The following is a 71937-nucleotide window of genomic DNA, read 5'->3' as shown; positions in this document are numbered from 1 at the left end:
GGTCAAAGGGGAATCCCTCGCATAATGTACCCGCACAAATATTTCATGACCTCTGCTCTGAGGGCCCGGGTGCCCCAGACAACCAATCACACCATTGTAACCAACACAGCTGTGGTAACTACTGACTGTTACAGGTAACAGACCACATTACCTACCCAAGTCTACCCAAAAAGTATTCATATTTTTTTATGAAAATATAAATGGAATCAGCTCTCTCTGTTGAATGGTGCAATAGTTTAGGAACAAATACCATTATTATATCGCAAAAAGTGTTTAGTCCATTTGGTTTAAATTTCAATTGTAACAATTTCCTCAATAACACATTTTATAATCAAGTTATTTTCTTCTATAAACAGTTGCAGGAAAATGTTTCTTAATTTCTTAATTTCCAAGGGAATGACCATTCCAACAGGTTTACAAAAGTACAATTAAACCCTTTCCAAAGTTGAGATAAACAATTTTAAGATGGAAAGTTAAACTACTGAATCAGTACTGTAGCTACTCTTTTTCTAATCTTCTACATTCAACATTTTTACAGGATCTAAACTTTCATTTAATTTCATTTTTAACTTAGATACAATCCCATGTAGCATTTTACTTGATTTTAAAAGTGATTTTTTTATTTTATTAAATTGTACAATTTCAAAATCAATATTCTTACCAGACTTGACATCGCAGTGTTAGGAATTTCTGTTGTGAACGTCAGAAAATAAATTCCAGAGAGGTTTGAAAAAGATACTTTAGCGATGGCAACCCTTACATGTCACTTTAGCATTCGGCCGTACTGCACACTGGGGCGGGAGGGTGGGGAGTGGGGGATTAGGCTGCAAACTCACTATCCCCCCCTGGCTCATCCCCCAGAAGCTTCCGGTTGACCCCCACTGGACAAAATGGTACGATCCTTTAGGCTTATAAAGCAGGGCCAAAGAGAATACCAACCATTAATTTGGGTGTGTGGCAGATGTGTTTGTTTCAATTGTAGAGATTAACAATGAGTTGGAGTATCAACAATGGTGGGAGGTGGGTGTAAAAGACCCTCAGGGGTTTAAATCAGCTCAGTGTAACTGACTGTAGCCAGGATCACAGCTTTGGCAAGAAAGACAAAACTCAGGACGGAGGGAAATAAAGGTGGAATGATGATGTCATAGCAAAATCCACAAAGTACAGCATCACACAGGAACAGACTGGAGAACCAGAATATACAGATTGCATGCTGCACATTTTACATAATCATTTCTGGACACCACTTTGTCTACGGTTTTGTCTGCCAGTTGTCTGTAAACCAAAAATAACAGTGTATTTTATGGCACCTTTGAGGGCCCAGCAAAGCATTGACTGATCTGTTCAATTGATCTTGTCATAGCCATTGCTGGAGAGCTGGGGTGATCAACAACCAAATGAATGTATTGGGGGAGGTTGGTGGCAGTGGTGGTCATTTCAAGGAAGTCACTCCGGACTCCAGAAACTCCAGACCCCCACTCCAAGCCGAGAGACTTGGTTTGCTCTGCTACGGGACATCATTGTGGATAGTAGATGTCTTGCATAGAGGCAAAGCTCCCTAATCCATAGGCCTGATAATTCGAGTGCAAAGAGGATTAGCTCCACCCTAGCCGAGCCATTGGCTAAATTTAGACCTACACAGTCTCTGTCTTCACCACTCTCCATTTGTCCCTCCCCCAACTCCGCCCTTTACTTTCTCCAATCGTATGTCATGTGGTTCCAATGCTTCAATCACACGCGCGGTTATCCCTGACGCGAATGTGATGCTCCTAGGTCGACCTAATCTGCACAGACTCTGGTCAAATAATTTATCTCAAAAAGGCCTATGATAGTCTGAGATTCATTATATCTTCTGGACATCTCCAACTCGATCTTACTGTACTGTCTGAACACTTTCTGAACACATGATCAGAAGACCAGCATTGTTCAGAGAGGATGTGTTGGTGTTTTGGGTGTAGTGCTCTTTTAACTTCTCTCTCAGCTAGGCTTTGTCCTCTAGTTTAAATGTTTAGGATTATTGTTACATGTGGCCCAGTTGCACGAGTCAGGTTGAGAGAAGTGTATGTGTGTGTGTGTGTGTGTGGGGGGGGGGGGGGCGGGGGGGGCGGGGGGGAGGGAGTACACAGGGATGGGTCTGCAAAAACAGCTTGTTAGCTTAGTGAGGATAGTCATAGAAAATAGTAAAGGATCTGGTTATGGATGTCTGCTACGATGTACGAACATTTAAATTTATGAAACAGCAGGCTCTGGGTGAACGGGACAAAAGGGATATTTTTTTTACATTAATCTCCCATTTAGTTCAGTAGCACACTGGACATATTGAGGTAGGTAGGTAGGTATAGGTAAGTAGGTAGGTAGGTAAGTACTTGATTTACAGTAGGTAGGTAGGTAGGTAGGTAAGTACTTGAGGTACAGTAGGTAGGTAGGTAGGTAGGTAGGTAGGTAGGTAGGTAGGTAGGTAGGTAGGTAGGTAGGTGGGTAGGTAGGTAGGTAGCTAGGCAAGTACTTGAGGTACAGTAGGCAGGTTAGGTAAGTACTTGAGGTACAGTAGGTAGGTAGGTAAGTACTTGAGGTACAGTAGGTAGGTAGGTAGGTAGGTAGGTAGGTAGGTAGGTAGGTCGGTAGGTAGGTAGGTAGCTAGGCAAGTACTTGAGGTACAGTAGGCAGGTAGGTAAGTACTTGAGGTACAGTAGGTAGGTAGGTACTTTATAGATAGATTACAGAAGGGTATATTGCGGATTTGTGCATATTGGACATTTTTAGTGTGCTGCCACTGCGGCGTGCCTCGTCTCCAGTGTCTACTCCTAATTAAAGAGGAAGAGATCTGGAGAAGTAATCCCAGGGATTTAGTAAAGTGAGGTGGGATGCAGAGTTAAGGGAGGGGCAGTGGTGTTTCAACCTTTTCAAATCCCTCTCAACAGATTGGTGATGCGCTCCAGGCTTAAGTCACCTGACTGCCTTGTCCACTGGCGTGCAGCAGTATCCGTAGAGTGTAGGAAAAACACGCAATGATATGCTGTACAAACTGTTCCGGCTGGACACAAAGATAGACACACAAACACACTGGGAGATTCCTCTAAATAAGTGTTCACCTTGGAGCAACTTTGAAATCTGAATCTTTTGTGTATGTGATAACAACAACTACACATTTAAAATGTCTGCGCTTGCTATCGAACAGGAAACACAATATACATAATCGCACACTAAAAGAGATGGTAGCATTACAATAGTAACCTCTAAAATTTAAATGTTGAATATGTGTCCAACCATGATGATGGGATCATTCATTGCCTGACCTGCAGCAGTAAATACAGCGCCATCTAGTGAGTACATTTGTTGCAGAACTACTGCAAACAACAGCTGAACCATTGCAATAGAACACCCGCAAGCAATGTGCAGTAATATGTAACCAAAAGCAGCCTACCATGAAATTATACTGGTATAAATGGCATCCTACATCAATGGAGCATATTTCATACTGTACCTGTTTAGCTAATATTTACCAAGGCATGTCTTTAATGATTCCTGTGTGACTTTATTGCTGTTTGTGGTAATGTTATGTGATGAGTTTAATACAAAGCACAGCACAACTGGAGTGTGTATGTGTTTTGGGACATTGACTTCTTTAAATGCCAGGAGCTTACGGTTTTAGCAGAGCTAAATTATTGTCCTCCCTTTTCTATTTCTTTACTTCTCACTCTGTCTTTCTCTCTCCCTCTCTCAAATCTGTTTCTCCCTAAACCCTCTCTCCCCCTCTCTATTTCATTCTATATTTCCTTCCCAGCTTGTTTTTTGGCTGTCCGCTCTATGTTTATCCCACCCTTGTTGCCAATGCTTCTTCCTCCAGCAGGTCCTTCAACTTACAAAACCTCTTTTGTAAAGCGACAAAGCCTGCAATGTACTTCTTTGTGTCATGCTTGTTTCCCTGTCTACTTGGCAGGGCCACAGCAGGGCTAGACTACAGAGCATGGCTTAAGATTCCCACCACGTTTCCCCCTCCTCTGACTATCACAAATGTGTTTAAGTGCAGCTCAGCATGACATAGAGTGGAGATTCTTTTCTGCACCCTTTCCTATTTATCTAACCCCAGAATTGGTTGCAAAGTTGGAAAAAGAGAGTTCAATTGTTTCCTGGAAGAAGAGAAGGGAATTGTGATGCCTCCCTGCTCCCAGAAGCAGCAGATCTTTTTCAAACACTATATGGATTTGCTTGGATTTTAAGGTAAATTTACTACAAATAACACCTTGTCTGGTGACAATATTGTTTCTGTTAATGCTGTATTGAATTCTTTGTGTAACACTGTGAGCTAAGGAGCATGTGAATACACTGTAAAGGAAAGGACCACACATGCAGCAGTTGTGTCTGAGTGTATCAGTATGCACTGCTGTCTTTCATTATGTTGATATTTCCTTCAAACCAAAATAGGAAAAAGCTTTTCAGGGAGAATATTGAGCAATGTCAACCATAAAACCCCTACTGTATTGTAGGTTGTTTATCTTGCTTAAAATGGGTAAAACTGATTCTACAACCTACATTTTATTTGTTAAGATCTAAGTCCTGCAAACACAGAGTGCCTTCACTTGGACGGTGGCCTGATGCAGGGCAGCCAGCTACAGACTGAAACACAGCTGCCTCCAAACACAGCTAGCACCATCCCCCGAGGGCCAGCCCCATATTATTAACAGTAATTTAATGTCTGGCACTGTGGACTCACATGCAAGCGTAGCTAAAATGGCTGAATGGTTCTACTGAGCCTGTAAGGCTTGAATCCAGCTCCACTCCCAAATGGTTTAACAGTTAATCACCCATATCATGCCACCCTAAACTCCTCAGTAATGGTTTGTGTTGTAAGGGGAGATAGGGGAGACAGAATTTCCCTCACATACAGAGTAATTACTAAGTGAGGAATTTAGGCCGTGGATGAAAAGTCACAAAGCTGTTTGTCTTTGAACCGTAAGAATTAAAATGGTTTAATAATTCAATAGGTTGAACATCTATCTACAGTAATGGGGTAGTGGTGCGAATCTCATTACATGACTCTTAAGAGTCATATGAATTCGAGACTTTCTTTGTCAACGAAAATCTACACTTTAGAAAACAGTTTATATCAACTACAACAGAATAGATGTATTTAGATCGACAAAGTAAACTGAATAAAGTTGTCTGAAATACATTCAAGATCCACAGATTAGACTCCGTGCACGTTTAATGGACCATCAAATGTCCATCCTGTTGCCAAACTTTGTCATTATTCGTATTGACACGAACCCATTCGTTGCGCTGCTTTAGGTCTACCACTAGAGGCCCGTACACACCACACAAGTTTGACTGATGTGCCTGAGGTAGGCCATGATATAGGTAGGCTACAAGGTATAACATTCACTATCATATCACAGCTGAATCCTTCCTTTCACCATTTGTTTGATGCGAAGCCAAATCCTAAACTCACGTTTTGGTTGAAGTGCACAACGTCTAGGCTCACTCCTGAACTGTCTCTCTTTTGGGGTAGATATTGCCTACTTTATATTTTAAGAATAGATAACATGACCTAATATGTATTCAGTGGGCCAATGGAATAGGAGCTATTTGAACACCTTTCCACTTCAGTGCACACACTTATCTCTCAAGACCCGCCCATCGCTTTTAGTTGTCCATGGAAACGCGTAACAACTTTCAACAAGTGGATTTTTCGTCTCAGACTACTCAGAGAAAGGTAGCTTTTGTGCTCATTCATTTAGGGAGTTGGATTACAGTTTATTGCAAACTGAGACTATTCCCCTTCTACGTTGTAAATTTTTTTTTTGTAAATGTTTTACAATAGTCAATTTTGACTTGCGGTCAGAAACAGAAAATGCTTCTAAAAACGATGTCCACGCACGCATTAACGTCCTGAAGTTGGAGGTAAGAGTAACATACCTAGCTAGGCTATATGTTTGTCGTCCTTAAGCTTTTGAGTTTAGTAAATAACTTAAATTTACATTTATCCTTTTATGTTTGCATTTTACATCCATAAAACGCCTTTCCTCACTGCTTTGCCTAAGTTTCGCCGGTGGCTACGGCATCTGCAGCAAGAAACGAGTCTACTGTTGCCTAGAGTTTTTGCAAAAAGTTTTCTAAGGTGATACAGTTCAAAGTGTGGCGTTGCATACATAAGTGCCTGTGAGCGAAACATAGCCTGTCTTCTCGTGTAAGCCATAGCGATACATTTTATTTTACTGCATGCTGGGTCGGTTACAACACGGTGCGCAGTAAGACTGAAGTGTGCGAGAGAACAGACGTAGCCTAGGCTACCATAGAGTTGCATTCAATTCCACTTGATCTCACAATGTTACATGCCCCATCTCCAAGGCACTTATTTGCCAGGGAATGTAGGCCAGGGTAACTGAGGATCTTCAAGTCCAGAGTAGAATAACAGGTGTATGTGGCCCCAGAGTATATCAAAATCAAATTACATGATACAAGAGCCTTTCAACAACAATATAGGCTACCAGGCTTATCTTCCATGAATACTAGGCCTAGGCTATTTCTTAAAAGTTACATTTACATTTATTCATTTAGCAGATGCTTTTATCCAAAGCGACTTACAAGAAAGAGCTTTACAAAAAGTGCATTTGTCAATGAACGAGATAGCCCAAAAAACATTGCGGGTAGCCAAAACATGAAGCATACATTGTGAAAAGCAAATAAGTGCCAATGGGTAGAACCAGAAAAGCATGAAGTTTTTTATTGCTAGAGCATACCTGGAGGAAAGCAAGCAATAATAATATAATTCACAGCGAGTAGAAGTAGTTAAATCAGTTCTAACTAACCAACAAGTGCAACAAGTCCCTCAATAAGTGTTGTTGTGTTCCTGTAGGAAATAAACTAACATCTGATCCAACAAATCTTTCTTAAGTACCATTGTACTACCGTTGTACTTTCTTAAAAGTTGCCAGAAACCTTAAGTTGCTTGTGTGAACAGGAATATCATCAGTGCCTGTGGTGTGTGTGCATGTGTGTATGTAATTATGATTATTTCCCCCACCATTGTAAATTTTAAGATCACCATTCAAAATTAATCTATATTTACTTCAGGAGAGTAATCTACTGTAACTAGTAAGTTAACAATAAGGGAGCTACAGTGGAGCACCATAAATTACCATGAGCCTCCCAGCCCCAAACTTGACAAGAGTCAATTCATCATGCCTAACCCCTCATTTAATAACTGTGCAGGGGATGAGCAGTGCGTGAGCCTTGTAATTACTGTGTATTTACAGTAGAAAAGGACCATTAGGTAGACTCGAAACGCTTCAGTTTGCAGTGAAGAATCCTCACTTCAGGCGTTTTGATAGACCTTTTTATTCCCACGTGAATAAAAGCCTTTAATTTGTTGTTGTTAAGACTAGAGTCACAGGAGTGACTGATGAGCCAAGCGGCACAAGTGGCTGAGCGGTTTGGGAATTGGGCTAGTAATCAGAAGGTTGCTGGTTCGATTCCCGGCCGTGCAAAATTACGTTGTGTCCTTGGGCAAGGCACTTCACCATACTCTCTTCGGGGGGGAATGTCCCTGTACTTACTGTAAGTCGCTTTGGATAAGAGCGTCTGCTAAATGACTAAATGTAAATTCCAAAATACCAGCTGTCTGCAAGAAGTAGTCAAATGCTATGCACCACCCTACTGCATTTCTGCACGAGCTGGCGTGTTTAATTGAAATTAATAGTCTGTACTAGGATTGTTATTCCCTGCTTCTATAGGCCTTTACCAGGGTGAAATATTATTTTCCATCACTTTTTTCTCTAGACTATCTTCGTAGATATTAAAAGTCAAAGGTGTCTGTTGTTATTGTAGCCCTACAAAGCCACCTCAATGGAGGGGGGAACAATGAAGGTGGCAAGGTGGAGCAGACATTCACTGCAGACACCTGACCCAGGGCCTGCTCTTCCCCCCCCTCCCCCCACCCTCAGTGACATCATGGCTTTTATCTGCTCTCGGTTTGTGCTAGCACAAAGCCATATTAGCTGAAGGTAATCAGTGTGGTGAGACCTAACATGCTGTGCACCGAGGATACCTTTATGAACACACCTGCGCCGTTCATGGACTTTACAGTTTTTAACTGATGTGGACCCCCTTCAAAGGATATTTGGAGTAATAGTTGTTCCTAGGTCAACTTTGAGGTAAGGTTTAAATGCTCCATTTACTGAAGAAAACCAATGAGCAGTGTAACAAGCAACATCAATAAGTTGTTAATAAGACCATTTTTTGTTGTGCTATTTATACTTCAGTGAAGTTACGTCTGTGGTATGTTCAACTAAATAGAATGTAAAGGCTGTAATGATTTTGTTCCTTGTTTTGGAACTGCTTTGGTCAAAGTTCCACCTCAATGCTTTTATTGATCTAAGAGTGCTAGGCTTACCCACATCCATTAAAGATAACTCTTGATAGCTTAGTTTTTACAATTAATGGGTCGTTTGTGATAGTTGTCTACTTCCACCCAAACATGCCCTTTATTTACAGAACTAGGCATGCTTGTTGACCACACTGTTGGGGGTGACGACTTACGAGCGAACAGTTTAATGCATTAGTTACGATGTTTCTTTCAGTAAATATTTATATCTGTTGTCCACAAAATGGATAATTTAATTGCTAGTGTTTTCTTCTCCCTTTTTAAAATAGATGACAAATTGCAAGTGAGTCTCCAATGGATAGTGAACCAAAAATGCCTGGAGACCCCTGCATCACACTAGAGTGAATATTTACCAAAGAAAAACAGTGCTAGTCAACACAGAACTGTTGTCCATGATTGATTTGACTGGCCCTCCTGTAGGACTGAGGTTTGGGCTTCTCAGGATTCTCACAGCTTAAGGAGTCCTTCTCAAGCAAAGCCCTGCTTAGTCTCAATATGGGCCTAACAAGCACTTTCCCTGCTAAAGAAATGGGGGCTCCCTCGGTTCTCTTTGTTTGGTTGGATTTTTAACTCAGCATCGCTATTTTGTCTTTACGTTTCTACCAGGCTATTAGCTAACTTGTTTTCTGAGTAAAGTAAAGACCATGCTAGGTATTGGAGGCCTTGCATATTGATTCCTGTTCCAAACTTCGCCCCGAGTTCAGATTTGTCCAGTGTCAGAAAGTCAGACAGTCAGCGCTGTCAGAAGAGAAGGGCAAAGGTCAAAAAGCCACATTGTTTGCTACAGTCTACATAACTCACTTAGGTTTGTTCAATCACTGCCACAGTATCCACCATTCTTAAGCTGTTGTCGGTAGCCACAATTAAATCACCTTACTTCAACCGAATTAGCCAGTTCCAGCTATCCAGGAGCATGTTTCCCTCTAGAAACCAAACCTTGTGCCAAGGTCCGAAGCAAGGATTCTTTTGTGGCCCTCAGACATTTTACAGGCAGCAGTCTAGGATTCCTGACATGGAGGACTGGGGAGTTCCACAGTGTGAGACATAAAGCAGAGAGATGATCAAGGCCCAGGGCTGATTACAGGCTGTCCCTCAGCACAGCTCATAATGTGCTATCTGGCCCCACAGGTATAGGGTTTCAGTGTAGGGGGTAATAACTGTCACCCAGCACTAAGGAGACCTTTCATCCCCCTGCCCCTTCTTATCAACCTACGTTTGTGTGTGTATTTCAGTACAGAGGCCACTTTTGTATGGTGTGGTGTGGTTGCCTTGGCGCGATAGTCTAATATCTGTCCTCCCAGACAGTGGCCTTGTTTTATTAAGTCAAGTAGCCATGACAATCCAAATTGCCCTCAACGTAGGGTGTTAAAGTAGCTATGACACTGTTGTCCAAGACGGGAGATTTACATCACTGTATGTCAGCCCAATGTTTATCAAGAACATGGAAAAAAAACATACAGGCATACATGACTAAAATAAATGTAAAAGACAGATGAGAGGATAAAGGTTAGCATTGTAGAACCCCGCTGTTGTGGTCACTGGGTATGTTGTGGTCACTGGGTCTACAAGGCAGAGGAAGGTCAGTAGGCAGTGGATAACCATAAGGGACAGCAAGGGGGGTTAAATTAACCCTAGTTAAACATCAAACCCTGTCAGGCCCCTCCCCTCCACCCTGCCCCTGCCCTTCACCCCCCCTCCCTTCACAGCCCCGTACAACCACTCACCCATGACTAACATGGCTCCCAAGAGACCCCCTGCACTCAGATTTAACCCTTTGCTGAAGCTTTTTGTCTTCTTTCATTCACCATCCTTTGACTTTGTCAGTGCACTGCTAACAGAGTACTGACTGTGTGCTAAAATGAACACGTCCGTTACAGCAGATTGATAAGATAAGATTGCTGTGAGCAATGGACTTTTCTGCCTTTATGCCACCTACAGATAGTGGTACATTTAGCTATGTGATCAATCAGTTGGTGGTTTTATCTTTCCGGGAACTGCTGGCATGACACGGTCCAGCTGAACCCCAAACCCCAGGGTGACTTGTCATTAAGCTCTCAAATGGCCCTGCTAGTCTGCTCTCACTAGTGATTACAGTCGAGACTTCTTCTAATTCCGCCTCCTATCTTGCCAGCATCAGAGTGTTCTTAACTGGCTTGTTTTCCAATTAGAAGACCTCAGCACGGAATGCCAGGGCAATCTCAAGATAGAGATATCCCTGAGTTGTTTTTGTGTACGGTTGGCATGGAGATCAGAGCAAAAAGAGATCATGGTGGCAGCCGATTGGTCGGAATCCAGGAAGGGATGTACCCGGTCTAAAAGCGCCGGATCAGAGGCTACGAGGCAGCGAGTGCTCAAAAGAGATATTTAGTTACCAAGACAAGAAGCAGCAAGAGCAATTACTGCAGGGTCTTATTGCAATCTGGCAACGGTGAAAAGGTGCACCTCTGTAGGTGAAGCAAAAGCAAACACTGCCCATCCCTGAGACTTTTGTTCTGTCTCAGGTGTCACTATGGGTGCCTTGTATAGGATAGCACTTGAGTTCTATATCGGGCGTCCCTGTGTGCTCTTGAGTGTGACTCATCGGCTCACAGAAACACACAGCATGAAGCTCTGGTGCTGCCTGACGAAGGATTATTGTCCTCAAAACAAGAATGTAGAATGAAATATTCTTTAGGTCAGTTAATGACCAATGTTTGTTCCTGATGCATGACCTAGAAGTGGTGGTGCATGTAGCCTTGAAATGAACCCTAACCCAATCAAACCCTCAACCTCTTCACTTGTCCCACTTCGATAGACTGTATACGACTGTGGAGTATTGCAGTCTACCTTTTTTGTAAAACATAACATTTAATGTGATTAAACTAACCAGATACATAGGAAATTGTAAGGACAAGGACATTGTTTTTCAGAGGGCCTGGTTAAGTGTTTTTTTCAGGAAAACTACAGCCATGGTCAATTATTAATGGGTAGACGATTGAGCTCTTAGCTCCGAGTGAGATGTTCCATGAGGAAGTGGCTGATAGGCTATGTCCTGTTAATAACACCAGGTTGTCCTCGGTGACCCAGGGTCCACCCAGAGCTGCTTGGCTCTCCAGTCCAGAAGCCTAGGTCAGAACCTGATGTAGAAAGGACATTCTGCTTAGTAGCTGCTCCCTGCAGAACGTTGTTTTTCATCTCAGCAAAGCGTGATGTCACAGGAACCTGAATCTTTGGTATTGATATGGACTTCCAATGTTACAATGGTGTAATGAAGCTGTTTTATTTAGATTTTCAAACCTTAAAAGCCTATCGCCTTGATGTTATTGAGATGTCAATGGGAAGAAACTGTAGACCTATGTTTTCATTATGCAAGGATCTATAGGAAACATACATTATTTGCAAGCTAGGTTAGAACACAGCCCAGTTCAGGGTTTCCCGCAGAAAATGTGTTAGTTAAGGTGGTAGGGTGAGATTTGCTGATGTACCTGGGGGGTGGGGGGGGGGGGGGGCAGCAAAGTGCTGCAGCAAAGTGCTGTGGGAACCCTGCAGTTTATGAGCAGCATTGTTTATCTATGTGTATAGCCATGGGACCAATGAGGGCCACCACTGGTCTGTTCAGATCCTCGTCTCGGCTTGTTACTGTAACGTTTTTGGTGTTGAGAGAGCTTTTTGTCTCTTGATTTACAGCTCTCCCCCCCCCCCCCCCCCCCCCCCCCCCCCCCCACACACACACACACACACCACGCTGCCGTGAAGCTACAGATCGGAAAGGACAGTTTAAAAGCTGTTCAAAGTCAATTTGCTCTGTAATGGATACTAAAGGGAGAGAGAATGACAGCTGCTTCTGGGACCCTGTGTTGGAGACTGAGTTAATGGTTTGTGTAATCTCTGTCAACAGGTGTCTGCTGGCAGTGGGCTTGTGCTAAGAGGATGTTATTTCTCGAGGTTCTGGACCAGCGGTCGAATAGAGAAGATGTGAGGTTGTAATGGCCAGATGGGTAGAGAGAGATAGAGAAAGAAAGAGAGAGTGGGTTTTTACCTGCTATGACCTCACAGATGGGAGAAATTTTGAGAAGTGTGGGGTAAGACAAACCGTTGTAGCGTCAACATCTGGTATTTGGAAGTAATGTTGGCAAAAGATGTTTCGCAAACAACAAATCAATGTGTGTATTTATTTCCGTCATTAGATTTGTACTGGACTTATTTGGACAATGTAGTTTGTGCCAAGCTAACAACAGAGCCATTGTTGTCAGGTCTCTGAGGACGACACACCATCTGTCTTAGTTAGGAATAAGTCTATATTTGATGCCCTTCTCGGTTCAAACCGTCTTATGTGTAAGTCACATTGAAGAGGAAGCTTTGGAAGGATGTTGTAATTTTAGAGGTGTTTCTGTTTAACACAATTCATGGAGTAACATTTACATCCGGTGATGTCGCAATAATTAACTTCCTTCCATGTCTAAAAGTAACATCCTCTGCTGGTTTGCAAAATAAATAAAAAACAACAGCATTAGTTTCTTCCCCAATGAAACTTTAACCCTCCCTATGCTAAGGTAACCTTCTCTGTGAAGTGGTTGGCATTGGGACGTTAAGCTCCTACCTGTAGGGAGGCACTGGAGATGAGGGCTGGTTGGTCAGACTATAGTATAATGTCTGACAGTTATCACTGAGACTCAGGAAGTGACTGCAGTGCTTTAAGGCAAGAGGATTACATCTTCAGGTATTATTAGAGCTAGCTGGTTATCCCTTAACTGATCCTCTTAATTCCAACATTAGCCCATTTATTGGGAGAAAAATAAAATAATATTGTGGAAATTAAGGGATTCATGTTACTTCCCATGTTGAGGCTTCCGAGTGACCTTGTTACATTTACTGGGCTCATGGAGCCAGGCTAACCCTTGCAATGTGGCTTTCATGATTAATGGGCTGATGATTATTGGGGCTTACCAAAAGGACTTTCAACTGCCAGGGGAAAAAAACGGACAAAAGAAAATTGAATCTGCAAATGAGGAGGCACCGTCTTGAAACACCCCAGCCTCTCGCTAGTTCATATACTAAAGTGAGTCCAAGATTGTGAGAGGTTTACTGGTCACCAAGGTGCAGCTTTTTGTTTTACACCCCTATTGTTGGCCCAGTATCCAAGACCAAGTTTCTTTTATTTTTTTAATCTTAATTATATTAAGTTGTATTTGTAAGTTCATATCAGTATGTTGCACTAAGTTTAGCTTTAATACTAATGTTTGTAATCGGCCCTTTAGCTGCAAGCCTTGTAAGTTCATCATGAAGTTGGCTTTTTACCAACCTGCTGTAGTCAGAGCATCAGAGGACACGTGTGTGGTGTGTGTGAAGAGAGGACAGAGGCCAGTGTGTGTCCGTGATATGGGGCTGATAGCCTCTTAACCTCCTGCTGAGGCTTGGTGGCGCTGTCACATGCTAGCCCAGAGGTAGGCCTGCCCCTGCTGGTGTCAACAAGCTGATGTCCTTGGTTGTCCCCAACACAACTAGGATCACAATAGTTGTTTTGGCTACCTTTCTGAAACTTTGATTGAGCAATGTAGCTGATAGGTATATCACTGTTTTGCTACAGGTTGCAAACAATTGTATTCCATTTCATTTGTTTTTTTTTCCTTCTTTCCAGTGCCCAGTGACATGAAACTTATTCCACAACAAGCTCCGTTATATGTAAGTATTAATACAAATTGTTGATTAGTAACTAATAATCCATTTGAACGACATAGTAACAAGATAAACACATGTATTTGAACCAAAGGAAAAAGTAAGTACAGGAAGGAATTGAGTGATTCAATAATATTCAGAAACAGAACTATGATATTATACTCACAAGAACTAGAACTTTGAGGGAGGTAAAAGTGGGGGGCAATATTTCAAACTTTCTTCACTGTTTCTCAAAAACAACCATTGTTTTCTGTCGTTGTAGTGCATAAGACCAATTAAGTACACCCATTCATTTGATACCGCATTTACAAAAAGTAGCACCAGCCGCAGCCTGGTGCTGAAGGCAGTAAGGACCCGGTTCAGGGCTGTCCAGCCCACCATAGAGGAAGGGAGATAACACCGAGACTCCCAGGAACCACCCATGCTAGCCCAAGCCCCAATACATTAACCACCTCCTTGTCTATCATCAACCAATGCCTTACAGCAGATTCCTCTCACCTATTGCTATTTGGAATGCAATCAGGCCAGCAAAGGGGCCACAGCAACACGGTCTCCTCTGGGTGACATGGACATGTGTGCTCTGATTCATCATGCAAATCTTTTCAGTTCAGTGTGTGGGAGGCGAAGGGGGCGTGGAGGGGGGGTGGAGTTGTAAGGAAGGTTCTTTGCAGGGGGCGTGGAGCATCTCCCTAGACCCTGCTGAGTTAGTGAGGCTGTCAGCACCCTTCGTACGGCGGAAGAGGAGGAAGGGAAGGAGAGTGATGTATGACTGGACTTGGTTACACCCCTTGTCAGGAGAGGAGAGGCAGCACACGCACATGGGCACACACACTTACACATGTAGACACACACACACACATGCACACACAGGCTTGGAGTTCTGAGCAGATTCACAAGCCCATCCTTGAGCAAGGAGCAGAACTCAGGGACCGCCCCCACCCAGGATCTCCTTTGATGTGGCTTCAAAGACACCTATTTCCCTGTTAACACACCATGATTAGCAGGTCAGAACAGTTCACTCAGATTTTTAAACAAGGCACAAGTCAGTGTGATGAGTCTGACTGATAGCCTACATGAATATCATAGCAATTCTTTTTCATTATTTACATTTACATTTAGTCATTTAGCAGACGCTCTTATCCAGAGCGACTTACAGTAAGTACAGGGACATTCCCCCGAGGCAAGTAGGGTGAAGTGCCTTGCCCAAGGACACAACGTCAGTTGGCATGACCGGGAATCGAACTGGCAACCTTAGGATTACTAGCCCGACTCCCTCACCGCTCAGCCAACTGACTCCCATTATGAAAGACCTTTAGCATTGCTTCCTTGAATACTTCTCATATGCTAAGTGCACTCATGAATTCAAGTATATTTTTGTTGCTGCGTTTGTGCCTAAAGCTCCTATTTTAGATATTTAAGACAAAACAATTTTTGTTTGTTTTCATTGTATAAATTACACAAGGTCATATCCAAGGTCATGCACCAATCTATTTGCTCTGATGAGTGATGGAGCTTGCCCACTCATCAACACTTAGCTACAGAATAGTCTCTGTGTGTGTGCGCACGCTTGTTTCTGTGTGTTTGTGCACTTGTTTGCGTGTGTGTAAGTGAGACTGTGCGCGTGCGTGTGTGTGCACCTTGTGCAACAGGGGTCTGTGGTACAGCCTGCAGCCTGCTGTGTTGTGTGTACCGTTTCCTGTCTCCAGCAGATGTTTCCCATCCCTCCTTTTTTCTCTGCACACCCAAACTGCAAGATGAAATCCCCTCTGACTCTCAGGAGTTCTAGCATAGAATGTAAAACAAACTTTGCAGAAGAAAGTCCTCCAGAATTATCTTAATGGCTAAAGGCTAGAGGAATTGTACTTTTGAGAAAGGTCATTCTATTATAAGGAAACTCAACCTTCCGGAAGGTTTAATTCACGAACAATATGTTAATGCTGAGAAGGAGGTGTAAGATTTGCTACCTGCAGTACCATTAGCTAGCTGTCATCCTCTGCTCACTCATCCTCTGCTTCACAAGTGATGTGGAAATGAATCCAATTTTGATGCAGAAGCTGTATGTTTCTTGATCCCTGCAGGAGTATGAGTGAAGTCTGAGACTCAAGTATCCTCTGCATGCTTCTAATCCTAGCCACACATTTATTGCAGCGTTCTCCTCCTGCAGCTATCATCCTGCAGGCTTTCACTCCAACCCCAGTTGTAACTAGCCCGATTCAGCTGGTTAACCAGCTACAGCCTGCAAGATGGTGGCTCTCTTGGAACAAGGTAGTTTTAGTCTTCAGAACCCAAATCTCATCTCCAGAAAGGTTCCATGTGTCACAACTTATCCAGAGTTCCTTTCTTCTCCCATGGGATCAGGAGTAGTGCGATGTTCGAACATCACCCTCACATGTCGCTCGACAGCGGCAGCTTGCACAACAAGTGCAGCCGAGTCCAAAGCCTGTCAGTTTCCCTCCCTGGCCCTGCTGTCAAGCCAGTAATCCCCTCTCTGTGTGACGGAGGCCCGAGGCGACAGCACTACAAGAGGAGGAAGAAAAAGTCTGCCCCCCCCCCCCCCCCCCCTCCTCCAAGAATGACCTTTGACCCTCACTATTAACTCCATTTATCACTTCCTCAGGCTTTGCGCAGCCTTGCTCCTAAGCAGCAAACACATATATGTATGCGTTGATGCTTCTCCTCACTGTCTCACAGTCCTATTCAGTTAAATGGAAATGACGTCGCTGATTTTACGATGGCTTGTTTCAGCCACTGTGGCTCAATCCACCTGTGAGTGACATTAATAAACCTTGACATGCCTGGTATAAGACAATGTCAAACTGCATAGACTTAAGTAAGCTCAGCTGAGACACATGGAAGATCGAATGACAAGGCATTGTTACTCTTGCTCATTATCCCGCCATTCACACCTTTCGTTGGAGGATGTTGCATCACTTTGTTTGACAGCTCTTAGCAATCTAAATTCCTGTAGTCACGTTTTCATCTTCCAAAGAAGTAAAAACAGAACAACAGGAAGAAAGAAAGATACATAATGTATTTAAATCCTGCTGCAGTATGCGTCGGATGGAGGTTGTTAACTTACCGTGCTCCATAACATGGTTGCATGGCTGCTAAACCAAAGTTGTTATCGCAATGCTGTCAATCTAACCAATGAACATGCAGCCTATAAATAAGGTGGTTAGGTCAGGAAATGTAGTGGCTACCTTCCTATCTTATCTGTTACCCTGCAGGCCCAGCGATGTGTGATTGGTCCAGTCAATCATGTCTTGAGCACAGTGTCTTGGCCCCTAAAGGGAATTTCTTGGTTCAATCACATTTTAAGGATATCTCTTAGTGAAACAGTAGTTTCATTCTTTGCAATTGGTTCTCATACCATGGCATTATATGCTTTCTCATTATTTTCTTTCTTTGTTTCTTCTCACGCACCCTTGTCCGCTCACTCTCTCTACCCACCACCTCCTTCTTCTCTCCATCCTCGCAGGGCAAGTGTCTGATTACCGTGCAGTTATGTGAGGAGGAGCAGCTAGGCGATGTGGAGGGGGTGGAGTTCTACCTGCTGTTTGCTGGCACCACCCAGAGCCACATAACCAGCACGCTGCGGAGCGGCCATGACACCCTGCAGGCCCTGTGTCCCGGTAAGGCAGACCCACAATGCTTTGCAGCTGTCTGTTAGCTGCACTGCATTCAGGGTGACAGCTCCACCTGCAGTGCCCGAGTTTGCTCTCCTGGCTCTCCTGTACTCTCGCCAGGTGACTGTGACTGGTGTTGGTGTCACTTTATGTCCATTCAAAGCTCTTTTAGGTGACCCCGTTAGGTTTGTAAGATGTCGGTGTACTCCCTGGAGTACACCGACATGTTTAACTGTACTGAAACTTTGAATGAGCGTTTTGGAGCCAATACTTGTCTGTGTACTCAACTGCTTGGTGGAAGAAGTTGACCCCCCTGTCTATGTATTAGATTTCCCTTGTGTTGGAAACCCGATTCCTCATCTTTCTTCTTAAAGTGTATTATAGGTCTACAATAAATCACATTTAGCCACCGAAACATGTCCGTTCCCACCAGAGGCAGAGAGATGGCAGCACTTGGTTGTCTGAAAACATGTTTACCTGCTTATCTTATTAAGGGCTCAGCTGGCTTGGAGCTCTCGTAGCAGGAAGAAGAGGAGAGGCAGGGAGGCCGCTATGGGGTCTGTCCTGGTGACAAATTATCTCTGCTTTAGTGCTTCGTTAATGTGCCCCATACGCCCTCCGTCTTCGGAGAATGCTACTACTAAACAAGCCCCAACACTTAGCTGTTAGCATCAATTATTTACTTTAGGGTTAGGGCAGATGTTGTAGCCTTAGTTAGGCTAAACTTGTGGCCTAAGGTATGTAAGCCTGGCTAGGCCTGGTTATGCTAGGTTCAGCAATAGTTGGCATTAAAAGCGTACTGGTGGGGGGTTTTAAGGATTTACAGGAAGAGTGAGATTGAATGATGCTTCCTGATTGACCTATCCCTTCCAGTAGGCTATTAATCTGTAAGCCATTGTTCTGTGCAGTCATGATCTGTTACTTCAGAGGCCTCACCTGATTAAGACTGTGGGATCTGGGTTGTTAGCCTGCATGTCCATTCATGTAAACGAGTACTTTTGTTGAGTGTGCCTCTGTATTTATCATGGCACTATGCTGTCGCGGAGCTGAAGGGAACACTAAAAGTGACATTGTTGTCATTCTTATAATTTCTCTTTGGTTACTCTGAAACAAGCAGTTTAGAATGCCGTTTTTTTTTCTACAGGAGGGCATCTCTGACGTGGTTGGACCAGAGCTCCCTATTTAAGCTAACCGCTATGGGGAATGAACACTGGCTGTCACTTTTACTGGCTACATGCTTTGTAACCACAGAGTCGTTAGTGTGTGTTTGTGCTCGCGCATGCACACATTACTTTGACCACAGAGTCTGACAGATATCGCCTCAAATAGCACTAACCGTGTATTGTACATAATGAGACTTAAACCATGCCTATGCCTTTCCCTTCGTGGTATTACGGATAGGGGTTGCAAAAACATTATTTTCCTTTGACCACAACATATTTTCAGGGTATGACGTGAGCACAGTGTGTAAAAAGTTTGTAAATTGTCTACTTTTTTCTAGTTTTATTTCAGATGTATTCGTTTAGCAAATGTTTTACTGACATCACATCAGAGTGGCGTTCAATATCTTCAGCACGTTCTGCAACTATTGAGCAGCTTCTCTGGCTGTCTGCCATCTAAGCTATGTCCTGCTGCTGGTAATAGGAGAACCCCAAAGTATACATTGCACATTATGTGCTCAGCCACACAGCCTGTTTTTCACAGGGAAAGGACATCCTATTTACAGCTACAACGTGACAAAGCCTGCCATTTATTTCTATACCATACACTGTCAGCAGCAGCGTGTTCTCTCCATCCAACTTGATGTCCTTAGACTTTAAATGTGAGAAATGTCAGGTAGAACATCTTCCATAGCAATGATTTCTGTGTTTTGATACTTATGCTTTATTTGCTACCTCTTGGCGGATGTCTCCTCCCCCCTCCGCCTCTCCCCCAGCCCATGACTGTTGTGAGGCAGTGCGGGTCACCCTGTGCTCGGCCCGACCCGGAGGGACCCCGATCATGGTGGCCCATCACCCCTTCAGCTTCCTCCAGGACCTGGCCTTTGACATGGCCCAGTTCCTGGTGAGCACAGCAGGGAGGCAGGATGGCCTGGAGGGGGCTCTGATGCTGGACGAGTGTCTGATCCCACTGCAAGAGTGTGAGAGGCTGGACCAGAGCCTGGCACTGGCTCTGAATCACCTCACCCTGCCCCATGGGTGGAGCCTACTGGGACATAAACTCAACAGCAGCACTGGTGAGTGTGTGTGTCTGTGCGTGTATGTGTGTGTCTGCGTTTCCAATTAACATTTGAATCTAAAGAATATTCCTCAGTCAATGCATACAGTTTCCCTAATCAGAAACCCATTTATCTGTAGATCTGCTTCAGGTCAATGTCATGTTCAACCATCTGCAACATGTTTCAGTTGGACTTGAGCAATTAAGTTAATAAGCATAATACAAAGGCTAGTACACTATCTGGGGGGAACAGCCAGGCAAGCTGCAGATTTCTCCCCAGACCCAGGACCCCAGGCATGGAGCTACAGACACAGTACTGTTGATCTTGGCTGTCCTCCTTTCACTCATTCCCTCTTCTCCTTCCTCCTTAACGATTTTCCAATTCGGTTGCCATGTAGAAGTCAGGAACGCAATGTCAGCCGTTCTTAAACACACATTTGTGCCCAATTAACTGTCTCTTTTCTTGCACTTTAGACTGTAATCGAGGGGTGAGTGGAACCTAAGTAGTGGGTACTGATAAATGTGAGGGCATGCTCTCAGCTCAACTGATAGTTCTGTTTTCCTCTCACCAGACAGGGTGGGAGAAGACATTCAGGTCCACACTACTAGCCTCTGGAAGTCTACTACTTTTGAACTTATTTTTAAAACAACTTTTTAAACGACTTTTTATAGTAAAGAAATGTGATTTGTATAAAAAAACGAGGCATGTCTTGTATTAGCATGCAGGCTAGGGTTAGCTAACTTGCCAGCTATCATGTGGTGGTGCGATTGAGGACCTTGTGTGGCTGAGGTAAGTGTAAACAGGTGTATTCAGAGACGCTCCATTGTGTTTGTGACTGCAGCCTTAACCATGACTGAGAGTGAAACCAGTACCTTAGGTTCCATTAGGGAAACGTGGGGTGCTGTGACAAATACAACACAAAGAGGAAACGAGTGGTGAAAGTACAGGTCCAATTTCACATTGACATTGACTCAGTGGCTTTTATCATGCAACGTGAGCTAAAGGACTTGATTTTGATGATAAACACATTGGTAATTTTGCTTGTCTCACAGGCCCTTTAACCCAGACTGGGGAATACACAAAATATTACAGCCTGAGTTGAGAGCTGCTCTCCCTGTGGCTATTGTAAATATAATTGCTTTTGCACTGACTTCCACTACATAATTACAGCTAGCCATCAGCTCAATAATTGAAGCTGCAATGGGCTGAGGGAAGATAAAGCACAGAAGGCTGTCTTGTACATGAATCAATGTGATTTTCATGTTTGTGTCTTGCTATAGTAAAGTACAATGAAATTACTTTCAAATATAAAGTGTTTAATGTAAATAGGAAATCCTGCAAAGCAGCTATTTAACTAAAACAATTTCAGGGGATAACAAATGATTTGTTTTGCTTGTAGCAACGATTAAGTGTACAGTGGCATAGGGCTTTAGATCTGTGGGCATTACATTGGCCATGTGTGGCACTGAGCCCAGGCTTAAACAATATCCTAATAGGATCAGCGTTGGCAACCATACACCCATACAGCCCTCAGAGCCTGTCATGCACACAGTAGCCCTGGGATCACTTGTCATCTACTGTATGTTGAAACTGTCACCCTGCTGGTGTAGCTGGCCTTACTGTGATAGGTTATGCTACAGCTGTGCCCCAGAAAGACTTCATGCTGGACATTGGAAAGCGCTTGATCACAGCGAGCCTCTGTCAAACATGTCAGAATTGATTGACATCTAAAGAGAAGAGTTTTTGAAGGTGATTTCTTTTAATCGTCCTTCACATCACAAATAAAGCACTGTTGGGCCGAAGCCTCTCTTCGTCAGTATGTTTATACAGCCCGATGCTTCAGCTTCATCTTAGAAGCTAGTGACAGCTATGTGACTCTAAGAAATAGCTGTATTTTTCACATGGCCTCTGGTGAGAGAGATAACATTCTTTTCATTGCTTGCTTGTGAGCGATGGCTGGTTATGGAAAACCCGGAGTCTGGAATTTCCTACAGCTGGTGGTGGGTAGTGAGGTCAGACCCTAAAGCCAGCAGTTGGCTACATGGATAACTGGAGCGTTTAATTGGAGCAATTAGATATCGCCCCATCCCCACTGCCAGGGTCCAGGAAGGCACTGACTAGCCAGTCGTAAATGGAGTGAAACTGCTTTGCTGGCACACAGGGACACAACAACAGGCAACAACAGTGTGAAATGTTTGAATCAAAATGGACAGCAAGTGATGAATGATCTCAATCGACTGAGTGATTTGTTAATCCTCCTCAAAAGTCCTCGGCCACTTCTCGCCTTTGTTGAGTTTGCTGGGCAGTGTAGGCAATGTACCTTTGTGCCAGATATTGCCGCTGTCTTTGTGGAAAAAAAAGGAACATCCAGCAGCCTTTTTAATGTGTCTCAAGACTTCTTTTTGCTTCAGATTAACTTCCTCACCACCCTCAGAATCTATCAGACCGTGGTTCATATCAGGACATAAGTTTTCTCCAGTTTTATTGTGTTATGAAGGGCCACAGAGGACTAGGTCAGAGGCCTGTGTAACTCTTTAAAGTCCCCAGAATTACTGGTAATCTGTTCCAGAGAAAGTACTGGGAAGGGGGGTGGGGGTGGAGGATTTAATCGCTGTTAATGAGGTTGTGGCTTTGAGGTGGCTAAAAACAACCTTGGGTCAGAGCCCAGTATCTTACCTCTCCTGTTGTGCTGCAGTTATCTTGAGTACATTAGCAGGGGTTTTGAGGCGGTATGAGGTTTGGACTTCTGTATACGATAGTGTATGCGATAGTGTGTGTGTGTGTGACTGCTTGTTTGTTTGTGTCCTTGTGGGCATGGCCATGGGTGTTATTGTGTTTGTAGATCTACACATTTGCATGCTGGTGTGCGACTGCGTGTAAATGGGGAGGAGATGAACGACCTAAAACTGTGGCCTGTCACTCAGGGTGCCTGATCTCTCACACACTGAGCCCACCTGCTGAACTTGCTCAGATGTACTAAGGCTGTTCTAACAACAGCAGGGATCGTAAAAGCTCTCTGGCCTGATTTACAGTGTGCTACCAGGGCTACTGTAGAGGTGAAGGATAAGCCCAATGGCATTGCTCCACCGGAGGGGCCCGTGGCATGCCTGCTATCGGAAGACAAGGCTATACGGTCGCACGGACGTGTGAGAAGGACCTTTGATGACTTGAACCCGACCGACACGTGTTTCTTGTTTTTTTCTGTTCCTCCCCTCACCCTCCCACCCTTCCACTCCCTCTTTCCCATCCTCCTCCCCCTTACACTCACCCCTGCCTCCCCGGGGACAGAGCAAGAGCCCCAGGAGACCCTTTTCCACTTTGCGGCCCGCCGCGGTCTCCGAAGGGTGGCCGGATTCCTGCTGCTGCAGCCTGGAGCTCAGGAAGCCCTCGGCCTGACCAACAAGCAGGGGCTGACAGCCGCCTGCATCGCCCAGCAGCGGGGCCACGGCCAGCTGCAGGAGCTCCTCACACAGTGAGTACAGAGACCCCTCGCTGACCAGGAGACTGGGCTGCAAAGTTAGACCAAAGTATGTTCCTTCGTCCAAAATATTTGGGATATTCACAGTGTTGTTTTGGTTACTTTTCTTGCCATTCAGGAGGACTTGCTGTGTCAGTTTCGAAATGAATAGTAAACATGTAAAAATTGTGAGTCGTGATGTTGGGAAAAGACAATTCCAACGTCAACCCTCAGGTGTATATCCACCTGTCACAGACATGTTGAATTTCTTTCCGACTTTGTTCAACAGATGAAGCGCACAGAGGCACATCTTTTCTGTAAACATGGCTCTCCTTGAACAAACAACAAATGTCAATACAGCAGAGAGACAGTGTGGTTTCGGAGGATAACACCAGTGCCACTTTTGTTTGTCAACGCTCTTAAGCTGTGGGACGGGCATGGGACAATAGATATATTCTGAGAACATAACCCGAGGCCACAGCATGGCATACAGTTTCAGTTCTAGATGTGGTCCAAATAGTTGTGGGGCCGATATGGGAGCTTTTAAGCTTAAATTAGTTTAAGGGTGTTTAACGAGCATTTAGAGATGCTCGAACAAAGGCCTTGTTTAGGCTGAATCCCAATACTCCCCCTTACTCTTACCCCTAGCCCTTACCCCTAGCCCTTAATTTACCCCTAGCCCTTGGCCCTCGAAACTGAGGGGTAAGGGCTACATATCCCTAAGAAATGGGACGCCACTTGGTTACGGGTACGTCATCTAGCACGTATCGATATCTCCAACGCAAGTATTGTTTTGCACTGATATCAAACGAAATTCACTGTAGACATGCTAGTCAGAGAAATGCGGGACTGTTGTGCAAATCAGCACTGTAACATTAGCGTAGCAAACTAGCGATTTTTTGAAACGTTTCAATTATGAAAATGGTTGCAAATATATATGTACAGGACTGTATAGCACAAAACAAGACTCTCTGGATGATCTGGCCGCCATTGTTGCCGGTCGCGCAGTATTCACATAGCCCTAGGTTTCAAGTAAGCTCCCGATCTTACTTGGTTTTCAGGGGTGTATACCCCTTCGTCTTAGCCCTACCTCTAGCTCAAAAAGAGTATTGGGACACCACTAGCTCTCACGTGAACGTGCAAAAGTAAGGGCTAGGGGTAAGGGGAAGGGGTAAGGGGGAATATTGGGATTCAGCCTTAGAGTCTACAGACCGCTAGCAAAACCTTATCTGCTTCTCTCTGATCATTTCTATTAAGGCCTTTTCTTCAAAAGTAGAAACTGAACATGACATATAGAAGGTGAGGCTTTAGAAAAAACTAATGATGCACATGCTTCTCCCTAAAAATGCAATCTGTTTGACTCAGGAGAGACAAAACACATTCCTCTTGTTCTTAAGCAGTTAAACATTAAGCTGGAAAATTCAAGCCATCCGTTTGTTAGTAAATGAGCTGAAACATTACATCAGTTCAGAGATGGTGTGGGCCTTTTTCTGCTGTGATAGGACACTCCTGTAAAGCCCCATGTCTCATGGCTGGTGTGTTCCCTCTAGTAAACACAGTGAAGGCCATGAGGCCATTTCCCCTCGAGTCAGCTCATATTGTTTCCCTCCATTTATGTACATCTTCTTGGCTTGACTCATGAAAAGTGAACTCATTCTTGTTGCTGGTGACCTCAGCTCTCCCTGCTCAGCCACCCCACCCAGTATTACACAACAGGATCCGGCTGTGGAGGTTCTCACTCTTCCAGAACTGTCTGTAGAGCAAACAACACACACTTCTTCTTTCAGCTCTCTATGCTATATGCTGTACTCATCACTAAACATACACATGAAGTGTTGAAAGTTGTTAGAGGTTTTTGGTTTCAAAGTGATTCTATAATACCGTGGCAGACAGAAACAGATGAGGGTGAGTTGCGATGTCACTTTGTTGTAGTAGTATAAATGTTACAGTGTTGTCATGACAACGGGCCAACACAATTGAAAGGGAGGAGCCAGCTGGATTGATAGGAGAGGTCATGTGACAAACCCTGCTTGTGAATGATTCAATGTCCTTACCGTAAGCAAGGTGATTGTGTTTCTTGGACAGGGCAGAAACAAAATCTGAGACGGACAAAGGGACGGACTCTTTCACGCCGGGCCCAGCGACAAGGACGGACACCAAGGTGGTGTGTAACATCCCGAGCCTGGACACGCACACCTTGACCGTGACCACAGCCCCGTGGTTCGACCCCACAGCCCTCCAAATCGACGTGGAGCATTTGCGGCACCTCATCTGTCAGCTACACGCCAAGGTGAGCCCTGCCCTCCTGGCCCCTTTAGCACGCTATCTCCACTTTCCTCACGTTGCTTGGAGGGTACGTGTTAGCCTGCACTGACGCCAATGGGAGTCGGTGTGTTTGCTTTGCGACGGCTGCCCTCGTGTTTTGACCTCCAGCGTGGTTTGTGAGCCTTGGAGCGTGGCAGGCGCGTTACGTAACCGAGTTAGCGTGCGATAACAGTCAAACAACCTCCTCCTTCCAGGAGGCTGACTAATGTGTCTCGTGCCTTTCTCTTGTTCTATGTAGGGAGTTTCTTCTCTTCAGCTGCAGACTGAGTCACTTCACACCGCCCAGGAATGCTGTGAGGGCTTAGAGACCGAGGTAGCTTGTTTGGAGCAACCTCGGCAACCAGCCTCCCCAGACACACGAGCCCAGGGGTGTGAGAAAGAAAACAACGGCGAGGGGAACGACAGGGGTCCGTCTCTCGCCACTCCAACCTCAGAGTGCCCCCCTGACGATGGCCAGTGCCTCTGTGGAGACAGGGTGTGTCTGGGTCCTAACAGCCCCCAAGATTACGACAAAGCAGAGGAGGAAGAGAAGAAAGAGGGAGGAGAGGAGGTCGCTGGTGGAGTAGGAGCCTCTGGGAGGGTGAGCTGTAGCGGTGACAGTGTGCAGAGCCAGTCTGAGGGAGAAAGCCTTGCCGTGGGATCCCAACTATTACCATCCTGTGGAAAACATCATGAGGAAAGCGATACAGAGGGGACTGTAATCTGTGGGACCCTGGGGGCCGCAGAGGGGACAAACCAGGAAGGAGAGGAGAGGACCGCTGAGAGGGACGACGAGAAACACTCAGACTTATCTTCCCTCTGTGGAGGCACCACAACCACAGCCATGGGGCAAACGCAATCCCTGGAAAACTCGGGAAGCTCCGACAATGATATGGAGTGCTCCCAGGAAGGGGAGCGCTATGGAGACAAGGAGATGGAAATCGATCAGAACCTTTCTGCTAAACCTCACTTCGAGAAGGACAAAACGAATGAAGGGTTACCAGACTCTACCAGCCCCTCCATGGGCCTCCCTCCTTCTCCCTCTGTGTTCACTGGTGACCTCATGCAGGAGGTTCCGTCTGACGCAGGGTCTACATGTCCCATGATAGAGGGCCCCCATGACGAGGAACCTCCATCTGAGACAAACAGCTTGGAACAAAGTCAGGAAACAGCTGTTGGGGATTACCCTGCGCAGGAACTGCAGCGAAACCGCCCTGATGTTAGCAATCACACACGCCCGGGAACGGACCGCCATTCTGGGGAGTATGCTGAGAACGAGATAGGACATGCTAATAACTATGCTGGACCGCTTAGAAATGAAGAGGTGGAGCTATCTTCGGATCCTGAAGGTTCTTATTTGCCTTCCAATGAACCCACTGACCTTGAGGAAAGAGCCTCAGAACCCAAGGTTGACTGTGATAATGTTGACGAGGAGGTGAATGAGGTGTCTAATTCCAGTGATTTGCTTTTCACAATGGCCACTTCCGAAGCCTACTTGGGAGCGGCACCCGACCTCTCCAGCGACGAAGACACGTTTCGCTCCGTCAGCAGCTCTTTGACGGAGATCTTCCCACTGACGGAGGACTCAAACATAACTGGCGAGGAAGGTCAGGAGGAAGACTTTGATGTTTTCAAAATGGAGGCAAGTGAGGAGGACACACGCGACTCATGGATCCCCATGGAGCTGAGCAGCAATGTGGGGATGGGCTTGGGAAAGGCCCCTGTGACACTCTCTGGCACAGGACCGAAACCCCAATCTCTCCCTGGTCACAACACAACAGAGCCATTGAACGCTGAGAAGACACCAGAGCCCACGCTAGAAAATAAATCAGCAGCCTTGGTTACTGCGCCAATCGACAAACCAGTGGAGGTGAATGAGAGCCTGTGTTCACTTCCTGAAGTCAATGACCCGGAACTCACAGATCATCCTGAGGAGATCCCATTGGGGTTGAAGGTCGCGGAAGAGGACATTTCTGGATTCACAGACCCTGAAGGCTGTGAAACTCCTACCATCGACGACGAGGCCCCACCCACAGGGACCAGCTTCAGCTCTGAGGTGGCGTCAGACGGGGAGAAAGATATTCCATCGGACCTAAGGCCACTCTGCGGGGACAACTCAGCGATGGTGGCGGCAAGGGGTCCCTGTGACACCACGGCAGATTCAGGGCCGTCCGAGGGTCAGCCACCTATAGACAACATCTCCAAGTCCCCTTCTGATGACATCATCCAGGATCTGGGTCCTGGTTCAGTGTCCGAGGATTCAGATGGTGTCCCTGGAGCAGGCCCTGCCTCCCCTGGGAAACAGGGGCCTGAGGAACCGTCTTCTGAAGAGTTGCTACCAGACCTGACAGCACAGAGAGCGGATGGAGCGCCTGGGAACATGGAAGAAGCATCAATTCACCCAACCTCCCCTAAAGGTGAGGAATGTAGTTAAATTAAAACATTGGGATATTTTTTGTACATTTTATTATAATGTTTTATTCGAATAAAGATTTGTCAACACCTTTCTTGAGATTAAAGTGTGTAAGGCAGGGTGTCCAGGACTGTTACAAATCTTTCCATGTTATCCAGTTAGTTTCTGTGCTTTGAGAGCTTAAGCCAGGCATAATTTGACAGCAACTCCCTCTGATTGACAGTCAGACACATACACCTACGCCAGGAGGCAGAACCACATGAGTCGACAACAGGGCCTTTAAAAAGGACTGTAAGAGAAAACTGAAAGCAGTTTGCTTAAATGTAAAGCTTCACTTCCTCCAACATTCTCAGCATTTAGAAGCTCTGTCTGTTCTCTTGGCCTAGTTGACTCTAATCATCCTTCCATGATCAGAAATAATTATGTTGGTCCCACAGCAAGAAAGAAGAGGTCAAGTCAATCCCTGCGTTCTGAGTCATTGGAAGAATAGGGCGTGTTGATGTGCCCCACGATATGTTTATGCCCAAGGCTGTATCATAGCAACAGGTGATATCATCAGATGTCCAGAAAAACTGAGTTTGTTCTTAAAGGTTATTCATGTTTTTGTCATTTTCTTTTTAATGAGAAAAGACTGCATCGTCCATTTTAATACCTATTGATAAAAAAAATGCTCAGCAGTTACATAATGTCACAGAAATAGATTATGTTCTGATAATGTTCTTCCTGTGCTTGGTATTGAAAGACTGTTCTAGTAGTGATTTTCCATTCACTGCAAGTACATGGCCACTTACATAAGGACAGTTATGTTGAATCAGTTTAGAGTTATTTTCCCTCTATTCACGACATACAGCAGAATGTGGGTGGATTTGCTCTTGCTGTGAAAAACAGCGTATCCATTTATTTATACCGATTCTCTGTGTGTGTGTTTGTGTGTTAAATCAGGTGTGCATGTTTCAGTGACTGAAGAAACAGTAGATGGACAAGCAGACATTTCCTTGGTGAGTTCTTTACTAATGTAAAAATACTTACACATTAATGTAGTTCCTGTTGTAACAATTTTGACGTTACACAGGAATCACTTTGTCACAACAGACAACCAGTTTAATACTAACATTGCCAACACACAACATAACACATAACATTTCCATACTATGTATTTTTCCTTCACAGCAAAGATGGGCACTTCCGTTATTGGCTCCTATCTACATCTTCTCTCAGTTAGCTCGAAGGCCTCCGCTGAATGCTTTCCATGTGAAACACAATGGTTTTGCTGGGCATAATCTAGTAGGAACTAATGACAAATGTGTGGGGGGAATGAGGGGGCTGGAAACCCCTACTGAACCTCAGGATAAATCCAACGCATGAGGGCCATACAGGGGATTGGGGGAGGGGTTGTAGTGGGTGGCATCTACCGGTACTCATCATGCCCTACCTTCTTCCTGTGTGTGGGGCTTCATTCTTCCTGATCCGTTCCTACCGAGCACTGACTTGTCCACCTCAGCGGCCCGCCCCTGGGATGAGCCCGCTGTGGCTGAGCGCCATGGGAACACATGTGCGTGATCCTCACGTCGAAGCCCCGTCCGGGAGGAGGCTCTCTCTCCGGCTTTGCCAGAGTTGCTGACTTCCAGATTCCTCGGCGGCGATGCTCCTTGGCTTGCTAATTCCTGGGCCTGCCTCCTCCTCCACTGCTGCTGCAGCAGAATGGGATGTGGTTCAGCCTGTGCCTAACGACGGCCTTCTGAATTCCAGATGTGGAGCTTGCATGACTTGCTCTGTTTGAGGGGGAACACCAGGTCTCACCAATAGAGGGCGACGCAGTCCGTCATGGCTTTGTGGAAGTTCCATTGCACATTTAATCCTGTCAGAAGTCTTCTATGCTCCTGAACCCAGAACACAGTTAGCTTTGCTCAGGCTGCACTGCAGCCTCCATCCATTGAGTGTTACCATGCCTACCTTGTTTTACGATATATCATAGGTGTGTCAAGTTACGCGGTTATGATTTATAGCTCTACAGTATTATCCAAATGCTGCATACAGAGCAGAGATTACAGGTAAAGCTGGTTACAGTTCACCATGGTCACCTTCGCTGTCAGAGTTCAGGGGTCATGTGTCACTAATTCATCATACCAGGGCTAGGGTTACAGTTAGGTGAGTTCCACTCAGCATAAATCACGTGTCAGAGGAGCTCTGAATAGTTCCTTAGTGGACCTAAGAGAGTGTCTCTAGAGTGTGGAGTCTGTATTTCTCAGTCAATCAATAATGTGAATAATACTGTAGGTCATTTCAGCAAGTACTTAGTGTAAATGAGTGTCTCTCAGTCCTGTAAGAGAAGTGTGGATATTTCTGGCTCATAGTGAATGTCCATTCATAATGAATTATTGCCATGCTATAAAGTGTTGCTTAATTGTCTTCCACAAGTTGTCAAATTGATGAAAGATAGCTGTCTTGTTCAAATGCCTCAAATTGCCGTTTTTGTACAATACATGGTATTAGTCTGGTATCTGAAAGCACATATATCTAGTGTAGGAGTTAGCATCTTGCTAACATCTGGTGAATGGGGAGTAGGTAGTGAGAGCAGTGTTAGCGTTAGCTTGTGAGCTTGAAGAAAATGTGGAAGTGTTTACTCTTGGAGAGGTCAAGGCATAGGGGGTGGGGTGGAGCTTTGAAAACAGGAAACCATGTGGCTGTATGTGTGCATGTGCTTGTGTGTGTAAACCATATGTTTCTGATGGGTCTCTGTAAGTGAACGGTCAGTCTTTGTGCATGTGCGTGAGAGAGGAAGAAAGAGAGAGGGAGATGGAGAGAGAGAGAGAGAGGGAGAGAGGGGGACATATATATATATATATATATATATATATATATATATATATATATGAGTGAGAGAGAGAGAGAGAGAGAGATGGGGGGGAGAGAGAGAGAGAGAGAGAGTGTGAGTGAGTGAGTGAGTGAGAGGGAGGGAGGGGGAGGGAGATGGAGAGAGAGAGAGAGGGAGATGGAGAGAGAGAGAGAGAAAGTTAGGGATTAAGGGAAGTAAGGGAACACTGAGCGGGGCCAGTCCGTCACTTTGTCAAAATTCCAGGACATGTGGTCCTGCTCTTTCTAGTTTTCCCTGTTTTTAATATGTGGAAAGAAGGAGTAATACTGCCTGGAAAGTTGTTAAAAGGTTAATGTCTTTCACCTCAGGAGATCAGGGAAGGTGGCACATATGAACAAGCAGACCCTCCTCCTTTTTGAGTTTGTACACCACAGCGTCATAAATCCTGAGCAATTAGGAAACACTCTCATTGAAGCACTGCTTTACCTTTGTGTTTCACTCCAATCACTGGCAGCTTCATTTCTTTGTCAGAACAGGATAACCTGCTGTTCCACTGGTGCCCTCACACTCTTTCACCTTCCCTGTATGTTGTTGTTCAATCTGACCCTGCATGGGATTGGTGAGGTAGGGTGACTGCTGCTGGTCATTTGGCCTCACAGTTTGATGCAGTGTGTCTTCAGAGACAACTGTTTGCTGGTGGAGGGTCTCCAACTGAACCGGGGGAGAAGGGGGGGGGGGGGGGGGGTCTGTTTTCTTTGGTGGCAAATGTGCTGAGGCTACTCTCCAGCTAGCACTGCTGTCTTATCAGCTGGCCAGTCCACAGGAGAGCTCAGTTGGTCTCAGTCAAGGGGGAAGTTTCACGACAGGAGAAGCAGGCGTTTGCACAACTCCTAAAGGTACGATGATAGCCCTTTCGTGTTTTGTGTTATTTCATATTTTTGGTGTGTGTAGTTTCTCTCAATGGATCTCGTGCTTCAGGTTGCTGTACAGACAGGCGGGAGGAAACACAGTAATTGAGTTAGTGCTGTCAGAAGACAGCCATTACAAAGAGCCCTGTCACCCGGCGAACTGCGCTATCATTTAGTCCCAGTGGATGAACTTTCCTGCTGCCCAGGAACTGAGCTCATAGTAGTGATTCACCAAGCTGAGAATGAGTGTGTGTGTGTGTGTGTGTGAGAGAGAGAGAGAGAGACAGAGAGAGAGAGAGAGAGAGAGAGAGAGAGAGAGAGAGAGAAAGAGATAGAGTGAGAAGGGACAGGAAAGAGGGATAGAAATAGAGAGAGAACTGTGAGATAGGGAAAAACAGAAAGTCAGGAGGACAGAGGAAAGGGACAGGGGAGGAGGGACAGCAAGAGGGAGGATGGAGGGAGAGAGGGAAGGAGGGAGGGAGAGAGAGAGAGAGAGAGAGAGAGAGGAGGAGGAGGGAGGGAGGGAGGGAGGGAGGGAGGGAGGGAGGGAGGGAGGGAGGGAGGGAGGGAGGGAGGGAGGGAGGGAGGCAGAGCCTGTGAGAGGGGCTGGTTCACCACACAGATGTGAAAGATTAGTAGTCTTTCTCTCAGTTTTCCACAGCTTCACTAGGGACTCTATGACTTGTCACGACTTTTACATGGTGGATTTTACACTTCTTTTGCGCCCCACCACCTCTGTAAACTTGGGGTAAGGATGTACGAGCGAAACAAGAGGAGGTACAGCCTTTGTAACAAGGGTGAGAAAGCCCTGGATGTGGTTCTGATTAAGGTATGGATCTCATGTCTCTTAGCAGTACGAACAGACAGAACACCAGAAGTAATGTCTTTCATTTACCACTAACAAGCGCTGTGAAAGGCCCTGCATGAAGAAACTATGAGTATGGCTTTGTAATTTAGTTATCTATGAATTCTTCTATACTTGGAAAAACACGTGAAGGATTCAGTTGTCAACCGTATTGACAATTCCAGGCATTTTGGGTGGTCCTGTGAGACTGTAAGACTTGTAAATGACTCTTTTAGTTTTTTTAGTTTTTTACTCTTCAGTTAGAACAGCTAGCTACTGTTATAGAAAGTCACCTGGTCAGGAACAGTGGACAATTCTGTCTGGAAGAGGAAGGTGTGACTGGATGTGTGCTGAGGTCTTAAATGTAAAGCTAGGAACCATCTACATCCTGGGCTTTGGGCTCTTGCAGTGTGTCCATGGATATTTACATTTAAGGGTTGGCCATAAAACCATAATTAGGTGGCCTAACTGAAGGATAAACTCTCTTTTGACATCTTTTTGTGCCTATTGGTGAGAACCTCTGAGGGCTGTTAGGGTATGTGAGGTATCGTGAGGTAAAAATAATATCAAGTGTTGTGTTCTGGGTCTTGTATCCGCTGACAGACTAGCCTGAGAGCCCCGTGTGACAGAATCAGTCCTCAGAAACAGAATTCCTGACAACACCTCCATGCTGTACCCTGTTCTATACTTGTTCCTTGTGTCAGCTTCGCTACGAGACTAAGATGAAATCTGAGCCTCTCCTCTGAACTATGTACACTCGCTCGGTGTAAGCAACAATGGAGGCATGATTGAGAGAGAGTGCTCTCATGTTTGGGTCTTTCACTGATCTGTCTGGGGTGAGTCTGTGATTCCAGTGAGTGGGTTCTGTAGCATTAGGCTTTCAATGGATGGACATTCCTCGAGGGGCGTTCTTGAAAGTCAACCACCACTTTTCATAATTGAGCGGAATGTCTTTTTCTTCATTTCGTCCCGCCGCGTCTTCATACTGTACAACCCTTAACCCAAAAGAGAGAGAGAGAGAGAGAGGGGGGGGGGAGAGAATGAGAGGGATCCTGTCTGTGAGAGAGTTTAAAAAAGTGAGAGAGGCAAAGAGAGAGGGGGGCAAGAAAAAACTTTCAGGAATGATGCACAGAAGAGGAGAGATCGAGGTTGGAGGAAGAGAAAGGGCGAGGACTGGAGGAGGTTTGGTGGCGTCTGGGAGAAGATTGAAAAAAGCATGTCTCTTTCTCTCTGTCTCTCTCTGTCTCTCTCTCTCTGTCCACTCCTAACGGTTTCCTTTGGCTCTCCGCCTGGCCAGTCTGATGGAAATGGGCCAGGGGCCAAGTGACTTCATAACACAGCACGCCTTTCAAAGCTCTATTCTCACACTTACACACCACAGCCCCATCCCTACTCCTCGTCTTCCACCACTTCTACCAGTTAGACACACATCACCTCAGTGGCTATCCTTCTCATCCTCCCAGCACCTATAGCCATTAGAACGTGCGCTAGAGCGATCTTCAGTCGCACCGCTTGTCGCTTGTTGCCGGGGTCTCATCCACCAGTGGCCTTTGTTGAAGCTTTTGTCGTCTGTACCATCTCAGACCGTGGGTACGTTCCAAGGACTGCTCACCCCCCCCTCCTTCCTTGCCATGAGTCATCCTGGTCGGCTATCAAGAAACAACTCTCAGGCCTCTTTATTTTTAAACCATATGTGTTTTTATTGGGAACATTTTTGAATGTTCTGCTTCCGACCAAACCCGCTGGCATTCCTTCCCTTTTCAGTGGATCCCCGGGCTCTACAAATATGCACAGGAACCTCAGGGGTGCACAGGGAAGAGGGAGAGGCTGCTCGCTGGCTGGGTCTGGGTCTGGGCCTGTGCTTGGGCCTGGTCCTCGGTTTTGGCCTGGATCTGGGCTTGAGCTTGGTCGAGGTCTGGATCGGGAAACTATTTTACCCGGCTAGCTTCTTTTCTTGACTGTACATGCATGTCCAAGGCCTGGTCTCTCCAGAACCCTCCTGTCCGTCAGAACCAGAAGGAGGCATGGCGTGTGTTAAGCTGAGCATCAGTGCTCTGTTGGAATCCCAGTAGGAGTGTTGAGACAGACGGGAAGGCTATGTGCGAGAATGTGGTCAAACTCATCCATTCTCCTTCTCTCTCAGCAGACAGTAGCTTAGACGTCTTAGTAGGGAAATATATTTTCTGTATCTCTTACAATGATATTATTGTTTTGGGATGGGAATTACGTTATGCTCTCTGTAGTACATTGTTCAGTTTGAGTTTAGTGTGAGGTAGAAAGGTTATGGATTGCTCAATTTCCAGTTCTTGTGTTCTTGTTTATGTGCTGGTGTGTGTTATGTGCATGTGTCTTGTAGTGTGTGTTTGTGTGTGTCCTGCATGACCAACTAATCTGTCATCAGTGTATTTACTCTCCCTCTGCACTGACTGTTTGATATAGGGCAGTTGGTGTGTGTCAGTTTGGTTGGTTTGCATATGGTCAGGAATTTAACATGTGTGCAATTGCACTGTATGCATGAACACTCCTGATAATGCTGTGCATTTGCTACTTTGCATACATAAAATATTTACACTGTGTGTATTTCTGTCTGTGTGTGGGTGTGTGTATTTCTGTCTGTGCGTATGTGTGTGTGTTCTGTCTGTGTGTGTGTGTGTCTGTCTGTGTGTGTGTATGTTTCTGTCTGTGTGTGTTTCTGTGGGTGGGTTTCCCGAGTGTCAGGTCGGTGTGCTAGACCAGGCCAAGGCAAGCCGAACCAGGCCAGGACAGGACAACTGAGAGCAGTGTTCTCTGTGTAGCCCGGCTTTGGGGGGGCCTCACAGTGGCTGCTCAGTGCAGATCCAGGCTAGGCCGGGCCAGGCCAGACTAGGCCAGGCCACCCCCATCAATAGAGTCTAGTGTTTGAGTAATTGGTGTAAAACTGTGCAGGGCCTCAGCCAACACAGTCAGCCCCAGGGGGTGGGGAGGGGGTGGGTGTGGGGGGTGGGGTGGGTGTGGGGGGAGGGGACACACACAACCTACTTGTGTGTGTGGGGGGGGGGGTGGTTGTGGAACCCCTGTCACGTGCTACACAACAGAGTTGTAATGGCATCAAAGCAGGCCCAGAGTGTGATTAACCCCCTTCCTCTCCTTCCCTCTTGCCTTTTCTCCTCTACCTGAACAGGAAAGACAGTTTATTTGGCCAATAGGCTACAGGAGTCTGTGCAAACATACAGGCAGCCCAGGTCAACATAGTTTTAGATTCTAATAGCTCTGTGTATTGGGAATCACATGTCTGCAGAACTACATCGAGAGGCTACATGGTCAAATGACAGTTGGCAGTGTTTATATTCTCCCCAGTAATTATTCACCGTGCGCTTGATGCCAGAAGTCTCCGATAAAGTAGTTTTATCTTTCTCTCCTCTTGTTCTCAGGTGAAGGAGGTGGAGAGTGTGTATATCCGAGAGCTTCCTGTTTCTATTCAGGCACACTCCTCTTTGTAGCTGGCCGCCCTGCTGTTAGACAGAGCCTTGTGTTCGGGATGGCACAAAGTTCAAAGTTTAAGTTCTTCACTGGCCGCTGTTTATCTATGTCTGTTTATCAAGTTCATTGGACCTCATTCATTCATTTATTCCCCACAGAGTCATTGTGACAGGCCTATCAGGCTCTTTAAAGCAGTCAGGCTTGTCACTCAAACCCTTAGCCCAGTGTTGACCAGATTGTTGAGGCTTCAATGCAGCCTGGGAGGGGAGGAGGGGGGTGGGGCGATGTGGCTTTCTTGTTGCGAACACACACAGCTGTTCCGGCCCCTCAGCATGTTTAGACACACAGACCACAGAGGAAGCTGAGCCCCATGCAGTGTGTGTGTGAGTGTGTATATGTGTGTGTTTACGCCCGGTCTGTGTCAGTGTGTATCAGAGGAACAACGACCGCCTGTCTTACCACAGACATCTCTGTGCTGTGATGAGCGAGTGTGTGTGTGTGCGCGCGCTTGATTGGCTTGAGCATGTATGCGTGTTTATGTGTGTGCGTTCAGTTGTCACGTGTGTAGCCTGGGCCGAGGGAAGTGCGAAACACACTCGTGAAAACGTTCAGATCAGCCAACAGAGGTAAAACACATCAGCGATAACTATAACAGCAGACCCCCCCCCGCCCCTCACGTGCGAGAGAGAACGGCGAGCCTGAGCTGTAATCGTCTCCCGTGTCACTAGAGAGCGGCGTCGTCATGGCAGACCTCTTGGTTCGGGGCCGAGGGAGCCAGACGGTCACATGAAGGAGGAGGCAGAGTCTGAGGCTCATCTTGTTCCTCTTTCCTCCCTCAGATCCACAGAGACAAGGAGGCAGCCTACCCTCTCCCCCTGGGCCCCTGTGAGCAGGACTCTCCCTCGGTCAGCACTGGCAGCACACTCTCCACAGGTAAGAACTTCTGGGTACTGTCGGCAGCAAGACCACAGTCTAGAGAGGCATCGGCTTCTCATCTATAGGGGGGGAGAGCATGCAGATTGAAATGTATTTGGATTGCTGTAGATACGAACTCACTGAAATTGACAGCATTGGTAGACAGATCGGGGACTTGTTGTGTGATGCACTGTGTCAAGTAGGTGGTCGGGCACTTTAAGATCAAGCAGAGGAAAAAACAAGACATATTTTGAAAAAAACTCTTGGTGGATTTTCTCAGCATGAAAAACAAAATGTAAAAATAGAACAAACTTCACCGATGTTATTCCTCCAAATTGAAATGATACATCAAGTGAACATGCACATGCCGTTCTCCCCGTCTGCTGTGTCAACACCCGGAGAAGAGCAGTGAAGGGAAGACCGTTTCTCCCCCTTCCACCTCCATCCTCTGCCTCTAGCGACTCAATCAAAAGTTGATTGATGGATCAATGGAACAAGGACAGAGAAGGCTCTAGAACAAAGACGGCTATTGTAACAGTGCGAAACAGGCTACCGCTCCAGCCCCCCCCCCCCTGATTCATGGTGAAGTCTCCTGCCAAAACACTAGGCAGAGAATGAGAGAGAGAGGGTGAGAGAAAGAGAAGAAGGGGGGAGGGGGGGTAAGAGATGGAGTTACAAAAGAGATGCTAGTGTTTGTGTGCGAGAGAGGAAGAAAGACAGAACAAGAAAAAGAGTTAGAGGGAGAAGAGAAAGGGAGTGCAATAAACAAAAGAACAGGGTAATAGAAAAATACGTTTGTGCTGCGGCGAAGGTCTTGAACGGGGGCTAAGGTCTGGGACTGGGCTTGGGACTGGCCTTGGGCGTGGGCTTGGGACTGGCCTGGGCCTGGGACTGGGCTTGGGACTGGTCTGGGCCTGGGAGTGGGCTTGGGACTGGCCTGGGAGTGGGACTGGGCTTGGGACTGGTCTGGGCCTGGGAGTGGGCTTGGGACTGGTCTGGGCCTGGGAGTGGGACTGGGCTTGGGACTGGTCTGGGCCTGGGAGTGGGCTTGGGACTGGTCTGGGCCTGGGAGTGGGACTGGGCTTGGGACTGGTCTGGGCCTGGGAGTGGGACTGGGCTTGGGACTGGCCTGGGCCTGGGAGTGGGACTGGGCTTGGGACTGGCCTGGGCCTGGGCCTGGGAGTGGGCTTGGGACTGGTCTGGGCCTGGGAGTGGGCTTGGGACTGGCCTGGGAGTGGGACTGGGGCAGGGGCCTGTGCTGTGGTCTGGAACTGGGTCAGGCAACAGCCACCTGTTTGTGAGTCAATCTAAAGCTTCTTCATCTGCAACAGCTGGGGCAACTCTGCTAGATCCTCTCTGAAGTAGAGATCTTGTCTAGTCTGAAATATCTCTAGGTCTGTCTTTCTATCTCCCTCTAACTATCTGTCTCTGTTTACTAATTCTCATTAAATACCCCCTCTCCCCATATCTCTGCTGAAACAGCTAACCAGAGCAGATTGTGCGGCCGTGTGTGAGAGAGTAGAGGAGAACGGGTGAAAACCGTGATGTTGTGATGCTGCTGCAGGTGAGGGCTGCAAAGTCTTCAACTGAGACCATTATACTGGCGTGCTGTTTCTTTTGAAAGTCCTGCCATCTTCATCAGTGCATTCACACTGTCATAGAAGACTTGCTTTTCTGGGCTTTTGAACATGGGCATTTAACATCGATAATTTGACACACAAAGGTCAGTAGAAATCCGTAAGGAAGAAGGTTATGTGTGACAGAAGCCAACCTGTTTGGGGTTAGCAATGTGCATGCCAGTGTGTCTGTGTATGTAGCCTGTTCACCATCATAGGTATCTAGGAGTGATGTAGGAGAACTTAAAAAAGTAATTAGCCTGTCCTCCACTCTTTTTTCCCGAGAACTAACTACTATATGACTCCGACTCATTTAAATGAGGTTGTTCACACCTGTTTGTGTGTGTTTGTGTGTGTGTGTGCGAGTGCTTGTGTGCGTGTTTGTGTGTGACAGCTGTCAAAGCTCACACTCCCTTGCCAGTTTTCCTGCACAGATGTCATTGGGCAGAGCCTGAGAAAAGGTCCTCTGTGTGTGTCAGCCAACTTTGTCTGTGGTTGGATAACTGGATCTTCCTTCAGCCAGCAAGCCAGCCAGACCAGTAGCTAATCAGACACCTACCCACCCAGTCAGTAGGAAAAGACAGACGGACAGAACAGACAGTCCCTTGTCTGTCTGTCCCCTGCCTGTCTGTCCCCTGCCTGTCTGTCCCCTTGGCTGTGTCAGAGAGCAGCTGACATTCCCCAGAGTGAAGATTCATGGCCTGGCCACACACCGTCTATACTAGGTCACATGGGGTGGGGGTGGGTGTGTGTGTGTGTGTGGGAAGAAGGGGTAGGGTACTCGTTTCTGCTTTCTGCTATTTCCAAGAACTGATAAATGAGAAGAATAAAAAACGAAGAAAAACATCAAACTTAGAGGGTGATATCACACAGCCAGACCTAGCTCCGGGGTCCAAATGAACTGCAGGTTCAGGATTTGTCAGTGGAAAAGTTAGCTATTCCTCTTTTAGTTTAATCAAGGACACTGACAGTCTCAAGGATGCATGTCATTGTCATGTATTCACAGTATTTTGACTATTCACCACAACAATGATTATATAATGCATTGCTGAACTATATGCACTGTCTGCCTTGAACCAGGAATGTGAAAATTGTGTGTTATCACTGCAGTCTTTAGACTTTTGTACAGTAATAAAATACATAGGACACCCTGCCTTAACTGTAACAAGTTGATGCATTTATGGTGCATTGAGAAATTCAGCATCAACAAATTGTGCACATAAAACTTTGCCAAATCAGGCCAGTTATTCGGTTCTAACCGTGATTGTGTTTCCTTGTTCCTGCGTGTTCCAGACGGTCCCCAGTCGCCCGTGTGTCCCGCTGTGAGCCTCTCCTCCGGCCCCCGAGACTCTGGCAGCGACACCGAGAGCTTCCTCAGCACAGACGCCGGAGAGGACTGCGTCTTCAGAAAGGTGAGCTCACCTGGACGCCAACCACACATTTGATCTGTCTAACATGGCCATCAATTCTTTTTGGCGGATTCATTTATTCTTCGTTGTTCGTATATCTAAAGCGATTTCATGTTTTATCAGAGGAGGAGACTATGAACGTGGTTTTTTTGTACTTTTTTGTATTGATTCGGCCTGAGGGTTAATTTAGTATTTGTGAATGGGTTGGTGATGTATGGACACTAAAGCCTATTCAACTTGTCTTTGAAGTTTGTTTTGAAACAGTGAATGACTGAGCGTGCAGCTTAGGGGCAGGGGGAATGTGGCAAGGGGGTTCCCTATAGGGGTCATGGGAGTGTCCATTTCGCCGTGAAAGTCAGGCGGGCCTGGTTCCAGCCCCCACCAGCCTGCTGAGAAATGGCCCAAACACAGAGACTGTATGATCACGTGTGGGCGTTCACACATGTATGCTTATGATACGCCCGTAAACAGGCATAGAAATAAACATGCACACACACACACATAAAGAAACACACACACTCATACTCAGGGGAAGTCATCTCTATAGCACATGAATGAGGAGCTTTCATCCTGCCCAAACAAGAGGACCACTGTGTTGTTCTGGCTCCTTCCAGCTCTCTCACACGCAGCAGCTGCCCTGCACAATGGCCCGGGTTAAACCTCACACCTAGAAATTAGCTGCAAATTGCCTTTACTAGGCCTTGATGTGTGTGTGTGTGTGTGTATCTGTTTCCCACACAGGTTCCCACACTTTGTCCTCATACCAAACCACAAATCATAATACTTAACGCTGACACAGATTTAGTAGCATAGTATGGTGACGTTCCCTCGTCTTACACAGCATTGCCTCACTTCCTGTCTGGGGACATGACCACTTCTGTCTGGACCCCGTTCAAATGATGAAAAATAGCAGAAACACTAAAATGAGATCAGATGTTATTTTTCTGGTAACTTTTCTTTTGTGTAACAACCAATGAAGGAGTGGGCATGTGGACTGTGAGAGTGTATTCAATGACAAACCACACTTAAACACAATGTGAATATTTATCTTCTGTTCAGCATTTGTTCAACATTTCTTAGTGCTTCTGGTGAGTTCTTAATGTATATATTAAAAAAACTGTACAGTTGTGTAAATCAAGGCTTTATGGAAGCAGGAAGTTCTGTAGAAGTAAGGATAAAAAAAGACATGAGATCATATGTCACATGACCTGACATTTGCTATTTTCCTATTGGCTCTCTGACCATTGACATATGCTTTATGACTGCCTTAAACTCTACACCTTCTTCTGGAAGGATTCTGGAAACTACTTCTGACGGAAGAGGAGTACAGTAGTTCACCAGAAGCCCTGAACTTGACCTTGAACTTACCCTTCTCTGCCCTGTCCCCTGTTGTTCCTTGGTCCTAAGGGTGATGACACTGTGACTGGTGGGGACAGCACCAGCGAGGTGTCCGTCTCGTGCTCCTCCACAGACGACACTGCCAGCGTGGGCCCGACCAGCTCCAGCCCGGAGAGCTGCGTGGAAGGCCAGGGGCTGCGGAGCAGCTGGAGCCCAGAGGAGGGCAGCCAGCCTGGGGCTAACGCCGGAGAAGGAGCAGGGGGTGGAGGAGAGACTGAGGAGGAGGCTAAGGACAGGCTGACGGAGGTCCCCAGGCGCTCGGGCATCCTGCGGCCCAGCATACGGTCCCTCTCTCCCTTCAGACGCCACAGTTGGGGGCCAGGGAAGAACGCAGTTGGAGAGACAGACATGAAGCAGAGAAGGTGAGGTTGGGCCCGGCATACAGCGCTAAGGACACAGGGTGGAAAAAAACGACCCGAGTGGTATCGTGAATTGTTGAGGAGATACACCTGAAAATGTATAAACAGACAATATTATTCACGTAGGAGAACTCAAAGAGAATTTTATGAACAGTCTGGAGAGAGTCACATTCAGGGAATACTCTAACTTATTATGTACAAAGTTGTACAAAGTTTTTGCCTACAGTATTTTCTCTTCTCATCATAGACATCTGGCACTATCCGGAAGTATTGTTTATGTATTGTTTTGATGAGTCCCAGAGAGTTAACCTTTGGACCACACTAGTGTATTTCCTATCCAGCCTTAAGCCTGGTTCACAGGCAAAATCTGCGATAAGAGACTGGACTCTTCTGATAACTTCTTCTCTTGGTAAATAAGATGTGACAGGTCGAATACAAATTCAATAGACAGTAGAAATTGTGTTCCAGAAAGCCACTTTCCATGTCATTCTAGAAGGGCCTCAAAGCGTCCGTCTGTGTTTGAACACAGAGTTCGAGAGAGTCCGTTGCGGTAGTTAGCTGGTGTGTGTACACAGAGCTCCAGCACTCCCCGGGGTCTAGCTCTTCCTCCTCCTCCTCCTCCTCTCCTCCTACAGTGAGCAGCTGTGTCTCCATTTGTCATGTGTGGGCGGAGACGCTTCGTCGTGAGCCAGGCTGAGGCAGAGGGCCCGGGGGAGAGCTTTTGTCTGTTTGCTAGCTACTCCTCCTGGATAGGGAAACGAAAAGTCACCCTGGAACTTCTGTTTTTTTGTTTACTCTACTTCCTACAGCCCGCTCCATGTAGGGTGTGTTGGTCATGCGGCTGTGACGATCAAACAAGCTGGCGGTTGCATGTGAACCTATAGATATCGGGATGACAAGTCTATACTTGTCCCTCGAAAAACAAAACACAAAACGTCCTCTAAATGAAGGTGTTGTTAGATGTCTGCATAGTTATCACATCATTCTGTGTGCTGTTTTGAGTTGAGATTATGAGAGCAATCTCTATATCACGTCATCCTGGCTCTCATCCTGTCATGTGTTCAACTCACAGTGCAGCTTCTCATGCTCATATCCTTATTCTCTTTATGTTTTCATCCCTCCATTCCAGCGCTGTACGAAGTCACGGGGAGGGGAAGCCAACATTTCATAGAAGAAGGTATTCATACTAAGTTTGCCGTTTGGATTCATAATATAAAACATTTGATATATTTCTCTTTAAAACCGAGGACACTACCGGTTGTATTAGTAGTGTCCAGCTGTAGTAGGCATTTACCTGAGTGTAGCTACACCGGTACCTCATACTCACTAAGTGACTGCTACAGACAGCGAAGCTTCGTGCTATCTTTCGCATTCAGTCCATTTTATTAGCCATCCCAATAACTCCATCCTCTCTATATCCTTTCCATGTACCCCCTCCCCCTCCATCCTCCACCCCTCTCCCCCTGCTTCCCTGCCCTGTCAGTATGAGCTGGTGCCCCCCTGAAGCCCCCCTCAGCCCTGGCCTGGATGTGGTTAGTTGCCTAAGGTACTGTGTGTGTGTGTGTATGTGTGTGCTTGTGTCTGTGTGTGCGAGCGCCTGGGTGTTCCCTGCCCTTTGTAATGGTGGAACCTACCCCTTTGAATGTGACACAAAACTTTGCATGCTCTCAGATTTGCATAGTTTATTGTGTGTGTGTGTGTGTGTGTGTGTGTTTGTATGTGTGTGTGTGTGTGTGTGTGTGTTTGCATGTGTGTGTGAGAGAGAGGAAGAACGAAAGTGGCTTCTTCATTGTTGTCCATGTTTCTGCTTTGCCTGCCTGACTAGTCAGCTCTGATCAAACACTGATAGATATAGTCAATTATAGATATTTACAGATAAACTGGTAAAGCTGCAAGCGTTTAGAGAGTTCCTGAGACTCACAACAGAGTGGACTACAATAAAGGATTCTTTTGGATAATTACTTAAATGTACTAAAGCATTTAAAAATGACTGACATAGTGATATACATAAGTGGTCCACAGGACAGGTAAGTGTTGCTAATCATATGCTTCAACTATTCTTTTTGTTGAGATGTATTAAATCAGTGATCCATCATTTGAGATGTATACAAGACTAAGGCTAAGACTGAAGTAGAATTATTAATACCAGAAATATTGCATAAAATAATACCAACAAAAAGCGAATGTAATTTTAAAGAGGATATTTTATACCAGCACTCTCCAACCATACCCTGTTCCTGGCAAGCTGCTGTCCAGTAGATTTCCTCTCTAACTGTCATTTAGCGTACCTCATTCTACTGATCTGCTGGTTGACTATCAGAAATAACGAGTTGAGATTAGAGAACAAAATATAGAGGATGTGGAGAGGCCAGTGTCATACATACTCTAGGTGCTCCTTAGTGTACTGGCTTGATCAGTGTGTAATCTGTGTAATTATCTTTGACCAGCAAGTCAGTGTTCTGGTGTTTTGCATACTGAAAACAGGCAAACAGGTCGATGTTGGAGTTTGTTTGCTCCTGAGTAACCTTGATTTCTCAGCTGGTTAAACATACTGTAGGCGGTGTGTGTGTAATGTGTCTGTCTGAGAGAGGTGGAGGGATAATACTGTTAGCTTCATGCATACAAACATCACACTGCAGTTCCTTGAAACTACTCCCTCTCCCCCCCTCCCCCCAGCTACAGCCTGGAGGGCCTGAGTGCAGAAAGGGATGATGGGAGCGCTTCCGCCAAGCGGTTCAGTACCTTGGAGCCTCAGCGAGGTGTGGTCCGTCAGCACAGCGAGGAGAGGGCTGGGTCGCTGGTGTCCCTCACAGAGGAACACGAGTCTGACCTGGCTGAGCGCAGTGGCACGGATGGACAGGTACCTCAACACAGACAACAAACTCACCATCACGTGCGATGACAAACAGAATCGTTTTGGTGCTAATGATCGTAAGGTCCACAAAAGCTACCATTCAGTTCCAAGGATTACCGATGTCTGTCTTTTTGTTTACTACAAAATGACCGCTAAGGTTGTTGTTGTCGGTTGTTGTTCTGTTGCAGAAGACGAGGAGGTATCGTCCCTTGAGGCACAGCTGCCCTCCTATGACCCTTCCCCTCACCAAGTCAGTCTCCATGGTAGCCATCAGCCAGAGAGACACGGATGGTAAGTGTCTCCTTTCCTTCCCTCCTCTCCTTTCCTTTCCTCCTCTCCTTTCCTCCCCTCCTTTCCTCCTCTCCTTTTCTCTTCTCCTATCAACTCCCTGCTTAGTCTCTAAACAAGCTCCCCTGCTTGGTAGCTGTGTGATGGCCAATTCCTCCCTAGTTCTTGTGGCCTCCCCCCCCCCCCAAAAAAAAAAAAACACAAAAAAAAACACTGAAAAGTCTCTTCACCCCATCTCTCCCTGTGGGATATAAACCACGGTTACTGAGTGGCTTAGCCAAAGTCGGTGAGTTTGAAAAGTGCATGTTCTGGTTTCTCCCTGCCGCTCTCTGGATCCTCCCCCTAGCCGTGCGCCGAATCCACCGCAAGAGGAGAATCTCCTTCTCCTTCAACCTCTCGCCTATCCTCCCCAAATCTAAATCTGTTGTTTCCCTGGACTCTTCGTCCAGTGAGGACGAGGAGGATGGAGACTATAGTAAGTACACTGCAGATGCTCCCCAGTAGACCAGTCCCTCCGTAGTGATGGGGTGTGGACCTACGGACCTTAGAACCCTTCCCATAGAACACAGGGGGACTTGGAATGACGAGAATAATAAATAATGACGGGGCTATTACCAAGCATGTTATACTCTATTCATAAGCTCAACTGTATATCCCAGCAATCGGAAAACTTGGCGGCGTTGAAAATCTCACATCCTCTCCAATCTGACCTAGGAGGTTAGCCTTTCTACTCAAACGCTTTCTGGAGTGTTTTGTGTCTCCTTGACTATGTTGCTACCAACACACCCGGGCCAACTCTCGTCCCCTTATCCTCTTTTGGATCTGCGACCTCAGAGAAAGCAGCAGCATGATGCCTTTGCATATTTTGTGTAACTCAGAAGACTGGGGCAGAGTTCAACAGCAGAGGAGATGGAGATTTCTCCTGGAAGACTCTGTGGGTGCTCAGTGTTGTTGATACCAAACAGATCCGCATTATAACTAGTGATTATTATAGAGTTTATCATTAGGGCATATTGAAATATACTGTACTTGTTTTTTTCCAACTATTACATTCCAGGGTGTTTATCTTGAACCGTGAAGGTACTGTAGACCTAGTGAGAAAGCCAAAGCAGCATCTGTGAAAGTCGTCTTCTCAGTCTGAAATATGTAATCGGCCTCAGAAATGCCAGAGGAGAGAATATATTTTATTCTTGATTATAATGTCGGCTAAAGAACTCAACTTGCCGCTGCTCATCATCTTTTCTCCTGTTCCCTTCCAGATATGAGGTCATTCTCCAGCACCTCAGGCTCTCTGGCGTACAGGTGGAGTGAATTATGCTATTGTCCCTCAGTATCGATACAGTATATCAGGTGTGTGTGTATCTCTCATTGGTCACGGTTGTTGTTAAGAGCTATGCGTGTGTGTGTCTCAGTATTTCTGAGGAGGAGCCAGGGCCTCTGAGAAGTGACACAGAGGGGAAGAGCGGGACCAAGGTGAGCCGCACCTTCAGCTACCTCAAGAGCAAGATGTACAAGAAGACCAGGGTGAGTACGCACACACACACTCACGTATACAGCACGCATACACATGCATACATATGCACACATAAATATGTATGCACACAAAAAAACATAATCACTCAAAACAGCCAGTGGTAAGGCAGTGAATAAATGTTGTAGGAAGTGAGGAGACAAAAAAGCAGCTGACAGTGTTGGCAGAGCTGTGAGGTGTGAGGTGGCAGGGGCTCGGTACAGGAAGCAGAGAAACAGGAAGATGACACACACTGTGGTTTCTGACTTCTCTCTTATGACTTCAGCTAAGAAGGTTAAAGTGACAACCCTTTAAAGATGCTTTTATTTATTGTTCTTTTTACCCACTCAGACACAACTCAACAGCTTTGCAAAGATCTCCTCCAACAACTTCTTTTGTCCAAATTAAGTTATTTAAAAACAAAAAAGCATGTAGGAAAAAAAAAATGACACTCATATCAAATCGGTCTAAACTCAGAGTGAAAGCAGTAATATCCTCTTTCTTTTCTCCAACTAATCAGATTCCCTTACTGCAGCCTTTTTTTAAACACAAATGACTTCCTTCCCATAGATCAACAAGACCAGACATCCACCTTAAAAAAAAAAAATGATCGATGAAAAAATTGGTCATTCATTAAAGAGGGATTGTGTACGTAGTGTGGTGGTGGATAGTTGAGGTCCATGATAACCCCCCACCCCTATACACAGTCAGCTACTTCCCCATCCTGTCTGTCTTCCTCCCCTAATGGGAGCAACAGTGCTGTGGCAGCACCCTCTAGTCTGTGCTGGTGTGTGTGGCTGGAACATGTATCCATGATGTATCGGAGGTTTCTGGACAGCCATGGCCTCTCTGTGAGGATTAGGGGTAACAAGTCCCAAGAGGTAGGAGGATTGAAGTGTTTACTAGCTTACTTGAGGTAGACAAACTGAAGTGTGCACTAGCTTACTGGAGGTAGACAAACTGATGTGTGTACTAGCTTAACAAGAAGTAGCAGGATTGAAGTGTCTAGCTTGCCAAGTTATGGCCAGTGGGATTGTTGTCTCCATTCCTGTGCTGTGGGCCCTTCTGTGTATGACTGAAACATTGCCTTTTATGTATTTTGTATTTCACACTTCTTCCACTTTGTAATCCTTTGTTTATGCCTTTGTAAGTGATCTGAATTCCACAGCATCTTCATTATATTGTGAATCATAAAGTGTGGATAAAAACAAGATTCTTGCTGAAGATTTTTCATGGTTGCCAGGTTTTTTTAATCCTTTTCCATTAGTGAGTTTAATAATTTTTGGGAAATACTGAGACTTGCCTGTCCAGGAATTGTTGCAGTTGAGAATAGGGTTGGTTTAAATTATTTTAGTTTATTTGTGTGTGCGGTTCTTATAAATCATTGTTGCATTGTTCAGTACCACCTCGTCATAATGAACATGAACTCTTAGTGGTCTTGGTGTAGTTACAACAACATCATGGTGTCTGTCAAGCCATTTAAATAAATAAGCACTAATGTGTATGACTGTTGCGGTCATGCTAGGCTTAGGGGCCTATGTTTGCCTTCCAGTAAAAAAAAAAAAGAAAAAAAGAAAACGTTGAAACTCCACTTTAACATTTCCTATGGGTTTGGGTGGAGTATGATCTAAATCCATGAGAATTTAAACTCTTTACTTCTTTCTGCACCCCCACTGTACTCTCTCAGTGTCAGGATTTTAAGCGTTTTCTAAAATAGCAACTTTCAAGTTTATTGTAGGACTCACATCAAGTGATGTCACTTAATACAATCACAATCCAACCTGGACAAGACCTTATGGACAAACCCAGAACGCCCTTTAAATTAATAACAGTGAAGTTACACAACACACTGAAGCTCCATTACAACACTCCTCTGTTCTTGTCTCCATTTGTAATCCCTCTTGTCCCCACACCCTCCACCCCATGTAGGAAAAAGAGCGAGAGAAGAGCCGAGATAAAGAGCGGGAGGCAAAAGACAGAGACAAACGAACGTTGAATGGCCATCTCTTCACCACTGTCAGCTCTGCGCATGTGGGAGGCCCCTGCCAGCAGTGCAACAAAACCATTAACAACAAGGAAGCCTTCCTCTGCACAAGTAAGAAGAGTTGCAAACATATTAACCATTAACCCTGTACTGAGTTTGGTGCAGCTCATCCACAACATAGGTGGTCGATCTAGCTTTGAGACTATGGCGTCTGGTCAGTGCTTCAGACTGCTAACTCACACCATTCACAGCAGACAGCAGTGAGGGTTGTAGCGCCTACTCTGGGCTTCTCAGAAACACTAAGCGGATGCTGCCGGTTGCACAAGTCCTGGAACTGCCCCCCAAAACAGACAGAAAAGAGGAAACTATTATTGCAATGGATCCCAGAACTTCTCACTACCGCTTTGACTCTGCTACAGTCCAGACGTTTGCAAAATAGCCCTTTTTGTTCTGAAATCCAATGTGTTTCACATTGTGTGCCAAGATCTAGACGTTTATGCGGGTGCTTTCAGTATTCTGGATGGTTGGGTCCAATTTTTCATGTGGTTTTAGATGTTTGGCTTTTGTCAAAGAAGAAGGCTTTTTCAGATTGATCTCCTTTTAGTTTATTGATGTCATTGAGCTGTTTCAGAAAACTTTTCTGCACAATGCTTGATATAAAAAACTATCGAAGAACATTTCCCCCTCGTATGTTATCATGTGGGAACTTTCTTATTCCGAGTAAAGGTGCTTAAGATGTTATAACGTATCATTTAAATAGACAGCTCACAAAAGCAACGTGACTTGGCAGGTTTTTCTGTGCGGGATTTGGTTTGACGCAGCAGCCAGGTGTGTGTAGTGGTAGATGGAACCCTGGCATGAGCCTCCATGTCAGCAGTGTTACCCTGCATTGCATCACCCAGACCAGCATTCCCCCTCACCCGCCCGGCCTGCTGACGGTCTGCTTCTTGTTACTCCCTGGGCTTTGGTGGGGCTTCCTGGCTGGCTCAGAAGAGCGAGGCCAGCTCTCCACTCCCACTGCATTATGCAGACAGAGAGATCTTAGAGGACAGGCCCTGGGGCCTATTATTCTGTTGAAATCGTTCTCAATACGACATGTTAGGCTTCTCTCCTTTTCCACTTTTTGGTTTTTATTTATGACTTGTTTTCCTTTTTGTTGTTTGTTTCTTCCCTCAGACTGTAACACACACGTTCATAAGAGCTGTAGGGAAAACTTGCCCAGCTGTGCAAAGGTGAAAATGAAGGTAAGACATGGATCATAGTTTGGGGTTATTTTACCAGCATAGCCCATACTGGAGCAAGGCACTGCACAGAAAGGCGCTGTTTCAAACAAAACTGTTGTATAAGTACTTGCCATGAATGGTGACCTTATGTACATAGACATTATGTGACAAAGAATGAAAGAATACTTTCACATTCAATTGATCAACTATACTTTTTGGGGGGTTGTTTATTGTGCTTTTTTCCAGTTCCCCAAACAGCAGTTTGCAGTAGCAGACTCAAACACCCTCCCAGTAGTCATCCTGAGGTCCAAACGTAAGCTGCATTTCAACAAAGCATCACCCAAGCCATTTACATTTATGTATTTAGCAGACGCTTTTATCCAAAGCGACTTCCAAGAGAGAGCTTTACAAAAGAGCATAGGTCACTGATCATAACAACGAGAATGCCTCAAACATTGCGAGCAGCCAAAACATGAAGCATACATTGTGAAAAACCAAATAAGTGCCAAAGGGACCAACCCAATACAAAGACAGAGAGGGACACAAACAACCTTTTTTAGAGTTAAAGTCATGCCATATTGCCAAAAAAAACTACATAAAAACAAAGAGACTATCTATAAATATGTCAGTTAGAGCGTCTCCTTTTTGGTGGATTATTGTGGCTGACGGGTGTGTGTTCTGTCTCAGCTACTGGGATGAAGGAGCGGCCCCGGTCGGCCATCTTGGTTCCTGAGGACAACTTGATGCTGGGCGTCCCGCCTTCACGCAGACACACCAGCATCATGCCCTTTAACAGCACCAACCTGTCCAAGAGCATCTCCATCAGCAACATTGCTGGGTAACACACACACACACAAGCACTCACCCACACTCACAGTCACACACAGATGAAAACAATGACAACAGAGTTGTTATTAAACATTTATTTTAGGTGTAGCTGTTTTGTGTTTATATAGTCAATATACCATTCTGTAAATAATCTATCAAATTTAATACGTACCTTACATATTTATCTCCATCATGATATTGAATCACCCTCTTCTCTGTACCCATACCAGGCCGGTGTTTGATGACATTCCTATCAAGGGCAGGCGGTACCTGTCCCAGTCAACTGACTCCCTGCACAAGACTAGCCTGGTCAACGAGTCCACAGAGTCCCTCACAGATGAAGGTCAGTAGGGCTCCACCGCTACACTGCTGTCGGGTGCTGCTTAATGAACTGTGTACTCTCCCTGTCTCCCGCTCAATCCCTCTCTATCTGTGTTTCTCTTTCTCTCTTACATCTCTTACTTTCTTCTCTATCCCTCTTTCTCTCCCTCTCCCCCCACCCCCTTGCTGTCTGAGCAGCTGCATCCCAGCTGAGTGCTCAGACAGGCTCTGTGTCTGAGAAGGCAGTCCATGTCCTTGATAGGGGAACAAAAAGAGAGAGAACAGAGAGGCAGTATTTTGGGGAAGTCTCCTTCATGGTCGGCCTCTGCTCAAATCCACTCACTAAAACGGAATTATTTGCCCAATGTCTGAACTGAACTGTGTGTGTGTGTGTGCTTGTGTGTGTGTGTGTGTGTGTGTGTGTGTGCATTTACGTGCGCGCTTGCGTCAGGGACGGAGATGATGGACAGCCAACTGATGGGGGAGTTTGAGGCAGACGTGAAAGAGCTGGAGGCCGACTCATGGACCTTCACGGTGGAGGAGAAGTTCCTGAAGCAGCTGAAGAAGGATGTCATCAAGAGGCAGGACGTCATCTATGGTACTGACCAACTGACCAACCGCGCACGCATGGACCGACCGTGTCGGTGTGCTGTGGCGCTGACAACCCCATGATAACATTGTCGTAGAGGAGCATTGTGGTTCTGATAGACACTGATGGGTTGCGAAACAAACCCTCAAACACACCATTCCCTGGATGTCACACTCACGCCACACTCGCTACCTTTCCCCATCCTCCCGTCTACCTCCGCCCGACACACCCGTTCCCCTCCGTCCCTCACGCACTCCTCTCCCTCCTCTCCCCCCTCCCAGAGCTGCTCCAGACCGAGATGCACCACGTGCGGACCCTGCGCATCATGTCGGAGGTGTACAGCAAGGGCCTGCTGAAGGAGGTGCAGCTGGAGGGCCAGACGGTGGAGAGGGTGCTGCCCGTGCTGGACGAGCTGCTGGACCTGCACACGCAGCTCTTCAGCCGCCTGCTGGAGAGGAAGAGGGACAGCCAGCATGAGGACGCGGCCACCGCCGGGGGCTTCGTCATCCACCGGATAGGGGACGTCCTTGTCAACCAGGTCAGTGGAGGGGCCCAGTGGACGCTTTATCTGCTTGGAAGGAAACGTTAAAAGGACATTTAAATTAGAAAGCGAATTAACGTCAATCTTTTGGCCATGGTTCAAACCCACACATTTACTGTAAGCCTTAAACAGAGAGTATCAACATACAAAAGAGTTATAAATGAGTCCGTCCACAGGATAGAGGACATGTCTTCCATCCTTTTCATAGATCTAGTGGTCTGTCTGTATGACAACGGCTGGTTGTAGTGAACTTGTCTCATATGCGGTCCAGTTCTCAGGGTCCAACGCGGAGTGTATGAAGAGAGTGTACGGCCGTTTCTGCAGCCGCCACAATGAGGCGGTCAACTTCTACAAGGAGCTTCTAACCAAAGACAAACGCTTCCAGGGCTTTATCAAGGTTAGCTGTTTAACTTTAAAAGGGAGAATGTCCAGTTTTTGCCAGAACTCTGTTGCCTGTCCTGCTTGTACAAATGTATAACAGTTCGATTAGGAACTGACTTTGTTCGTTTGTCTTTCAGAAAAAGATGAGCAGCAGCATTGTGCGACGGTTAGGCATCCCAGAATGCATCTTGCTTGTGACCCAGAGGATAACAAAGTACCCAGTGCTGATGCAGAGGATACTACAGCACACAAACGGTTAGCCTAGCATTAGAATTTACCTTTCACACACATGCAGCGCGGCGTCTTACCTTTCAGTTTAGCTTTAGGGTTAGCCTCCCTGACCTCTGAGCCCTGTCTACCTCTTTTCCTCTTCTTCTCACTCACTCTCGCTTTCTCTCTCCTTTACTCGCTCAAAAGTTTTCTCTCTTTCTCTTTTCCCTATTTCGATCATTCTCCCTCTCCCCCCAGTCTAGTCAACATGACTCTAATGTGAAATCTCACACGACTGGCTGCCATCTGTGGTGGAAAGCTGGGCTTGTATCCAGAACCGGCCCGGCAGGCTGACTACTGAGGCTTACACTACCTCATGGCTGAACCAGCCCTCTTTGTTTGAACAAGGGGGGAAAGGGAGAGAGATGGAGGAGGGGAGGGAAGGAGGGAGTCAGCTTTTCAGTAAATAGACCAGTCCCATGGATAGACCTCTGCTGGCCACATGAAGTGGCTCATTTGTGTTTACATTAACAGCAATCACAATTTCACAGGGTGTGTGTATGGAGAGGGTGGGGGGGGGGGGTCTGTGATTACACCAGAGGTGATTTTTGAGGTCTCTTTCATGCCCTGTCGGATATATTTACATGGTTTGGAGAATGTAATGTAGCCTCTTTACCTGAGCTGTGCAGCTGCTGGCCTGTTTCTGTGCGTGCGTGCGGGCTTGTGGACTGAATCGTCCCCACTGGAGCAGCAATACAAACGTGTGTGTGTGTGTGTGTGTGAGACAGTAATGTACATCAGCTAACCTGCCCTCTCACCACCCCCCTCCAGAGGCAGAGCAGGACCATGAGGACCTGACGGAGGCCCTGCGCCTGGTGAAGGAGGTGTTGGCAGCGGTGGACAGCAAGGTCAACGAGCACGACAAGAAGCGGCGCCTGAAGGAGGTGTACAGCCGCACGGACAGCAAGTCCATCATGAGGATGAAGAGCGGCCAGATGTTCGCCAGGGAGGACCTGGTCAGGGGGCGGAGACTGATCCACGACGGGCCCCTGCAGCTGAAGAATGCCCAGGGCCGACTGAAGGGTGAGGACGCACACAGTCGCGCACACACACACACACACACATCTCTCTCCCTTCTCAATTTAATTAAAAAACCTTTCAAATCCTTGTTTGCTCATATTCACTCAACATCTCTCCCATTCATATTTACTCGGATTCATTCTCTAGTCTCTCCTTGTTTCACAAGACACTGGAGTGTGCGCACCATTTACTACCCGGTATCACGCTGTTTTGTGCTCATAGGCACTTGAATTATATATTTTTGGAATCGTATCCCAGAGCACGATTGTCCCACTTTCTGTGCTACACAGAATTACATTTTTTTAAACCATGCTTTTTTAGAGAACAATTGTCAGACAAAAAAGCAAAACAACGTATTTACCCATGGGTTAGGGATACATTAATTATACGTTAATTGTACATTACTTTTAGTGCCTATGAGTACGAAACAGCATGAGACCAGTTTGCCATTTCATAGAAAGTCAAATATTTCCAAATTCAAGATGAGAAGAACAAGTCAAGCCATAAATATGGACATGCATTTGTTTTCCCTGTGCCTCTGTCATGTTCAGGTGGTGTTGTAGCTCTGTCTGGTTGTGTTTAGCCAGCCTCCACCTCCCTTGGCCCCAGCCTCTAACCTCCTGCTTCCTGCTTCATTATCTCCCTCCAGATGTCCAGGCCATGCTGCTCTCAGACGTCTTCCTCTTCCTCCAGGAGAAAGACCAGAAATACGTCTTCGCCTCCCTCGTATGTTATTGATTTGCCCTCCTACAATCTCTGCCTCGTCCACTCCACATCTCCCCTCTTTCCCTGTCTCTCTCTTTCTCTCTCTGCCTTATTTTCCCTGTTTCTCTCTTTCTTTCTCTCTCTCCCTCCTTTTCCCTGTCTCTCTGTTTCTCTCTCTCCCTCCTTTTCCCTGTCTCTCTCTTTCTCTCTCCCTCCTTTTCCCTGTCTCTCTTTCTCTCTCCCTCCTTTTCCCTGTCTCTCTCTTTCTCTCTCTCCCTCCTTTTCCCTGTCTATCTCTTTCTCTCTCTCCCTCCTTTTCCCTGTCTATCTCTTTCTCTCTCTCCCTTCCTTTCCCTCTGCCCCTTCTGGTCTCTTCCTTCCTTACTATCTCTTTCTCTCTCTGCTGCCCTCCTCCCACCTTTCTCTTCTCCCCTGTAATAAAGGCTCCATTCAGTGGCAGTGTGGGAGTGGAGGCTGTCAGATTTTCCTATCCAACTGTTGCAGCTGAACACATGCTACGGGCTAGTAGTATGCTAGGTTAGCTCAGTAAGGTCTTGCGTAAGGCTAGTCTGCCGCTGACGGCGGCTAGCTGATTACAATAAAGCTGTAAAAGACACCGCTACGCAGGCTTCTTGGCAGCCCACTGGCATCGTACCCTGCAGTTATACAAGGTTTTCACTGGTTTTTCCATGCTTGCGCCAATTACATTTTCATGGCTTGGTGCTGGGCTGCGTTGGTTAGGTCCTCCTGCAGACACAGCATGGATGGAAACAGAGGTGCGTAATAAGCGGCTTTGTCATGGAAACATGTCAGCTGTGGTCGATAGAGATTGGCCAATTTTGGGGGGCAGGCTATATTTAGACCAATGATCTAAGATTATGGAAAAATAATGTGATTGTGTCATTTCAATTTGAGGCGGGCATTTTTGGTATGATGTCATCTATTGATTCCATCATTACATAAACAAGCTGTACAAAATACAGTACATAACAATGTAAGTAGAGTTCATGGGAAGGAGGGTAACTGGCTTAATGATGGACAGTGCTGTAAAATTATATCATAACATTATCCATCTCTCGCTCTCATCTATAAATCCTCTCCCGCTCTCCCTCTCATGCTAACCTCACACCCTCCCATTGTCTACCTCCATCTCCTCCCTCTTTCCCTGCCCCACCTCTTTCCCCTCCTCTCCGTCCTCCATAACCCCTCCTTCCCTTCCTCCTTCCCTCTCTCTCCAGGATCAGCGCTCCACCGTCATCTCGCTCCAGAAGCTGATCGTGCGCGAGGTGGCCAACGAGGAGCGAGGTCTCTTCCTGATCACGGCGGGCATCCAGAAGCCCGAGATGGTGGAGGTCCTGGCCAGCACCAAGGACGAGCGCAACACCTGGATGCAGCTCATCCAGGACGCCATGCACTCCATGTGAGTTTCCCCTCTCTCTCTCTCTCTCTCTCTCCCCCCCAGCAGTTAGACCAAGCCGGGACCCATCCACCCCCACCTTAGAGCCTGATCCCCAGACCCTGGCGTCAGTCGAGGGATTAAGACTAGCCTACCTGAGGATGTTCTCTAGCGGGTACTCTAATGCTTTATCTGCTTAGGGAGCTGGCCGTTCAGACAGAGGATTATACTGTGGGCCCTGAGCAACAAACAGGAAGAGACAGTCAAGTGTTTACTGCTCTCATCCTGACTTCATCCTCAGACATCCTGTTCTGTGTTGGACTGCCAGCTTCCTCAGCCAGGCTGACACTGGGGGGTAGGGCCGTCTTAGCTGCACACTGTGAAAACAGCGCAGGGGTGTCTGTGTTTCGCTAGGAGGACAAGTGTGTTTGTGGAGTGGGTTGTGAGTCATATTGTGTTGGGTGAACAGGTGGCTTTCGACAGCGTGTGCTTTGAGAGGATGTGATGGAGAAGCGGCTGGAGGGTGACCGCAGTGCGGGTGACATCAGGACGTGTGTGCGTGTGTGTGTGTGTGGTGGGGTGACAGACGTGTAACGCCGCTGGGTCTGATCCTCAGGGACAAGGATGACGACGAGGGCATCCCCAGTGAGACAGAGGAGGACAAGAGGCAGCTGGAGACCAAGGCCAAGGAGATGAGAGGTGAGGAGCAGTGCCGTGTCTGTCGCTCTGTGTGTTCTTGGCTCGTGTACCGGACAGCAAATGTTCAATAAGTGATTGATGACTCTCCTTGTCCCCACCTCCCCCTCCTATCCCCTCCCTCCCACCTCACCCCCCCTCCCTCGCACCTCCCTCTCCAGACATGCTGAGGAAAAAGGATGAGCAGATTGTGGCTCTGCTGGAGGAGAAGATGAAGGTGTTCAGGGACATGTGCGAGTGCGGGAGCCCAGTGGAGGAGCAGAGCTCCAGGGGCAGGGGGCTGTTCAGGGCCAGCAGCGAGGACGTGCCCAGGGGAGAGCCCATCATGAAGGACGCCCTGCGGGAAGGTGAGTGGGTCACACCAGGGCTCTGTAGGAGACTAACTGTAAAAGGATTTCACCGAGAAACAGGACACTCTTCATTTACTCTGATGACATTTGATTGTATCGTAGAAATGAAAGTATGAGAACCCCTTTACGTATAAAAAGCCTGAGATACTGCTTTAACTGTGGCTCGTATGCTTGTGGTGTTTGTGTCCTGGACACTGTCAGTAACATTGTTAGGATGATTGGATTACTGACATGCTCTCTCGCTCTTTTTGTTTGTGTGTTTCTGTATGTTCCTTCCTGTTTGCCTGTGTGTGTCTGTCTGTATCTTGGTGTGTTTGTCTATCTGTGTGTGTGTGTGACAGTGGAGACGCTGCAGGTGCTAGTTAACGGCAGCCTGGGGGGGGCCGTGGCGGTGGGTCAGCAGACGGCCGCGAGCCCCGAGGCTGCAGGAGCAGGGGGGGTGGGCCCCGTGTGTCTGCCCCGGCGGGCCGAAACATTCGGTGGATTCGACAGCCACCAGATGAACATCTCCAAGAGTAAGACACACCAGAGCACCACCTGAGCTCATCGAATGCCACTAGGGTCAACTCAGTGCTGGGTTCTGCTTTGTCTCATAGCTCCTCTCACAAGTGTCTCTCCTCTGACAGACGGAGACAAGGAAGAGGAAGTGGACACCGCTGACCTTCGCAGGACTGAATCAGACAGCGTCTTAAAGAAGGTACGCCACCTAGTGATGACCGTAGAAACATCTTGACCTTTCCCGCGACACGCTGGAACGTTCTTCAGCATACTGAAATTCCGCAACACTCTGGACAACACTGAAACACAATGAAACACACTAAAACACTGAAACACACTAAAACACTGAAGCACTGAAACACACGAAAACACCGAAGCACTGAAACACACTGTGACACCATAACACACGAAGACTGTTCTTATGTTTGACCAACTCTGCCCTGCGTCAGACCGTACAGGGCTAAAGTAGTGGCAGCCCTGTACAGAAACTCTGCCATTAAGATGAATTTAGCCTGCCTCACCAATGAATTAGCTGCTTGATTCTTCCTGCGAGCTCCCATAGCTAATGGTGGCCATTAGTTGTGTAAGAGGATGAAAATGAATGGAGCTCCATTAGGAGCCAGGAACGGTGGGGCTCTCTCTAGAAGGAGAGAGACACTTAATGCACATAATGACTGAGCTGTGCATTCCCAGTCCCAGTCGTCAGAAGACGCTTGCTCTCACACACACACACCTACTGTAAACTGTCCGACCTACTCACACACATACAGTGCACTCTTGTTTTATGAGAGCCCTGTCTTGTCCTGAACAAATGCCTCAGCTGCGTGGTGTATGTGTGTGATCTCTCCAGGGAGGAAATGCTAACCTGCTGCTGCTCCTGAAGAAGAACAGTGAGGTGAGCTGTTCTTTCTGTCCAGCACTTTACGGTAGCATCACAAAGCTACCACGGTTCAAACTGTCGTTCACACGTTCATGCACCTGGCCAACCGCTGTGATGTCCTCCTGTAGCAGGTCCTCCTGAGCGTCACGCATCTCCACGACCTTCTGAACACGCTGCAGGTATGCGTCCTCGCTCCACACACCAACCACACCCAGTCCCATAGACTGCCGTACCGGTCGGACGTATGGTCAAGCCTTCCCCTTACCTCGTGTGTGGTGGTGCTCGTGCCCGTTCCCCCCTCAGGCGGTCGTGGTCCAGCAAGACACCTTCATCGAGGACCAGCGGCAGGCCCTCACAGACCGCCCGCCCTCCTCCGCCTCGTCGTCCTCGTCGCGGCCGTCGTCGCGGCCCAACTCCCTGATCGAGCAGGAGAAGCAGCGCAGCCTGGAGAAGCACCGGCAGGAGATGGCGTCCCTGCAGCGGCAGCAGGCCGCCCACGCCGAGGAGAAGAGGAGGCGCGAGCGGGAGTGGGAGCAACGGGAGCAGCAGCTGACCGACCGGGAGGTGGTGCTCAACGTGCAGGAGGAGGAGACGGTCCGGAGGCGCAGGGAGCTGGACGAGGAGCGCCAGGAGCTGCTGGGGAGGAAGGAGGAGTACCAGAAGGACCTGGAAAGGCTGAGGGACGCCCAGAGGAAGCTGGACCGAGAGAGGGAGCAGGTCCAGAGAGAGATGGAGAGGATGGAGCAGCTCAGGCTGGCCGAGGTGAGACCGCATGCCTCCTAAGGTCTCCCCGGGGCAAAGGATTTAAGGGACTTCACCGAACGGTCTCTGTGCACTGCGTCAAGGAGAACGATGCAACATGGATCGTCCTTGATATCTATACCTTATACTGCATCCCTCAGTGCAGTATAGAACTGACCAGAGTTTGGAATTACTTTGACAACTAATGCTGTACACAGGCTCTTATAGATCTACTTGAAACTGCCCCATGAAACATGTAGACCTCATCTTATACTCAGATTCATTCAAATCCCCAGACCAACCAGTTCTTATTGTGACCAAAGGCCACAAAGACTTTGGGCAGAACCTTTTAACCATTCCCTGTGAGCTAACCCCCTGCTGCCCTGTCCTCCTCTCCTCTCACCCGGCCCTTCTCCTTCCATTCTCCTCCTCCCCTCTCCCCTTTCATCCTTTCTTCCCCCTGCTCTTCTCCTCTCCCCCACCTCACCGCCTGCTTCTTCACTCCTGTCCTCCCGCTCATCTCATGTGTCCGTCCTCTGCCCTCCGCTCTTCCCACTTCCTCCCCTCTCCTCCTCTACCAGAGGCGCATGCAGCGGACTCCCTCCAGCACGTCTGAGGACTCCCTCTGGTTCCCCGGGGGCAGCAGTTTGTCCCTGGAGCAGGGGGAGTCCGGGGAGCTGGATTACTCCTCCTCCCTCAGGAAGGACTCGCTCTCCAAGCCGGAGGCCAAGCCCAAGTCCAAGACCCTCAACCCGTTCTCCGTCAGGGGCGGCGGGGGCCAGACCGGGGAGAACCAGATCCCCAACCTGCTCCTGCAGCTGACCAGACCCAAGGATAAGAAAGAGAAGAAGAAGAAGAAAGGGAAGGGTTCAAGTGCTCAGGCTCCAGGTAACAGTCAGATCCCCACAGGACACATGAAAGAAGACACGCTCGCAAAGTTTGTGAGGATATCGAGGCCCTGTGGCCATCGAGCATTCCTCAAGACAGCACAGGGTCAGGGGGTTTGAAGAATGTTGAAAGCTGACTGTAAACACGAAGGCCCTTCTCTCCACAGATTCCTCGCAGCACCTGCCTGAGCCCACCCTGGAGGGAGACATCTTCTACTGCTGACACGGCTCCTCTGGTGCTCAGCTTCCCAGCAGCAATGCAATGACACACTCTCCAACCTACTGCACCAGCTGAATGTAAGGCCAAGATGCCAAAGTGCCCAGCCCATACAACGCCCCAACCTCCTCACACATAAACACACACACAAACATGCACACTCAAAAGACACACATACCCCTTCTGAGTAAACACATACACACACACTTCCCCAGACGCCACTCACATGCCTGTGGAAAACAGGAAATGGATGTCAATGTCTAAAATGAATCATGAGCTCCATGTGCAATTACCTTAACTCGTCGCCTCGACCCTCCTGACTGTTACCTGATTTAAGAAAAACTCAACTTAATGGATACCACTTTCACATCAGAGGCCCGTGAACACAATGCCTGGTAGGATGCTCTAGTTAGAGGCCTCCACACAGAACGGAAAAGAAGCATATGCCCCAAATGAACAAGTTAATTCAAGGCCCCTTGTACCGCAGTCAGAGATATCAGCCAATGGGTGGCACCAATGATCAGTGACCGGTTACTCGTGTCCAATAGAAATGTTTCAGTGCATTATTCTGCCAATGAGGATGAAGACCTGCGGGAGGGGAACACTAATCGTCCCTGAGCAGACTTGGGTGTGGTCATCTGTTACCCTGGGTGAGAAGAACAAGACTAGCAAACATCCTCTCTCCCTCTCCTGTGTTTGAACTGCATATAACCACATGTAGCATACTCCTGTTCTCCAATGGACGTCATTTTAAATGTATGTGTGTTGACAAAACACATGGCTGTAGAGTAGACAGAAACAATTGGATAGAAATGGTTCATTCACACCATTTAAAAGCATGACTGAAACCAGCTAATGATGTAGATTCATAGATGTTTTGGTTTTCAAGGGATTTAGGGTAGGACTTCACCACATTATGTCTGTGTACATTTAATGCTATTGAGCACTCCATTGATTTGTTGTACTTCACTTGTGTTTTTAAATAACAAAAATAAGTCTTGTTGAAATCCAGCGTATTGTCTTCTCAAAGGTTCCATATCATTTTGTTGATTTCCGATGAAAATCCTAGATATCAAATCTCTCATTCATTTGGATGTTGATCAAATGTACATGTTACTGTACAGTTCATCAGAAAAGCTGAATCGTGACTCCAAACCCCCATTGGACTTTACTTTCAGTTCTGCTTGAATTCCCTACCTGCTGGACAGGTGTCTACTGGAAAAAATAAAAATAATTGTAACACAAACCTAATATGATGCTTTCACAAATGCATCATTTAACTGCGATATGTATTGACTCAGTTATAGTGCTTTTGAGAAAGAAATAACTACAGATTTGACGTGTTTGGGATCCTTCATTTGGACTACAGACTGTCATAGTACCATTTGAGTCCAGAAGCGTATGGGCGAGTCAATGAGCTGCTTCATGTCATTTCTTTATTATTTGTTCATAACTGGTGTGTAATCCTGTCTAACACACCTGAACAATTAGCATTTTGGGCCTTTTCAGTCAATTGAGGCTGTGGCACATCATGGCCATTAGGGGGCACTGGAGCTGTGTCTCAGTCTGAACCATCAAGCCAACATAAAGAAGGATGGAGTACCGTAGCTGTCTAATGATTCATGCAGTGCAAAATTGACAATTTCTCTTGGATTTTTTATGCAGGGTCATTGCCATTTGTAGATAGTGTTAAAAGCATGGAGAGACGCACCTTCTATCAAAAGTTACAGTGGTCCCTATGGTGTTTATAATTGGCAAAGGAAACAGATATGTTGTCAGAAGTCATAATTGGTTATTAAATGAAACCAATCCTTAATGGCTTAAACAGGAAAGCCGGCATGGCAAAGCTAAACACATTCATTAGAGCAAGCTCTCTCTCTCTACAAGGGACAATCAAGAGATTAAAGCGAAGCATATACATTTCCCATGTGAGTGATAGGAATATATATTTGATAACCCTTTCCACGAACCTTGAGTAGCCTTAAATATAATGATGAAATGCACTAGAACATGACCCAGCATCTTCTCAGGAGGATACGGAATAGGTTTTGTACCTCTGCTTTGGAAGTATGAAGAATTGTTTGTACTAAAAGGTACAGATTTGTTTTCTTTTGGAATAATGTAAAAAAGGGCAAAAACAAATATGTAAATATTACTTATGTAAAGAAAATTCAAATGTAAGAGTATTAATTATATGTTTGATTTGTGATTTATTGCAGCATTTTGTAAGGAGGCTTTATTTATCTTTGATCCCCGCCTTTTTGGTGAGGTTCAATGTAAAGTCATATTTCTGTCATATTAAAGAACTATAATGTCTTCAGTGTCATCTTCAATATCTTGTCAAATTCATAAGCACTCATGCTATAATAATGAAACTCCTATTCAGTTCAGCATCACAGACTCACAAACGGTGCACCACGACATGGTCGTGAGCAACAAGCTCCTCCAGATCTTGATGTGAAGATGACTATGTCTGCCTTAAACATGCCTGGCCATACTGTATCATTTTGTCTCCATTCAGGCTGACACCTCTTCATTTCCGCTTAACATCTTCGATCGATCCTGCCTTCCCTTGCCAGGGGATATCTTACGCTGTCTGTTCTCAAAGACGCCTTCATTCCAATTGATTTATTCTAATTTTATGAACATGTCATTTTGGATTCCTTCCGTATTTGTCAGCGGTATCTTGACCATGGAGAAACCTGTGGTTGTGTCTGTCTCAGGGACCCTTCTTGATGTTTGAACCTGTCACTGAGTGAACGTAGTGGGGCTTCACCTATGACAGTGACGCACCAACCCTAGCATCACAGGGCTGGACGACGACTACAGCAGCGTGGGGAGAAAGAGGAAACCAGACTGAAAACGACAATTTGGTGTCGAGAGGGAAAGAGAAAGGGAGGGGAAAAGAAAGAAAGAGGAGAGGGAGACATCCACAAGATGGAGGTAATAAGCCATGGTCAGTACATCTAACAACTATTCGTCTACAGTGTTATTATGCTCTGTGGAGCGTGCAAACCCTTCGGTACATTTGTGTTGAACTTTGTGATGCATAGCTCTTCGAGATTCTCTATTGAGGATGCATGGCAGTGGAAGGAAGGATGGGGTGGTTGAGAGATAGGACGGAGGATGGCAAGAGAAGACAGAGAGTGAAGAGAGGGATGAGGTGAGGGAGGGAGGGAGCAATGAAGGGAAGTACAAGACAGGTGAGGAGTGATGGGTGTGAGACAAAAGGAGGGGATGGAAGGACAGAGGCTAGTGAGAACAGAGGAAAGGAGGGGATGAATGAAAAAGGACAGATAAAGACAAACTAATGATGATTAAAGGGCCTCTTTGGAGGTACACGGGAGTGACGAGGACCTGCAGCACTGTCACAATAGTCTGAGTCACCTCCATCTGCTTCATGTCCTGTCTCTGTAGTTCTAGTGCTGTGTCACCACAAGACCAGACAGCACCAGAACACTCCTATTGATTCAAGGAATTTAATGGTATTTCTCTCTTTTCATTGCCCAGATGGTTGATGTCTATTGACTGCTATATGCTTTACAGTACAACAACCTGTGTATCCACATTGCAGTAACTCCTCACATTGAATCGTAAGCTAAAGCTTCCTTGATAAGCACGAAGTGATAAAACAGTTGTTTATCAAACAGTTAATTTGACATCGATGCACAAAGGGATAGATGTCTGTGAGAGAACACACTCCCTATTTACAGGTGGTGTTCTATTACTGGCCACAACAATGATGGTTGACTGGACCTCTACGCACATACACACACACACACATATGCAATCAAACGCACACGCTTCTACAAAGAGGCTTGTCTCTCTCTGTCTATCTTCTCTCTGTTTATTCGGTGTCTTGAGATCACCGATGCCAGTTGCCTAGCACTGCAACCTGTTGCTAAGGAAACGGTCAATCTGGATGGGAAAGACAGATCTCATGTAAGTAGCACTTTATGACCTCACAGGCGCTTATTAAGGTGTGGTAAACACCAAGTGTAGGTCTCTGCAGCTCACAGCTCATTCACCAGCATGTTTAATATCTTATTTGGGCGTTGAATCGTCTCCATGAAGAGGAATACCTTTCTTTGATTTCATTCACATGTAGTGGACTGATGGATATGAATTAAACCGATGAACCCAGATATACCCAGATGAAAAACATCCTTTCAGGTAGTTGTTTGATTCACATGCAGCAACCTGCATTGCTGCAGAAGTGAGAAAGTTATATGATCTACATATATGGTGTAGCATGTGTGTGATATCTCCTTGTGTCAAATATCACATGCCACATGGTCTCTTCATGGGTCTGATTAGTGGATACATGGATCACTTACTGCCACTCAAAGTAAAAGTTGAGCAGTCCACAACTGTGTTTTCATAACATAAGGATCCCAGGGGTTTAGTAATAAGAGTTTTGAGTTTTCAGACTGGACTGATGCTCTAATGCTGTCAAGCTCTGCATGAATCTGCTACAATAGCTGGGGCTTCTGTGATGGGAGACAAGCGAGTGCCATGTGCTCTTTTGGTTTTACACGTGTACGTTTTATCCAGCTATCAGCTGTGTCCCCCCTGTAATTAGCAGACATCTTTGAATCCACCACACGTTCACATAAAGCCACCACTTCAGGCTAGAAGGAGAGTGCAGGATTCAGAAGTGGTCTCATTTCTCCATTAAAACGAAGCTAACAAGGTCCGCTGGGAGGACGATGCACCGCAATTGGTGTCAGTTTATAACGGTTAAGGAGCGCTGATAATACTCTCCTGGTTCTGCCTCAGCGGTGCCTCTTGTTGTCTGGTCTCCTCAGATTACAGGAAGTTCTGGACTCCATCGTCCCCAGGGCCTCTCCCACTGTTTAAGAAAATGGCTTCTAATGGACTCAGTGTCCTCAGATCTTTAGCGCTAAACTCCATCCGCTAACATATTCTCTTTGAAGTATAACAGCAAGTCTTAAATTCATACATATTTTCCACTGTTATGACTTCCATCATATTGTCTTAATTGGGTTTGTAACTAGAACATGTTTGGTGGAACAGAGCAATTGTATTTAGTGTGTCATTTTGCATGGAGTTGATAGTGACATACTGTGTAAATATTGTACTATAATTCTTCAAAGAAGTAGCACAGCACTCATAGATCTCTCTCACTTTCTCTCTCTCTCCACTTATTTTGCATCTCTGAATTTGCATAAATTGTGCTTACCTCAGAGTTTTGATTTAAGAGTGTTGCTCCAAGCCAGAGTCCTCTGGGCAAATGCACGCATGAACTTGCATTTATCAGAACTTCCCGGAGCTCATTGCCAGGGAAATGGGTCAGTAGAGTTTAATTGAGTTCAGTAACTGTGGGGGGTACAAAGCAGTGGAACATCCGCGTGCACTCCACTAACGTACCTGAGCTCCTCTTCAGCATGCATGTTGATCTAGCTTAGATTCTACAGCAGACATAACCCCTGTCATGTAAATAAGGATATCCACAAAAGATAATAAGTCCACGCTGTGTCAGGTGTGTGAAGGTGCAAGCTGCCTACAATTAACATACAAGTACACTCTCTAAATATTCTACTGGACTCCTTACAACATGGATTGCCATTTAAGACCTATCCATCCAGGTGTTTTCACCCACACTTTTGTGAGAATTAGAACCACAGTGGGTGTCAGGCCTCACAACCTTTGAGAATAGCCTAGCTTAGCCTAGCATATTCAGCCAAGTTGAGCTCAGCCTTGCTCACACATAGTGGTCTACCATTGCTAGATTATGGATCCCTGAGTCATTTTTATTGCACTGCAGCATTGTTTTTTTTTAAAAGCTTCTGGGGGTGTTTTTATTTGATTTCCATTGCCTCCGAGACCCATTGAACTCCAATTAAATATCAGTCAAATTTCCTATAAACCATGACAGAGGGTTATTAAAAAGGAAATCAGTTCTATTTAGGTTTGCATTGAAGAAATCTTTGTTTTGTCAACGGGTGAAGTTAATTGCCCGGTTGTAGAAATGGCAACAGATGACTGTGAGACCTTCTGTTCCCCTCTTGACTGCTGGGAAGTTGGATGGCAGCCATACTAACCTGCTGATAGCAACAAACACATACAGAGAGAGTCTAATCACAGAAGCTATTCCTCCCAGCTGGGACCGCCATGTTCCCACACTAGCAAGTCATTTGTTATCTACAAATTTCCGCTGATTTAAGAAGACAAGAAACTCAGGTGCAGAAACTCCTTGAAGTCGGAGTGACAAACAATCAGAATGGAGTTATGATTCAGTCCTCTGCAGTAATCAATACAAAGGCTGTCAAAGAGCATGGTGCAGCTGTCAGTCGTTTGTCAAGGTAAAATCTCTCTCTTTCTTTTCCTTCTATCTCACGAGGATCACTTCCACAGCTGCAGCATGTTGTGATTTTTTGTAGGGAATTTTATTTTGACTTACCCTTAGCTTACCCATATTCATTGTAGCACATCTAAAGTCGAGGTCAAACATTTCATTAAAAACACCTTTCGAAGAACTGAAAAAGAAGATAAAAGTACTGTAGCTAACCTTAGTTAGTGGATGATGATTAAATGTCAATTTTCACATTTCACATTTAGTTATTTAGCAGACGCTCTTATCCAGAGCGACTTACAGTAAGTACAGGGACATTCCCCTGAGGCAAGTAGGGTGAAGTGCCTTGCCCAAGAACACAACGTCATTTGTTTTGCAGGGAATCGAACCGGCAACCATCTGATTACTAGCCCGATTCACTAACCGCTCAGCCACCTGACTGAATTTTAAAAGCTAACATAGGACATGGTTGATGATATTGAATGTAAACTAAAAACGTATTGTGATTATATTTTTTCTACGTGGCTATTAGATTAAAACACTGTCTATGGACTGTCAAATTCAAATAGAAATGTTACGTTTCCCCGTAGATAGCCAAACGTTAGAGACATTTTGAAAATGCATTTATCTATCAAAGAAAAGACTATATTCCTCATTCCTCTCCCGTCCAGCTCAGTCCAAGGAGGGTGAATATAACCACTGTCTCCATAGTTATACATAATGTCTTACCTATTGCTGGGACTCTGGGCCACTTGAGATATATGAGAGCTTATACATTGTGACACGGTAAGTGATAAGTTACTGGCTGGTAATCATTGAAGCAGTGTGTTTTTCTTTCCAGTGCTGGGCAAGAGCCAACACAGGAGCCAACATGTGGAGCGGCGCAGTCATCAGCACAGGCCAGCGAGTCCCATGCTCCTTCAGCTGTCAGAGTGTTCATCAGAGGGCTGCAGACACACGCAACCACGCACACACACACTGCCTCTGTCAATCGGATGCTGGAGCTATCAATATGACAATTGCATTTAAAGTGAGGGTACTGAATTGTGAAATGTCAGCAGCCATCACATTGATGTGGTGTTTCTATGCGTGTGTGTGCATGTGCACAGGGGGGTGGAATTTCAGTGGAGGGCAATCAATGCATAGCACATTGCATCAGAAACATCTAGAATAAGTCTGAAGCTGCAGCAATAGCCTTTGAGGGATACATTGTCCCCTTGGTCCCTGTTTGTCTGACATGTACAGTACTGTTGACCTGTGTTGTGCAGCCTTTACTATACAGTCAGTCATCATCTATGCTTACTTTACAGCCTTGGCTTAAGGTATTAGTGTCCCTTCGACTGAGACATGCTTTGCATGGTTCGATTCGTTCCATGTGTAAATTCCATAGTCATTTATGTATCTCATCCGTCAGCTCATTTTAAACGTGCATACACAAGGAGCTTAATAAAAGTGCAGCTTCAGAAAAAGACTGGATTTTGAACAAGGAAGTAACATATCTATGTTAGCATTCTACTCTCTCTCTCTCTCTCTCACTCTCTCTCTCTCTCTCTCATACACACACACACACACACACACACTCTCTCCAGTTGTCACATGGTTTTGCACCTGTCTGACACTGCTGGATAATGCTCTGTCACTGTGGCATTCATACCTTTGCCAGTGGGGGGCACTGTGACTTTGTAACAGAGGGGGAGTGTGTGTGTTGTTCGTGTGCATTTGTGAATGTGGATGCGTGTGTGCCTGTTGATTTACTGCAGTGGCTGAGTGGAGTGGCCCAGCCACATCATATCTGTCTTCTCTCAGGAGCTTTCACTGGCCTGAAAAAATCATTGTGTTTGCTGATGATAATGCAATTAATTAAAGAGCCAATCATTTTAGCCCGGCACGTCTAAATTTGAATGGAACTTCTGACATATTGCAGTGTCTTCGGCTGAGCTGATTCTGCTGTGTGCGCTTGTTCATCAACAGAGTTAGTTTGATGAGCTTTCTATGCTTCTCACTGACCAGAACAAAAGACAAGTTCCTTGTTAATTTTGATATTAAGGGTGGCGTACAAAACAAGGCTGGAAAAATAACCCTTTTTTTCTTTGTCCCTTTCTGATGGAACAAATTCAATTTTATTTCCTTCTTTCTTTCTTTCTTCTCTCCTTTTAAGCTTAATGCATTTCTCCATTTAGCCGTGGGGCCTGGGTTGTAGATGAGGTCCTATTCCAATGCCAGATAAAATCCTGTGCAGCCATTAATTTTTCAATGGCATGGATCTGGCAAGCAGAACCCTCAGTGCTAAGCCCTGTCTGTCTGTCTTGCCTGCCTGCTTGCTACTATTTCTGTACTTCTGTCTGTCTGTCTTTTAGTTTGCCTGTTTACTAGCCTGTTTATCTACTTGCTTGCTTGTCTTTCTGCTTGTCTGCCTTCCAGGCTGCCCATCTTCCTGCCTGGCTGGCATTGGCTGCCCCTTTTGGCTGAGCCAAGGCCATGCTGAGAGAGAGGAATGGAGGGAGGCAGCTTGGGAGTCCACCCTGTGTCCAGGATGCCCCTGCCAGCTGCCAGCAGCGACAGCAAGGAAAAATGAATGAAGACAGCTTGGTCCACTGTTCCAGATCCTCATGAGCTACAGCCAATACATGGAGCATGTACGCTACTGCGTACACAGAACACTGTTTGGCATGACTGGGATGGAGAGCACCATGTTGGTAAGGGGACACAGATAATGGGTGTGTGCCACGGGGAGATTACTGTATGTGTGCATTGGTATGAGGTGCCTGGTCTGAATATGTCATGCCAGTCAGTCAGGTGTGACTGCATACTGTAGCACCTTTTATAATAGGGGAGGCCTTTAGAAAACCAAAAGCTTTCAGTAGATGAGGACTAGACTACATCTGATAATTCTCCTTTTCCTTAAGTAGTAGGCAGAAAGCTAGAGTGCCCAGTTCTGCATGACTTACGCAGTACATTATTATCAATTCTTAAGCTGTGTGGCTGTGTGTGTGTATGTGTGTGTGTGTGTATGTGTCTGTGTGTGACTGTGTGTGTGCGCGTGCATTATTAAACGTGATACAAAATAAATTCTTTCCCCTGAAAAAAACTGGCTGATGCAGTTGTTCACCAGGCCTCTGTCCCAGTTCAGGACAGAGAGGAGGCTACGCTGTGTTGAAAGTGCAAATGTGTTTGAATAATGCATACATACTGTATATGTGCGTGTGGAATTATCTGCAGCCTACAAATACATGGTGTTTTTCTCTCTCTATTTACTCTGGGAAAAAAAGTCTGTTTGCTCCCAAACACCCCCGCAGATGAATATAAACACTTTGAAGTCTGAATGACTGTAGAAAGATTAGTGAACATTAATCATTTGTAGGGACATAGAACTCTGACATATTTCTAATGTTTGCATAGTGACTATGTGTTGAGTCAATCAGAGATTGCACTCCCAGTTACCCTGGCAACCCACCGGCGACCCCTCATTGGTGGTTTCTGTGTGTCACCTTCTGTCAACTGTGAATATTGACGGCTTGGACGGAAATAGGTTCAAGTGCTTCAGAACATCCTGTTCCCTTGTCTTCCAATGGATCTCTGGTTCCTGTGGTCTTAGACACTGGCGACAGTGAGGCCAATTACTGCAAAAGTATTACAGAGATGCCGACTTTGGGACATAACATACTGCAATGGGAAGAAGCTGATAAATTTGTTCTGCTACTGCATATTTCATACAATTTGATGACTGTGTCATGTCATTTCAGTCCACAAACATTGAATAAAAGTTAGGTTTTGCACTTAATTGGATGATCGGGGCTAGGATTTGTTGTTCATTTTTTATCAAAGAGTGAGCTTCTAACTGTGTTTTAATGAAAGCAGGTGAGCCATACAGTATTTCTCCCCTTATAGTGGAAAAAAATCATATGTACTTTATATTCACATACTTTAAGAATTCTACATTTTACATACATCATGGCACTATGTACATACATGTATAATTTACTTTGGAGAGGAGAAGTTGTTGTTGGGGGTGGGTTGTAGATAATACTGCTGGGCTGCTGCACCGATATTTACATTTTCTCTTGTTCTATTTTTAATGGGTGACCTTCACCTTGCCCCAGAGCTCACCTGACCAGCTCCCAAGCCTGAGCCCTGTGTCCACAGGCAGAGTGCTGAAACAAGCCAGAAGGTTACACACCACACTCCTGGACAGTGACCTTCCTGTTGGAAAAGAGAGCCCTTAGTTGACAAGGCTGGGAGCAGGAAGCTCCAAAGACAACAGCTTGAAGTGGTTCTAATGCTGGAGTACTCTAATTGCATAAAATGTGTGTTGCACTTTTATGGTCTAAGAAGTGAGTGGTTAAAAACCTTGGTTTTAAACACGGGGCATTAGCCTATGACTGCATTGTTGCTGGAGGTGCTAGGTGTTAATAGGTAACATAATTACATAGAAATTCCATTACGATTCGTCATATCTGAAGTGCCCCACAGGTAGATTCACAACTTTCAGGTTAAGGATGTCAATGTGAAGATATCACAGGAACAGAGTTCAACTCTCCATAAGGGGACTCATATACCTTGTGAGTTAGACCTTGTTTTCTATCCTCAAATGGGGAACAAGTCAGTTTAGAGTGATTATATTTTATCCTGACAAGTTGGAATGCTTAAGTGGTTGGTAATTTTCTCTGTAAAGACGGCAAAAGTGTCTTGACGATAAGTCTCTCTTTGACAAAAACTATTTTCGATAATGAATAAAATTGAGCCACAATTTGCTAATCTACTGCCTTTAGAGGGGGCTTGTCTGTGTAGGCAGAAGGTGCATGCTTTGTGGGAACTGCTCAACATTACTTAAGAACAGCCCTATTATAGATCTATAAGTCAATGCGGCCACAGCTCACCCCCTGACAAACACAAATTGGCAAGCCATTTGGCAGCACTCTTTTCCTCATTACATATGTATTTATTTCTGTCGCTTCTCTTTTCATGCTGTCGAGGCCCGTCAGGGGATGTGCATTGGTGTGCATCAATAACAGGGACATTCTGACTTCTTGCTGATTGGAAGGAGGCGGGAGGTGGGAGGGAGCCAGACGGTCGCCGTCAGGCAGCTCCTATTTCCCATCCGCTGGCTTCAAGGATGGGGAGAAGTGGCAGCCTTGTTCTGCACCATGCAAACTGCGTCCAGGCCTCCTGGATGGTTAACCAGCGGCCCTATTCCAGGTGCTGTCACACATGCACACCTACAGTTCTGTCACTCACCTGACTCACACACCACCTGCAAGGTCTCCTGAAAAAAAGAAAAAACAAGCGAGGCCAGCTCAAAGTACTGTGACACAGGGGTGAATGTGTTCACAGGGTGCCACGGCTTAGCAGGTTATTTACTCTGAAAGGCGCTAGATGCTGGAATGTTCCGCATCAGATCACAGAGCGGAGGCGTGAAAGGGGGAGGGGTTACATCTGGGTCAGTTTGCTTGCAACAAGGATCAGCATCAACTTGTGGCCACTGCTCAACTCAACACTGATTCTGCTGTAGAGAGAGCAACATGTCAACAGAATGTCTCCATCACAAACAGAAAGTGGTCAAATATAAAGTGGCCTCCTGCTACAATGAATCACCATATTAAATGTATTGTTCCATTCTAAATTAGCTGTTTGTGTTGAGCTAGCCAAGTCGTTTTTGGCTTCTC

At 46.1% G+C, this 71937-nt stretch overlaps 1 protein-coding gene across 1 annotated transcript; it reads left to right on the top strand.

The window, feature by feature from the left end:
• Positions 1 to 14011: 14011 nt before the first annotated feature.
• LOC136955108 (A-kinase anchor protein 13-like) lies at positions 14012 to 62274 on the top strand. The gene is made up of 37 exons (XM_067248722.1): positions 14012 to 14044; positions 17517 to 17670; positions 19601 to 19900; positions 23177 to 23354; positions 25425 to 25629; positions 25903 to 28060; positions 28999 to 29054; positions 36922 to 37015; positions 39907 to 40025; positions 41430 to 41782; positions 42909 to 42956; positions 43263 to 43325; positions 44456 to 44639; positions 44822 to 44924; positions 46181 to 46223; positions 46334 to 46445; positions 48361 to 48526; positions 49592 to 49659; positions 49885 to 49951; positions 50326 to 50476; positions 50697 to 50809; positions 51239 to 51385; positions 51658 to 51914; positions 52189 to 52314; positions 52436 to 52553; positions 53340 to 53591; positions 54238 to 54314; positions 55532 to 55713; positions 56306 to 56388; positions 56547 to 56732; positions 57077 to 57250; positions 57362 to 57432; positions 58084 to 58128; positions 58242 to 58292; positions 58417 to 58875; positions 59436 to 59742; positions 59909 to 62274. The coding sequence occupies exons 1-37, from the start codon at positions 14012 to 14014 to the stop codon at positions 59962 to 59964; spliced, it is 7359 nt and encodes a 2452-aa protein (XP_067104823.1). The 3' UTR covers positions 59965 to 62274.
• Positions 62275 to 71937: the final 9663 nt, after the last annotated feature.

This window comes from Osmerus mordax, chromosome 13 (assembly GCF_038355195.1).
Source record: "Osmerus mordax isolate fOsmMor3 chromosome 13, fOsmMor3.pri, whole genome shotgun sequence".
NCBI classification, from domain to species: Eukaryota; Metazoa; Chordata; class Actinopteri; order Osmeriformes; family Osmeridae; genus Osmerus; species Osmerus mordax.
The sequence above is the reverse complement of the archived record's forward strand: the minus strand, read 5'-3'. Positions and strand labels throughout refer to the sequence as shown.

What these genes read in the sequence shown, in the direction of transcription:
- LOC136955108 (XM_067248722.1), top strand. Translation starts at nt 14,012, where the DNA reads ATGAAACTTATTCCACAACAAGCTCCGTTATAT. An exon ending in TAAACTCAACAGCAGCACTG is followed by an intron (nt 19,901 to 23,176) that starts GTGAGTGTGTGT and finishes GGACAGAGCAAG; the next exon opens with AGCCCCAGGAGACCCTTTTC. An exon ending in GCAGTGGCACGGATGGACAG is followed by an intron (nt 44,640 to 44,821) that starts GTACCTCAACAC and finishes GTTCTGTTGCAG; the next exon opens with AAGACGAGGAGGTATCGTCC.